Below are 72,089 nucleotides of genomic sequence, written 5' to 3'. Positions count from 1 at the left end.
TGCAGTGTGACACTGACTGCGAGGACCCCGTTCACAGAGCACTGCAGTGTGATGCTGACTGTGGGACACCGTTCACAGACCACTGCAGTGTGACACTGACTGCGAGGGCACGGTTCACAGAGCACTGCAGTGTGACACTGACTGCGAGGACCCCGTTCACAGAGCACTGCAGTGTGACGCTGACTGCGAGGACACCGTTCACAGACCAATGCAGTGTGACGCTGACTGCGAGGACACCGTTCACAGACCAGTGCAGTGTGACACTGACTGTGGGACACCGTTCACAGAGCACTGCAGTGTGACACTGACTGCGAGGACACCGTTCACAGACCAATGCAGTGTGACACTGACTGCGAGGACACCGTTCACAGAGCACTGCAGTGTGACACTGACTGCGAGGACACCGTTCACAGACCACTGCAGTGTGACGCTGACTGTGGGACACCGTTCACAGACCACTGCAGTGTGACGCTGACTGCGAGGACACCGTTCACAGACCACTGCAGTGTGACGCTGACTGCGAGGACACCGTTCACAGACCACTGCAGTGTGACGCTGACTGTGGGACACCGTTCACAGAGCACTGCAGTGTGACGCTGACTGCGAGGACACCGTTCACAGACCACTGCAGTGTGACGCTGACTGTGGGACACCGTTCACAGAGCACTGCAGTGTGACACTGACTGTGAGGACACCGTTCACAGACCAGTGCAGTGTGACGCTGACTGCGAGGACACCGTTCACAGACCACTGCAGTGTGACACTGACTGCGAGGACACCGTTCACAGACCACTGCAGTGTGACGCTGACTGTGGGACACCGTTCACAGAGCACTGCAGTGTGACGCTGACTGCGAGGACACCGTTCACAGAGCACTGCAGTGTGACGCTGACTGCGAGGACACCGTTCACAGACCACTGCAGTGTGACGCTGACTGTGGGACACCGTTCACAGAGCACTGCAGTGTGACACTGACTGCGAGGACACCGTTCACAGACCACTGCAGTGTGACACTGACTGCGAGGACACCGTTCACAAACCACTGCAGTGTGACACTGACTGCGAGGACACCGTTCACAGACCACTGCAGTGTGACACTGACTGCGAGGACACCGTTCACAGACCACTGCAGTGTGACGCTGACTGCGAGGACACGGTTCACAGAGCACTGCAGTGTGACACTGACTGCGAGGACACCGTTCACAGACCACTGCAGTGTGACGCTGACTGCGAGGACACCGTTCACAGACCACTGCAGTGTGACACTGACTGCGAGGACACCGTTCACAGACCACTGCAGTGTGACACTGACTGCGAGGACACCGTTCACAAACCACTGCAGTGTGACGCTGACTGCGAGGACACCGTTCACAGACCACCGCAGTGTGACACTGACTGCGAGGACACCGTTCACAGACCACTGCAGTGTGACGCTGACTGCGAGGACACCGTTCAGAGACCACTGCAGTGTGACACTGACTGCGAGGACACCTTTCACAGACCACTGCAGTGTGACGCTGACTGCGAAGACACCGTTCAGACCACCGCAGTGTGACGCTGACTGTGGGACACCGTTCACAGACCACTGCAGTGTGACGCTGACTGCGAGGACACCGTTCACAGACCACTGCAGTGTGACACTGACTGCGAGGACACCGTTCACAGACCACTGTAGTGTGACACTGACTGCGAGGACACCGTTCACAGACCACTGCAGTGTGACACTGACTGCGAGGACACCGTTCACAGAGCACTGCAGTGTGACGCTGACTGCGAGGACACCGTTCACAGACCACTGCAGTGTGACACTGACTGCGAGGACACCGTTCACAGACCACTGCAGTGTGACACTGACTGCGAGGACACCGTTCACAGACCACTGCAGTGTGACACTGACTGCGAGGACACCGTTCACAGACCACTGCAGTGTGACGCTGACTGCGAGGACACCGTTCACAGACCACTGCAGTGTGACACTGACTGCGAGGACACCGTTCACAGACCACTGCAGTGTGACACTAACTGCGAGGACACCGTTCACAGACCACTGCAGTGTGACACTGACTGCGAGGACACCGTTCACAGAGCATTGCAGTGTGACACTGACTGCGAGGACACCGTTCACAGAGCATTGCAGTGTGACGCTGACTGCGTGGACACCGTTCACAGAGCACTGCAGAGTGACACTGACTGCGAGTCACCGTTCACAGACCACTGCAGTGTGACACTGACTGCGAGGACACCGCTCAGAGGCCACTGCAGTGTAACACTGACTGCGAGGACACCGTTCACAGAGCATTGCAGTGTGACACTGACTGCGAGGCCACCGTTCACAGAGCACTGCAGTGTGACGCTGACTGCGAGGACACCGTTCAGAGAACACTGCAGTGTGACACTGACTGTGAGGACACCGCTAACAGAGCACTGCAGTGTGACACTGACTGCGAGGACACCGTTCAAAGAGCATTGCAGTGTGACGCTGACTGCGTGGACACCGTTCACAGAGCACTGCAGAGTGACACTGACTGCGAGTCACCGTTCACAGACCACTGCAGTGTGACACTGACTGCGAGGACACCGCTCAGAGGCCACTGCAGTGTAACACTGACTGCGAGGACACCGTTCACAGAGCATTGCAGTGTGACACTGACTGCGAGGCCACCGTTCACAGAGCACTGCAGTGTGACGCTGACTGCGAGGACACCGTTCACAGACCACTGCAGTGTGACACTGACTGCGAGGACACCGTTCACAGACCACTGCAGTGTGACGCTGACTGCGAGGACACCGTTCAGAGAACACTGCAGTGTGACACTGACTGTGAGGACACCGCTAACAGAGCACTGCAGTGTGACACTGACTGCGAGGACACCGTTCAAAGAGCATTGCAGTGTGACGCTGACTGCGTGGACACCGTTCACAGAGCACTGCAGAGTGACACTGACTGCGAGTCACCGTTCACAGACCACAGCAGTGTGACACTGACTGCGAGGACACCGCTCAGAGGCCACTGCAGTGTAACACTGACTGCGAGTCACCGTTCACAGACCACTGCAGTGTGACGCTGACTGCGAGGCCACCGTTCACAGAGCACTGCAGTGTGACGCTGACTGCGAGGACACCGTTCACAGAGCACGGCAGTGTGACACTGACTGCGAGGACACCGTTCACAGACCACTGCAGTGTGACACTGACTGCGAGGACACCGTTCACAGACCACTGCAGTGTGACGCTGACTGCGAGGACACCGTTCAGAGAACACTGCAGTGTGACACTGACTGTGAGGACACCGCTAACAGAGCACTGCAGTGTGACACTGACTGCGAGGACACCGTTCACAGACCACTGCAGTGTGCCAGTGACTGCGAGGACACCGTTCACAGACCACTGCAGTGTGACGCTGACTGCGAGGACACCGTTCACAGACCACTGCAGTGTGACACTGACTGCGAGGACACCGTTCACAGACCACTGCAGTATGACGCTGACTGCGAGGACACCGTTCACAGAGCACTGCAGTGTGACACTGACTGCGAGGACACCGTTCACAGAACACTGCAGTGTGACACTGACTGCGAGGACACCGTTCACAGACCACTGCAGTGTGACACTGACTGCGAGGACACCGTTCACAGAACACTGCAGTGTGGCACTGACTGTGAGGACACCGTTCACAGACCACTGCAGTGTGACGCTGACTGCGAGGACACCGTTCACAGGCCACTGCAGTGTGACACTGACTGCGAGTCACCGTTCACAGAGCACTGCAGTGTGACACTGACTGCGAGGACACCGTTCACAGACCACTGCAGTGTGACACTGACTGCGAGGACACCGTTCACAGACCAATGCAGTGTGACGCTGACTGCGAGGACACCGTTCACAGACCAATGCAGTGTGACGCTGACTGCGAGGACACCGTTCACAGACCTCTGCAGTGTGACACTGACTGCGAGGACACCGTTCACAGACCAATGCAGTGTGACGCTGACTGCGAGGACACCGTTCACAGACCTCTGCAGTGTGACACTGACTGCGAGGACACCGTTCACAGACCACTGCAGTGTGACGCTGACTGCGAGGACACCGTTCACAGAGCACTGCAGTGTGACGCTGACTGCGAGGACACCGTTCAGACCACCGCCGTGTGACGCTGACTGTGGGACACCGTTCACAGACCACTGCAGTGTGACACTGACTGCGAGGACACGGTTCACAGAGCACTGCAGTGTGACACTGACTGCGAGGACCCCGTTCACAGAGCACTGCAGTGTGACACTGACTGCGAGGACACCGTTCACAGACCACTGCAGTGTGACACTGATTGCGAGGACACCGTTCACAGACCAGTGCAGTGTGACACTGACTGTGGGACACCGTTCACAGAGCATTGCAGTGTGACACTGACTGCGAGGACACCGTTCACAGAGCACTGCAGTGTGACGCTGACTGCGAGGACACCGTTCACAGACCACTGCAGTGTGACACTGACTGCGAGGACACGGTTCACAGAACACTGCAGTGTGACACTGACTGCGAGTCACCATTCACAGACCACTGCAGTGTGACGCTGACTGCGAGGACACCGCTCAGAGACCACTGCAGTGTGACACTGACTGCGAGGACACGGTTCACAGAACACTGCAGTGTGACACTGACTGCGAGGACACCGTTCACAGACCAGTGCAGTGTGACACTGACTGCGAGGACACCGTTCACAGACCAGTGCAGTGTGACACTGGCTGCGAGGACACCGTTCACAGACCACTGCAGTGTGACGCTGACTGCGAGGACACCGTTCACAGAGCACTGCAGTGTGACACTGACTGCGAGGACCCCGTTCACAGAGCACTGCAGTGTGACGCTGACTGCGAGGACACCGTTCACAGACCACTGCAGTGTGACACTGCCTGCGAGGACACCGTTCACAGAGCACTGCAGTGTGACACTGACTGCGAGGACACCGTTCACAGAACACTGCAGTGTGACGCTGACTGCGAGGACACCGTTCACAGACCACTGCAGTGTGACACTGACTGCGAGGACACCGTTCACAGACCACTGCAGTGTGACGCTGACTGCGAGGACGCCGTTCACAGACCAGTGCAGTGTGACACTGACTGTGGGACACCGTTCACAGAGCACTGCAGTGTGACGCTGACTGTGGGACACCGTTCGCAGAGCACTGCAGTGTGACGCTGACTGCGAGGTCACCGTTCACAGACCACTGCAGTGTGACACTGACTGCGAGGACACCGTTCACAGACCACTGCAGTGTGACGCTGACTGCGAGGACACCGTTCACAGACCACTGCAGTGTGACACTGACTGCGAGGACACCGTTCACAGACCACTGCAGTGTGACGCTGACTGCGAGGACACCGTTCAGACCACCGCAGTGTGACGCTGACTGTGGGACACCGTTCACAGAGCACTGCAGTGTGACACTGACTGCGAGGAGACCGTCCACAGACCACTGCAGTGTGACACTGACTGCGAGGACACCGTTCACAGACCACTGCAGTGTGACACTGACTGCGAGGACACCGTTCAGACCACCGCAGTGTGACGCTGACTGTGGGACACCGTTCACAGACCACTGCAGTGTGACGCTGACTGCGAGGACCCCGTTCACAGACCACTGCAGTGTGACGCTGACTGCGAGGACACCGTTCACAGAGCACTGCAGTGAGACACTGACTGCGAGGACACCGTTCAGACCACCGCAGTGTGACGCTGACTGTGGGACACCGTTCACAGACCACTGCAGTGTGACGCTGACTGCGAGGACACCGTTCAGACCACCGCAGTGTGACGCTGACTGTGGGACCCCGTTCACAGACCACTGCAGTGTGACGCTGACTGCGAGGACACCGTTCACAGACCACTGCAGTGTGACACTGACTGCGAGGAGACCGTCCACAGACCACTGCAGTGTGACGCTGACTGCGAGGACACCGTTCACAGAGCACTGCAGTGAGACACTGACTGCGAGGAGACCGTTCACAGACCACTGCAGTGTGACGCTGACTGCGAGGACACCGCTCACAGAGCACTGCAGTGTGACGCTGACTGCGAGGACACCGCTCACAGACCACTGCAGTGTGACACTGACTGCGAGGACATCGTTCACAGACCACTGCAGTGTGACACTGACTGCGAGGACACCGCTCACAGAGCACTGCAGTGTGACACTGACTGCGAGGACATCGTTCACAGACCACTGCAGTGTGACACTGACTGCGAGGACACCGTTCACAGAGCACTGCAGTGTGACACTGACTGCGAGGACACCGTTCACAGACCACTGCAGTTTGACGCTGACTGCGAGGACACCGTTCACAGACCACTGCAGTATGACGCTGACTGCGAGGACACCGTTCACAGAGCATTGCAGTGTGACACTGACTGCGAGGACACCGTTCACAGAGCATTGCAGTGTGACACTGACTGCGAGGACACCGTTCACAGAGCATTGCAGTGTGACACTGACTGCGAGGACACCGTTCACAGAGCATTGCAGTGTGACACTAACTTCGAGGACACCGTTCACAGACCACTGCAGTGTGACACTGACTGCGAGGACACCGTTCACAGACCACTGCAGTGTGACGCTGACTGCGAGGACACCGTTCACAGAGCACTGCAGTATGACGCTGACTGCGAGGACACCGTTCACAGAGCACTGCAGTGTGACGCTGTCTGTGAGGACACGGTTCACAGACCACTGCAGTGTGACACTGACTGCGAGGACACCGTTCACAGAGCATTGCATTGTGACACTGACTGCGAGGACACCGTTCACAGAGCACTGCAGTATGACACTGACTGCGAGGACAGCGTTCACAGACCACTGCAGTGTGACACTGACTGCGAGGACACCGTTCACAGACCAGTGCAGTGTGACACTGACTGCGAGGACACCGTTCACAGACCACTGCAGTGTGACGCTGACTGCGAGGACACCGTACACAGAGCACTGCAGTGAGACGCTGACTGCGAGGACACCGTTCACGGACCACTGCAGTGTGACACTGACTGCGAGGACACCGTTCACAGAACACTGCAGTGTGACACTGACTGCGAGGACACCGTTCACGGACCACTGCAGTGTGACACTGACTGCGAGGACACCGTACACAGAGCACTGCAGTGTGACACTGACTGCGAGGACACCGTTCACGGACCACTGCAGTGTGACACTGACTGCGAGGACACCGTTCACAGACCACTGCAGTGTGACACTGACTGCGAGGACACCGTTCACAGAGCACTGCAGTGTGACGCTGACTGCGAGGACACCGTACACAGAGCACTGCAGTGTGACACTGACTGCGAGGACACCGTTCACAGAGCATTGCAGTGTGACGCTGACTGCGAGGACACCGTTCACAGAGCACTGCAGTGTGACACTGACTGCGAGGACACCGTTCACAGAGCACTGCAGTGTGACACTGACTGCGAGGACACCGTTCACAGAGCATTGCAGTGTGACGCTGACTGCGAGGACACCGTTCACAGAACACTGCAGTGTGACACTGACTGCGAGGACACCGTTCACAGACCACTGCAGTGTGACGCTGACTGCGAGGACACCGTTCACAGAGCATTGCAGTGCGACACTGACTGCGAGGACACCGTTCACAGACCACTGCAGTGTGACGCTGACTGCGAGGACACCGTTCACAGAGCACTGCAGTGTGACACTGACTGCGAGGACACCGTTCACAGACCACTGCAATGTGACACTGACTGCGAGGACACCGTTCAGAGAACACTGCAGTGTGACACTGACTGTGAGGACACCGCTAACAGAGCACTGCAGTGTGACACTGACTGCGAGGACACCGTTCACAGACCACTGCAGTGTGACACTGACTGCGAGGACACCGTTCACAGACCACTGCAGTGTGACACTGACTGCGAGGACACCGTTCACAGACCACTGCAGTGTGACGCTGACTGCGAGGACACCGTTCACAGACCACTGCAGTGTGACACTGACTGCGAGGACACCGTTCACAGAACACTGCAGTGTGGCACTGACTGTGAGGACACCGTTCACAGACCACTGCAGTGTGACGCTGACTGCGAGGACACCGTTCACAGGTCACTGCAGTGTGACACTGACTGCGAGTCACCGTTCACAGAGCACTGCAGTGTGACACTGACTGCGAGGACACCGTTCACAGACCACTGCAGTTTGACACTGACTGCGAGGACACCGTTCACAGACCACTGCAGTGTGACGCTGACTGCGAGGACAACGTTCAGACCACCGCAGTGTGACGCTGACTGTGGGACACCGTTCACAGACCACTGCAGTGTGACACTGACTGCGAGGACACCGTTCACAGACCACTGCAGTTTGACACTGACTGCGAGGACACCGTTCACAGACCACTGCAGTGTGACGCTGACTGCGAGGACACCGTTCACAGAGCACTGCAGTGTGACGCTGACTGCGAGGACACCGTTCAGACCACCGCAGTGTGACGCTGACTGTGGGACACCGTTCACAGACCACTGCAGTGTGACACTGACTGCGAGGACACGGTTCACAGAGCACTGCAGTGTGACACTGACTGCGAGGACCCCGTTCACAGAGCACTGCAGTGTGACGCTGACTGCGAGGACACCGTTCACAGACCACTGCAGTGTGACGCTGACTGCGAGGACACCGTTCACAGACCAGTGCAGTGTGACACTGACTGTGGGACACCGTTCACAGAGCATTGCAGTGTGACACTGACTGCGAGGACACCGTTCACAGAGCACTGCAGTGTGACGCTGACTGTGGGACACCGTTCACAGAGCACTGCAGTGTGATGCTGACTGCGAGGACACCGTTCACAGACCACTGCAGTGTGACACTGACTGCGAGGACACCGTTCACAGACCACTGCAGTGTGCCAGTGACTGCGAGGACACCGTTCACAGAGCACTGCAGTGTGACGCTGACTGCGAGGACACCGTTCACAGACCACCGCAGTGTGACACTGACTGCGAGGACACCGTTCACAGACCACTGCAGTGTGACGCTGACTGCGAGGACACCGTTCACAGACCACTGCAGTGTGACACTGACTGCGAGGACACCGTTCACAGACCACTGCAGTGTGCCAGTGACTGCGAGGACACCGTTCACAGACCACTGCAGTATGACGCTGACTGCGAGGACACCGTTCACAGAGCATTGCTGTGTGACGCTGACTGCGAGGACACCGTTCAAAGAGCATTGCAGTGTGACGCTGACTGCGTGGACACCGTTCACAGAGCACTGAAGAGTGACACTGACTGCGAGTCACCATTCACAGACCACTGCAGTGTGACGCTGACTGCGAGGACACCGCTCAGAGACCACTGCAGTGTGACACTGTCTGCGAGGACACGGTTCACAGAACACTGCAGTGTGACACTGACTGCGAGGACACCGTTCACAGACCAGTGCAGTGTGACACTGACTGCGAGGACACCGTTCACAGACCAGTGCAGTGTGACACTGACTGCGAGGACACCGTTCACAGACCACTGCAGTGTGACGCTGACTGCGAGGACACCGTTCACAGACCACTGCAGTGTGACGCTGACTGCGAGGACACCGTTCACAGACCACTGCAGTGTGACACTGACTGCGAGGACACCGTTCACAGAACACTGCAGTGTGACGCTGACTGCGAGGACACCGTTCACAGACCACTGCAGTGTGACACTGACTGCGAGGACACCGTTCACAGACCACTGCAGTGTGACGCTGACTGCGAGGACGCCGTTCACAGACCAGTGCAGTGTGACACTGACTGTGGGACACCGTTCACAGAGCACTGCAGTGTGACGCTGACTGTGGGACACCGTTCGCAGAGCACTGCAGTGTGACGCTGACTGCGAGGTCACCGTTCACAGACCACTGCAGTGTGACACTGACTGCGAGGACACCGTTCACAGACCACTGCAGTGTGACACTGACTGCGTGGACACCGTTCACAGACCACTGCAGTGTGACGCTGACTGCGAGGACACCGTTCACAGACCACTGCAGTGTGACACTGACTGCGAGGACACCGTTCACAGACCACTGCAGTGTGACGCTGACTGCGAGGACACCGTTCAGACCACCGCAGTGTGACGCTGACTGTGGGACACCGTTCACAGAGCACTGCAGTGTGACACTGACTGCGAGGAGACCGTCCACAGACCATTGCAGTGTGACACTGACTGCGAGGACACCGTTCACAGACCACTGCAGTGTGACACTGACTGCGAGGACATCGTTCACAGACCACTGCAGTGTGACGCTGACTGCGAGGACACCGTTCAGACCACCGCAGTGTGACGCTGACTGTGGGACACCGTTCACAGACCACTGCAGTGTGACGCTGACTGTGGGACACCGTTCACAGAGCACTGCAGTGTGACACTGACTGCGAGGAGACCGTCCACAGACCACCGCAGTGTGACGCTGACTGTGGGACACCGTTCACAGAGCACTGCAGTGTGACACTGACTGCGAGGAGACCGTCCACAGACCACTGCAGTGTGACGCTGACTGCGAGGACACCGTTCACAGACCACTGCAGTGTGACACTGACTGCGAGGACATCGTTCACAGACCACTGCAGTGTGACGCTGACTGCGAGGACACCGTTCACAGAGCACCGCAGTGTGACACTGACTGCGAGGAGACCGTCCACAGACCACTGCAGTGTGACGCTGACTGCGAGGACACCGTTCACAGAGCACTGCAGTGTGACTGCGAGGACACCGCTCAGAGAGCACTGCAGTGTGACGCTGTCTGTGAGGACACCGTTCACAGAGCACTGCAGTGTGACACTGACTGCGAGGACACCGTTCACAGACCACTGCAGTGTGACACTGACTGCGAGGACATCGTTCACAGACCACTGCAGTGTGACACTGACTGCGAGGACACCGCTCACAGAGCACTGCAGTGTGACACTGACTGCGAGGACATCGTTCACAGACCACTGCAGTGTGACACTGACTGCGAGGACACCGTTCACAGAGCACTGCAGTGTGACACTGACTGCGAGGACACCGTTCACAGACCACTGCAGTTTGACGCTGACTGCGAGGACACCGTTCACAGACCACTGCAGTGTGACGCTGACTGCGAGGACACCGTTCACAGAGCATTGCAGTGTGACACTGACTGCGAGGACACCGTTCACAGAGCATTGCAGTGTGACACTAACTTCGAGGACACCGTTCACAGACCACAGCAGTGTGACACTGACTGCGAGGACACCGTTCACAGACCACTGCAGTGTGACGCTGACTGCGAGGACACCGTTCACAGAGCACTGCAGTATGACGCTGACTGCGAGGACACCGTTCACAGAGCACTGCAGTGTGACGCTGTCTGTGAGGACACGGTTCACAGACCACTGCAGTGTGACACTGACTGCGAGGACACCGTTCACAGAGCATTGCATTGTGACACTGACTGCGAGGACACCGTTCACAGACCACTGCAGTTTGACACTGACTGCGAGGACACCGTTCACAGACCACTGCAGTGTGACACTGACTGCGAGGACACCGTTCACAGACCAGTGCAGTGTGACAATGACTGCGAGGACACCGTTCACACACCACTGCAGTGTGACACTGACTGCGAGGACACCGTTCACAGACCACTGCAGTGTGACGCTGACTGCGAGGACACCGTTCACAGACCACTGCAGTGTGACACTGCCTGCGAGAACACCGTTCAGACCACCGCAGTGTGACGCTGATTGTGGGACACCGTTCACAGAGCACTGCAGTGTGACACTGACTGCGAGGACACCGTTCACAGAGCACTGCAGTGTGACGCTGACTGCGAGGACACCGTTCACAGACCACTGCAGTGTGACCCTGTCTGTGAGGACACGGTTCACAGACCACTGCAGTGTGACACTGACTGCGAGGACACCGTTCACAGAGCATTGCATTGTGACACTGACTGCGAGGACACCGTTCACAGAGCGTTGCAGTGTAACACTGACTGCGAGGACACCGTTCACAGAGCATTGCAGTGTGACACTGACTGCGAGGACACCGTTTAAAGAGCATTGCAGTGTGACACTGACAGCGAGGACACCGTTCACAGTGCACTGCAGTGTGACACTGACTGCGAGGACACCGTTCACAGAGCACTGCAGTGTGACACTGACTGCGAGGACACCGTTCACAGAGCACTGAAGAGTGACACTGACTGCGAGTCACCGTTCACAGACCACTGCAGTGTGACACTGACTGCGAGGACACCGCTCAGAGACCACTGCAGTGTGACACTGACTGCGAGGACACCGTTCACAGAGCACTGCAGTGTGACACTGTCTGTGAGGACACCGTTCACAGACCACTGCAGTGTGACACTGACTGCGAGGACATCGTTCACAGACCACTGCAGTGTGACACTGACTGCGAGGACACCGCTCACAGAGCACTGCAGTGTGACACTGACTGCGAGGACATCGTTCACAGACCACTGCAGTGTGACACTGACTGCGAGGACACCGTTCACAGAGCACTGCAGTGTGACACTGACTGCGAGGACACCGTTCACAGACCACTGCAGTTTGACGCTGACTGCGAGGACACCGTTCACAGACCACTGCAGTGTGACGCTGACTGCGAGGACACCGTTCACAGAGCATTGCAGTGTGACACTGACTGCGAGGACACCGTTCACAGAGCATTGCAGTGTGACACTAACTTCGAGGACACCGTTCACAGACCACAGCAGTGTGACACTGACTGAGAGGACACCGTTCACAGACCACTGCAGTGTGACGCTGACTGCGAGGACACCGTTCACAGAGCACTGCAGTGTGACGCTGACTGCGAGGACACCGTTCAGACCACCGCAGTGTGACGCTGACTGTGGGACACCGTTCACAGACCACTGCAGTGTGACACTGACTGCGAGGACACGGTTCACAGAGCACTGCAGTGTGACACTGACTGCGAGGACCCCGTTCACAGAGCACTGCAGTGTGACGCTGACTGCGAGGACACCGTTCACAGACCACTGCAGTGTGACGCTGACTGCGAGGACACCGTTCACAGACCAGTGCAGTGTGACACTGACTGTGGGACACCGTTCACAGAGCATTGCAGTGTGACACTGACTGCGAGGACACCGTTCACAGAGCACTGCAGTGTGACGCTGACTGTGGGACACCGTTCACAGAGCACTGCAGTGTGATGCTGACTGCGAGGACACCGTTCACAGACCACTGCAGTGTGACACTGACTGCGAGGACACCGTTCACAGACCACTGCAGTGTGCCAGTGACTGCGAGGACACCGTTCACAGAGCACTGCAGTGTGACGCTGACTGCGAGGACACCGTTCACAGACCACCGCAGTGTGACACTGACTGCGAGGACACCGTTCACAGACCACTGCAGTGTGACGCTGACTGCGAGGACACCGTTCACAGACCACTGCAGTGTGACACTGACTGCGAGGACACCGTTCACAGACCACTGCAGTGTGCCAGTGACTGCGAGGACACCGTTCACAGACCACTGCAGTATGACGCTGACTGCGAGGACACCGTTCACAGAGCATTGCTGTGTGACGCTGACTGCGAGGACACCGTTCAAAGAGCATTGCAGTGTGACGCTGACTGCGTGGACACCGTTCACAGAGCACTGAAGAGTGACACTGACTGCGAGTCACCATTCACAGACCACTGCAGTGTGACGCTGACTGCGAGGACACCGCTCAGAGACCACTGCAGTGTGACACTGTCTGCGAGGACACGGTTCACAGAACACTGCAGTGTGACACTGACTGCGAGGACACCGTTCACAGACCAGTGCAGTGTGACACTGACTGCGAGGACACCGTTCACAGACCAGTGCAGTGTGACACTGACTGCGAGGACACCGTTCACAGACCACTGCAGTGTGACGCTGACTGCGAGGACACCGTTCACAGACCACTGCAGTGTGACGCTGACTGCGAGGACACCGTTCACAGACCACTGCAGTGTGACACTGACTGCGAGGACACCGTTCACAGAACACTGCAGTGTGACGCTGACTGCGAGGACACCGTTCACAGACCACTGCAGTGTGACACTGACTGCGAGGACACCGTTCACAGACCACTGCAGTGTGACGCTGACTGCGAGGACGCCGTTCACAGACCAGTGCAGTGTGACACTGACTGTGGGACACCGTTCACAGAGCACTGCAGTGTGACGCTGACTGTGGGACACCGTTCGCAGAGCACTGCAGTGTGACGCTGACTGCGAGGTCACCGTTCACAGACCACTGCAGTGTGACACTGACTGCGAGGACACCGTTCACAGACCACTGCAGTGTGACACTGACTGCGTGGACACCGTTCACAGACCACTGCAGTGTGACGCTGACTGCGAGGACACCGTTCACAGACCACTGCAGTGTGACACTGACTGCGAGGACACCGTTCACAGACCACTGCAGTGTGACGCTGACTGCGAGGACACCGTTCAGACCACCGCAGTGTGACGCTGACTGTGGGACACCGTTCACAGAGCACTGCAGTGTGACACTGACTGCGAGGAGACCGTCCACAGACCATTGCAGTGTGACACTGACTGCGAGGACACCGTTCACAGACCACTGCAGTGTGACACTGACTGCGAGGACATCGTTCACAGACCACTGCAGTGTGACGCTGACTGCGAGGACACCGTTCAGACCACCGCAGTGTGACGCTGACTGTGGGACACCGTTCACAGACCACTGCAGTGTGACGCTGACTGTGGGACACCGTTCACAGAGCACTGCAGTGTGACACTGACTGCGAGGAGACCGTCCACAGACCACCGCAGTGTGACGCTGACTGTGGGACACCGTTCACAGAGCACTGCAGTGTGACACTGACTGCGAGGAGACCGTCCACAGACCACTGCAGTGTGACGCTGACTGCGAGGACACCGTTCACAGACCACTGCAGTGTGACACTGACTGCGAGGACATCGTTCACAGACCACTGCAGTGTGACGCTGACTGCGAGGACACCGTTCACAGAGCACCGCAGTGTGACACTGACTGCGAGGAGACCGTCCACAGACCACTGCAGTGTGACGCTGACTGCGAGGACACCGTTCACAGAGCACTGCAGTGTGACTGCGAGGACACCGCTCAGAGAGCACTGCAGTGTGACGCTGTCTGTGAGGACACCGTTCACAGAGCACTGCAGTGTGACACTGACTGCGAGGACACCGTTCACAGACCACTGCAGTGTGACACTGACTGCGAGGACATCGTTCACAGACCACTGCAGTGTGACACTGACTGCGAGGACACCGCTCACAGAGCACTGCAGTGTGACACTGACTGCGAGGACATCGTTCACAGACCACTGCAGTGTGACACTGACTGCGAGGACACCGTTCACAGAGCACTGCAGTGTGACACTGACTGCGAGGACACCGTTCACAGACCACTGCAGTTTGACGCTGACTGCGAGGACACCGTTCACAGACCACTGCAGTGTGACGCTGACTGCGAGGACACCGTTCACAGAGCATTGCAGTGTGACACTGACTGCGAGGACACCGTTCACAGAGCATTGCAGTGTGACACTAACTTCGAGGACACCGTTCACAGACCACAGCAGTGTGACACTGACTGCGAGGACACCGTTCACAGACCACTGCAGTGTGACGCTGACTGCGAGGACACCGTTCACAGAGCACTGCAGTATGACGCTGACTGCGAGGACACCGTTCACAGAGCACTGCAGTGTGACGCTGTCTGTGAGGACACGGTTCACAGACCACTGCAGTGTGACACTGACTGCGAGGACACCGTTCACAGAGCATTGCATTGTGACACTGACTGCGAGGACACCGTTCACAGACCACTGCAGTTTGACACTGACTGCGAGGACACCGTTCACAGACCACTGCAGTGTGACACTGACTGCGAGGACACCGTTCACAGACCAGTGCAGTGTGACAATGACTGCGAGGACACCGTTCACACACCACTGCAGTGTGACACTGACTGCGAGGACACCGTTCACAGACCACTGCAGTGTGACGCTGACTGCGAGGACACCGTTCACAGACCACTGCAGTGTGACACTGCCTGCGAGGACACCGTTCAGACCACCGCAGTGTGACGCTGATTGTGGGACACCGTTCACAGAGCACTGCAGTGTGACACTGACTGCGAGGACACCGTTCACAGAGCACTGCAGTGTGACGCTGACTGCGAGGACACCGTTCACAGACCACTGCAGTGTGACCCTGTCTGTGAGGACACGGTTCACAGACCACTGCAGTGTGACACTGACTGCGAGGACACCGTTCACAGAGCATTGCATTGTGACACTGACTGCGAGGACACCGTTCACAGAGCGTTGCAGTGTAACACTGACTGCGAGGACACCGTTCACAGAGCATTGCAGTGTGACACTGACTGCGAGGACACCGTTTAAAGAGCATTGCAGTGTGACACTGACAGCGAGGACACCGTTCACAGTGCACTGCAGTGTGACACTGACTGCGAGGACACCGTTCACAGAGCACTGCAGTGTGACACTGACTGCGAGGACACCGTTCACAGAGCACTGAAGAGTGACACTGACTGCGAGTCACCGTTCACAGACCACTGCAGTGTGACACTGACTGCGAGGACACCGCTCAGAGACCACTGCAGTGTGACACTGACTGCGAGGACACCGTTCACAGAGCACTGCAGTGTGACACTGTCTGTGAGGACACCGTTCACAGACCACTGCAGTGTGACACTGACTGCGAGGACATCGTTCACAGACCACTGCAGTGTGACACTGACTGCGAGGACACCGCTCACAGAGCACTGCAGTGTGACACTGACTGCGAGGACATCGTTCACAGACCACTGCAGTGTGACACTGACTGCGAGGACACCGTTCACAGACCACTGCAGTGTGACACTGACTGCGAGGACACCGTTCACAGACCACTGCAGTTTGACGCTGACTGCGAGGACACCGTTCACAGACCACTGCAGTGTGACGCTGACTGCGAGGACACCGTTCACAGAGCATTGCAGTGTGACACTGACTGCGAGGACACCGTTCACAGAGCATTGCAGTGTGACACTAACTTCGAGGACACCGTTCACAGACCACAGCAGTGTGACACTGACTGAGAGGACACCGTTCACAGACCACTGCAGTGTGACGCTGACTGCGAGGACACCGTTCACAGAGCACTGCAGTGTGACACTGACTGCGAGGACACCGTTCACAGAGCACTGCAGTGTGACGCTGTCTGTGAGGACACGGTTCACAGACCACTGCAGTGTGACACTGACTGCGAGGACACCGTTCACAGAGCATTGCATTGTGACACTGACTGCGAGGACACCGTTCACAGACCACTGCAGTTTGACACTGACTGCGAGGACACCGTTCACAGACCACTGCAGTGTGACACTGACTGCGAGGACACCGTTCACAGACCAGTGCAGTGTGACACTGACTGCGAGGACACCGTTCACACACCACTGCAGTGTGACACTGACTGCGAGGACACCGTTCACAGACCACTGCAGTGTGACGCTGACTGCGAGGACACCGTTCACAGACCACTGCAGTGTGACACTGCCTGCGAGGACACCGTTCAGACCACCGCAGTGTGACGCTGATTGTGGGACACCGTTCACAGAGCACTGCAGTGTGACACTGACTGCGAGGACACCGTTCACAGAGCACTGCAGTGTGACGCTGACTGCGAGGACACCGTTCAGAGAGCACTGCAGTGTGACCCTGTCTGTGAGGACACGGTTCACAGACCACTGCAGTGTGACACTGACTGCGAGGACACCGTTCACAGAGCATTGCATTGTGACACTGACTGCGAGGACACCGTTCACAGAGCGTTGCAGTGTAACACTGACTGCGAGGCCACCGTTCACAGAGCATTGCAGTGTGACACTGACTGCAAGGACACCGTTTAAAGAGCATTGCAGTGTGACACTGACAGCGAGGACACCGTTCACAGTGCACTGCAGTGTGACACTGACTGCGAGGACACCGTTCACAGAGCACTGCAGTGTGACACTGACTGCGAGGACACCGTTCACAGAGCACTGAAGAGTGACACTGACTGCGAGTCACCGTTCACAGACCACTGCAGTGTGACACTGACTGCGAGGACACCGCTCAGAGACCACTGCAGTGTGACACTGACTGCGAGGACACCGTTCACAGAGCACTGCAGTGTGACACTGTCTGTGAGGACACCGTTCACAGAGCACTGCAGTGTGACACTGACTGCGAGGACATGGTTCACAGACCACTGCAGTGTGACACTGACTGCGAGGACACCGTTCACAGAGCACTGCAGTGTGCCACTGACTGCGAGGACACCGTTCACAGACCACTGCAGTGTGACGCTGACTGCGAGGTCACCGTTCACAGACCACTGCAGTGTGACGCTGACTGCGAGGATATCGTTCACAGACCACTGCAGTGTGACACTAACTTCGAGGACACCGTTCACAGACCACTGCAGTGTGACACTGACTGCGAGGACACCGTTCACAGACCACTGCAGTGTGACGCTGACTGCGAGGACATCGTTCACAGCCCACTGCAGTGTGACACTAACTTCGAGGACACCGTTCACAGACCACTGCAGTGTGACACTGACTGCGAGGACACCGTTCACAGACCACTGCAGTTTGACACTGACTGCGAGGACACCGTTCACAGACCACTGCAGTGTGACACTGACTGCGAGGACACCGTTCACAGACCAGTGCAGTTTGACACTGACTGTGAGGACACCGTTCACAGACCACTGCAGTGTGACACTGACTGCGAGGACACCGTTCAGACCACCGCAGTGTGACGCTGACTGTGGGACACCGTTCACAGACCACTGCAGTGTGACACTGACTGCGAGGACACCTTTCAGACCACCGCAGTGTGACGCTAACTGTGGGACACCGTTCACAGACCGCTGCAGTGTGACACTGACTGCGAGGACACCGTTCACAGAGCACTGCAGTGTGACACTGACTGCGAGGACCCCGTTCACAGAGCACTGCAGTGTGACGCTGACTGCGAGGACACCGTTCACAGACCACTGCAGTGTGACACTGACTGCGAGGACACCGTTCACAGAACCCTGCAGTGTGACGCTGACTGCGAGGACACCGTTCACAGACCACTGCAGTGTGACACTGACTGCGAGGACACCGTTCACAGACCACTGCAGTGTGACGCTGACTGCGAGGACGCCGTTCACAGACCAGTGCAGTGTGACGCTGACTGTGGGACACCGTTCACAGAGCACTGCAGTGTGACGCTGACTGTGGGACACCGTTCGCAGAGCACTGCAGTGTGACGCTGACTGCGAGGACACCGTTCACAGACCACTGCAGTGTGACACTGACTGCGAGGACACCGTTCATAGACCACTGTAGTGTGACGCTGACTGCGAGGACACCGTTCACAGACCACTGCAGTGTGACACTGACTGCGAGGACACCGTTCACAGACCACTGCAGTGTGACGCTGACTGCGAGGACACCGTTCAGACCACCGCAGTGTGACGCTGACTGTGGGACACCGTTCACAGACCACTGCAGTGTGACGCTGACTGCGAGGACACCGTTCACAGACCACTGCAGTGTGACACTGACTGCGAGGACACCGTTCAGACCACCGCAGTGTGACGCTGACTGTGGGACACCGTCCACAGACCATTGCAGTGTGACGCTGACTGCGAGGACACCGTTCACAGACCACTGCAGTGTGACACTGACTGCGAGGACACCGTTCACAGACCACTGCAGTGTGACGCTGACTGCGAGGAGACCGTCCACAGACCACTGCAGTGTGACGCTGACTGCGAGGACACCGTTCACAGACCACTGCAGTGTGACGCTGACTGCGAGGACATCGTTCACAGACCACTGCAGTGTGACGCTGACTGCGAGGAGACCGTCCACAGACCACTGCAGTGTGACGCTGACTGCGAGGACACCGTTCACAGACCACTGCAGTGTGACGCTGACTGCGAGGACATCGTTCACAGACCACTGCAGTGTGACACTAACTTCGAGGACACCGTTCACAGACCACTGCAGTGTGACGCTGACTGCGAGGACACCGTTCACAGACCACTGCAGTGTGACGCTGACTGCGAGGAGACCGTCCACAGACCACTGCAGTGTGACGCTGACTGCGAGGACACCGTTCACAGACCACTGCAGTGTGACGCTGACTGCGAGGACATCGTTCACAGACCACTGCAGTGTGACACTAACTTCGAGGACACCGTTCACAGACCACTGCAGTGTGACACTGACTGCGAGGACACCGTTCACAGACCACTGCAGTGTGACGCTGACTGCGAGGACACTGTTCACAGACCACTGCAGTATGACGCTGACTGCGAGGACACCGTTCACAGAGCACTGCAGTGTGACGCTGTCTGTGAGGACACGGATCACAGACCACTGCAGTGTGACACTGACTGCGAGGACACCGTTCACAGACCACTGCAGTGTGACACTGACTGCGAGGACACCGTTCACAGAGCACTGCAGTGTGACGCTGTCTGTGAGGACACGGTTCACAGACCACTGCATTGTGACACTGACTGCGAGGACACCGTTCACAGACCACTGCAGTTTGACACTGACTGCGAGGACACCGTTCACAGACCACTGCAGTGTGACACTGACTGCGAGGACACCGTTCACAGACCAGTGCAGTGTGACACTGACTGCGAGGACACCGTTCACAGACCACTGCAGTGTGACACTGACTGCGAGGACACCGTTCACAGACCACTGCAGTGTGACGCTGACTGCGAGGACACCGTTCAGAGAGCATTGCAGTGTAACACTGACTGCGAGGACACCGTTCACAGAGCATTGCAGTGTGACACTGACTGCGAGGACACCGTTTAAAGAGCATTGCAGTGTGACGCTGACTGCGTGGACACCGTTCACAGTGCACTGCAGTGTGACACTGACTGCGAGGACACCGTTCACAGAGCACTGCAGAGTGACACTGACTGCGAGTCACCGTTCACAGACCACTGCAGTGTGACACTGACTGCGAGGACACCGCTCAGAGACCACTGCAATGTGACACTGTCTGTGAGGACACCGTTCACAGAGCACTGCAGTGTGACACTGTCTGTGAGGACACCGTTCACAGAGCACTGCAGTGTGACACTGACTGCGAGGACACGGTTCACAGACCACTGCAGTGTGACACTGACTGCGAGGACACCGTTCACAGAGCACTGCAGTGTGACACTGACTGCGAGGACACCGTTCACAGACCACTGCAGTGTGACGCTGACTGCGTGGACATCGTTCACAGACCACTGCAGTGTGACACTAACTTCGAGGACACCGTTCACAGACCACTGCAGTGTGACACTGACTGCGAGGACACCGTTCACAGACCACTGCAGTGTGACGCTGACTGCGAGGACATCGTTCACAGACCACTGCAGTGTGACACTAACTTCGAGGACACCGTTCACAGACCACTGCAGTGTGACACTGACTGCGAGGACACCGTTCACAGACCACTGCAGTGTGACGCTGACTGCGAGGACACCGTTCACAGAGCACTGCAGTATGACGCTGACTGCGAGGACACCGTTCACAGAGCACTGCAGTGTGACGCTGTCTGTGAGGACACGGTTCACAGACCACTGCATTGTGACACTGACTGCGAGGACACCGTTCACAGACCACTGCAGTTTGACACTGACTGCGAGGACACCGTTCACAGACCACTGCAGTGTGACACTGACTGCGAGGACACCGTTCACAGACCAGTGCAGTGTGACACTGACTGCGAGGACACCGTTCACAGACCACTGCAGTGTGACACTGACTGCGAGGACACCGTTCACAGACCACTGCAGTGTGACGCTGACTGCGAGGACACCGTTCACAGACCACAGCAGTGTGACACTGACTGCGAGGACACCGTTCACAGACCACTGCAGTGTGACGCTGACTGCGAGGACACCGTTCAGACCACCGCAGTGTGACGCTGACTGTGGGACACCGTTCACAGAGCACTGCAGTGTGACGCTGACTGCGAGGACACCGTTCACAGACCACTGCAGTGTGACGCTGACTGCGAGGACACCGTTCACAGACCACTGCAGTGTGACACTAACTGCGAAGACACCGTTCACAGAGCACTGCAGTGTGACACTGACTGCGAGGACACCGTTCACAGACCACTGCAGTGTGACGCTGACTGCGAGGACACCGTTCACAGACCACTGCAGTGTGACACTGACTGCGAGGACACCGTTCACAGACCACTGCAGTGTGACACTGACTGCGAGGACACCGTTCACAGACCACTGCAGTGTGACGCTGACTGCGAGGACACCGTTCACAGACCACTGCAGTGTGACGCTGACTGCGAGGACATCGTTCACAGACCACTGCAGTGTGACACTAACTGCGAGGACACCGTTCACAGACCACTGCAGTGTGACACTGACTGCGAGGACACCGTTCACAGACCACTGCAGTGTGACGCTGACTGCGAGGACACCGTTCACAGAGCACTGCAGTGTGACACTGACTGCGAGGACACCGTTCACAGAGCATTGCAGTGTAACACTGACTGCGAGGACACCGTTCACAGAGCATTGCAGTGTGACACTGACTGCGAGGACACCGTTTAAAGAGCATTGCAGTGTGACGCTGACTGCGTGGACACCGTTCACAGTGCACTGCAGTGTGACACTGACTGCGAGGACACCGTTCACAGAGCACTGCAGAGTGACACTGACTGCGAGTCACCGTTCACAGACCACTGCAGTGTGACACTGACTGCGAGGACACCGCTCAGAGACCACTGCAGTGTGACACTGACGGCGAGGACACCGTTCACAGAGCACTGCAGTGTGACACTGTCTGTGAGGACACCGTTCACAGAGCACTGCAGTGTGACACTGACTGCGAGGACACGGTTCACAGACCACTGCAGTGTGACACTGACTGCGAGGACACCGTTCACAGAGCACTGCAGTGTGACACTGACTGCGAGGACACCGTTCACAGACCACTGCAGTGTGACGCTGACTGCGAGGACACCGTTCACAGACCACTGCAGTGTGACGCTGACTGCGAGGACATCGTTCACAGACCACTGCAGTGTGACACTAACTTCGAGGACACCGTTCACAGACCACTGCAGTGTGACACTGACTGCGAGGACACCGTTCACAGACCACTGCATTGTGACGCTGACTGCGAGGACATTGTTCACAGACCACTGCAGTGTGACACTAACTTCGAGGACACCGTTCACAGACCACTGCAGTGTGACACTGACTGCGAGGACACCGTTCACAGAGCACTGCAGTGTGACGCTGACTGCGAGGACACCGTTCACAGACCACTGCAGTGTGACACTGACTGCGAGGACACCGTTCACAGACCACTGCAGTGTGACGCTGACTGCGAGGACACGGTTCACAGACCACTGCAGTGTGACACTGACTGCGAGGACACCGTTCACAGACCACTGCAGTGTGACACTGACTGCGAGGACACCGTTCACAGACCACTGCAGTGTGACGCTGACTGCGAGGACAGCGTTCACAGACCACTGCAGTGTGACGCTGACTGCGAGGACACCGTTCACAGACCACTGCAGTGTGACGCTGACTGCGAGGACACCGTTCACAGAGCACTGCAGTGTGACACTGACTGCGAGGACACCATTCACAGACCACTGCAGTGTGACACTGACTGCGAGGACACCGTTCACAGAGCACTGCAGTGTGACACTGAATGCGAGGACACCGTTCACAGACCACTGCAGTGTGACACTGACTGCGAGGACACCGTTCACAGAGCACTGCAGTGTGACATTGACTGCGAGGACACCGTTCACAGACCACTGCAATGTGACACTGACTGCGAGGACACCGTTCAGAGAGCACTGCAGTGTGACACTGACTGCGAGCACACCGTTCACAGAGCACTGCAGTGTGACACTGACTGCGAGGACACCGTTCACAGACCACTGCAGTGTGACGCTGACTGCGAGCACACCGTTCACAGAGCACTGCAGTGTGACACTGACTGCGAGGACACCGTTCAGAGAGCACTGCAGTGTGACACTGACTGCGAGGACACCGTTCACAGAGCACTGCAGTGTGACACTGACTGCGAGGACACCGTTCACAGACCACTGCAGTGTGACACTGACTGCGAGGACACCGTTCACAGAGCACTGCAGTGTGACACTGACTGCGAGGACACCGTTCACAGACCACTGCAGTGTGACACTGACTGCGAGGACACCGTTCACAGACCACTGCAGTGTGACGCTGACTGCGAGGACACCGTTCACAGACCACTGCAGTGTGACGCTGACTGCGAGGACACCGTTCACAGACCACTGCAGTGTGACACTGACTGCGAGGACACCGTTCACAGACCACTGCAGTGTGACGCTGACTGCGAGGACACCGTTCACAGACCACTGCAGTGTGACACTGACTGCGAGGACACCGTTCACAGAACACTGCAGTGTGACACTGACTGTGAGGACACCGTTCACAGACCACTGCACTGTGACGCTGACTGCGAGGACACCGTTCACAGACCAGTGCAGTGTGACACTGACTGCGAGGACACCGTTCACAGACCACTGCAGTGTGACACTGACTGCGAGGACACCGTTCACAGAACACTGCAGTGTGACACTGACTGTGAGGACACCGTTCACAGACCACTGCACTGTGACGCTGACTGCGAGGACACCGTTCACAGACCAGTGCAGTGTGACACTGACTGCGAGGACACCGTTCACAGACCACTGCAGTGTGACACTGACTGCGAGGACACCGTTCACAGACCACTGCAGTGTGACGCTGACTGCGAGGACACCGATCACAGACCACTGCAGTGTGACACTGACTGCGAGGACACCGTTCACAGACCACTGCAGTGTGACGCTGACTGCGAGGACACCGTTCAGACCACCGCAGTGTGACGCTGACTGTGGGACACCGTTCACAGACCACTGCAGTGTGACACTGACTGCGAGGACCCCGTTCACAGAGCACTGCAGTGTGACGCTGACTGCGAGGACACCGTTCACAGACCACTGCAGTGTGACACTGACTGCGAGGACACCGTTCACAGACCACTGCAGTGTGACGCTGACTGCGAGGACACCGTTCACAGACCAGTGCAGTGTGACACTGACTGTGGGACACCGTTCACAGAGCACTGCAGTGTGACGCTGACTGTGGGACACCGTTCACAGAGCACTGCAGTGTGACGCTGACTGCGAGGACACCGTTCACAGACCACTGCAGTGTGACACTGACTGCGAGGACACCGTTCACAGACCACTGCAGTGTGACGCTGACTGCGAGGACACCGTTCAGACCATCGCAGTGTGACGCTGACTGTGGGACACCGTTAACAGAGCACTGCAGTGTGACGCTGACTGCGAGGACACCGTTCAGACCACCGCAGTGTGACGCTGACTGTGGGACACCGTTCACAGAGCACTGCAGTGTGACACTGACTGCGAGGACACCGTTCACAGACCACTGCAGTGTGACGCTGACTGCGAGGACACCGTTCACAGACCACTGCAGTGTGAAACTGACTGCGAGGACACCGTTCACAGAGCACTGCAGTGTGACACTGACTGCGAGGACACCGTTCACAGACCACTGCAGTGTGACGCTGACTGCGAGGACATCGTTCACAGAGCACTGCAGTGTGACACTGACTGCGAGGACACCGTTCACAGACCACTGCAGTGTGACGCTGACTGCGAGGACACCGTTCACAGACCACTGCAGTGTGACACTTACTGCGAGGACACCGTTCACAGACCACTGCAGTGTGACACTGACTGCGAGGACAACGTTCACAGACCACTGCAGTGTGACGCTGACTGCGAGGACACCGTTCACAGAGCACTGCAGTGTGACGCTGACTGCGAGGACACCGTTCACAGACCACTGCAGTGTGACGCTGACTGCGAGGACATCGTTCACAGACCACTGCAGTGTGACGCTGACTGTGGGACACCGTTCACAGAGCACTGCAGTGTGACACTGACTGCGAGGACACCGTTCACAGAGCACTGCAGTGTGACGCTGACTGCGAGGACACCGTTCACAGACCACTGCAGTGTGACACTAACTGCGAGGACACCGTTCACAGACCACTGCAGTGTGACACTGACTGCGAGGACACCGTTCACAGACCACTGCAGTGTGACGCTGACTGCGAGGACACGTTCACAGACCACTGCAGTGTGACGCTGACTGCGAGGACACCGTTCACAGACCACTGCAGTGTGACGCTGACTGCGAGGACACCGTTCAGACCACCGCAGTGTGACGCTGACTGTGGGACACCGTTCACAGAGCACTGCAGTGTGACGCTGACTGCGAGGACACCGTTCACAGACCACTGCAGTGTGACACTGACTGCGAGGACACCGTTCACAGACCACTGCAGTGAGACGCTGACTGCGAGGACACGGTTCACAGACCACTGCAGTGTGACACTGACTGCGAGGACACCGTTCACAGACCACTGCAGTGTGACACTGACTGCGAGGACACCGTTCACAGACCACTGCAGTGTGACGCTGACTGCGAGGACAGCTTTCACAGACCACTGCAGTGTGACGCTGACTGCGAGGACACCGTTCACAGACCACTGCAGTGTGACACTGACTGCGAGGACACCATTCACAGACCACTGCAGTGTGACACTGACTGCGAGGACACCGTTCACAGAGCACTGCAGTGTGACACTGACTGCGAGGACACCGTTCACAGACCACTGCAGTGTGACACTAACTTCGAGGACACCGTTCACAGACCACTGCAGTGTGACACTGACTGCGAGGACACCGTTCACAGACCACTGCAGTGTGACGCTGACTGCGAGGACACCGTTCACAGAGCACTGCAGTATGACGCTGACTGCGAGGACACCGTTCACAGACCACTGCAGTGTGACACTGACTGCGAGGACACCGTTCACAGACCACTGCAGTGTGACGCTGACTGCGAGGACACCGTTCACAGAGCACTGCAGTGTGACGCTGTCTGTGAGGACACGGTTCACAGACCACTGCATTGTGACACTGACTGCGAGGACACCGTTCACAGACCACTGCAGTTTGACACTGACTGCGAGGACACCGTTCACAGACCACTGCAGTGTGACACTGACTGCGAGGACACCGTTCACAGACCAGTGCAGTGTGACACTGACTGCGAGGACACCGTTCACAGACCACTGCAGTGTGACACTGACTGCGAGGACACCGTTCACAGACCACTGCAGTGTGACGCTGACTGCGAGGACACCGTTCACAGACCACTACAGTGTGACACTGACTGCGAGGACACCGTTCACAGACCACTGCAGTGTGACGCTGACTGCGAGGACACCGTTCAGACCACCGCAGTGTGACGCTGACTGTGGGACACCGTTCACAGAGCACTGCAGTGTGACGCTGACTGCGAGGACACCGTTCACAGACCACTGCAGTGTGACGCTGACTGCGAGGACACCGTTCACAGACCACTGCAGTGTGACACTGACTGCGAGGACACCGTTCACAGACCACTGCAGTGTGACGCTGACTGCGAGGACACCGTTCAGACCACCGCAGTGTGACGCTGACTGTGGGACACCGTTCACAGAGCACTGCAGTGTGACGCTGACTGCGAGGACACCGTTCACAGACCACTGCAGTGTGACACTGACTGCGAGGACACCGTTCACAGACCACTGCAGTGAGACGCTGACTGCGAGGACACGGTTCACAGACCACTGCAGTGTGACACTGACTGCGAGGACACCGTTCACAGACCACTGCAGTGTGACACTGACTGCGAGGACACCGTTCACAGACCACTGCAGTGTGACGCTGACTGCGAGGACAGCGTTCACAGACCACTGCAGTGTGACGCTGACTGCGAGGACACCGTTCACAGACCACTGCAGTGTGACGCTGACTGCGAGGACACCGTTCACAGAGCACTGCAGTGTGACACTGACTGCGAGGACACCGTTCACAGACCACTGCAGTGTGACGCTGACTGCGAGGACACCGTTCACAGACCACTGCAGTTTGACACTGACTGCGAGGACACCGTTCACAGACCAGTGCAGTGTGACACTGACTGCGAGGACACCGTTCACAGACCACTGCAGTGTGACACTGACTGCGAGGACACCGTTCACAGACCACTGCAGTGTGACGCTGACTGCGAGGACACCGTTCACAGACCACTACAGTGTGACACTGACTGCGAGGACACCGTTCACAGACCACTGCAGTGTGACGCTGACTGCGAGGACACCGTTCAGACCACCGCAGTGTGACGCTGACTGTGGGACACCGTTCACAGAGCACTGCAGTGTGACGCTGACTGCGAGGACACCGTTCACAGACCACTGCAGTGTGACGCTGACTGCGACGACACCGTTCACAGACCACTGCAGTGTGACACTAACTGCGAAGACACCGTTCACAGAGCACTGCAGTGTGACGCTGACTGCGAGGACACCGTTCACAGACCACTGCAGTGTGACGCTGACTGCGAGGACACCGTTCACAGACCACTGCAGTGTGACACTGACTGCGAGGACACCGTTCACAGACCACTGCAGTGTGACACTGACTGCGAGGACACCGTTCACAGACCACTGCAGTGTGACGCTGACTGCGAGGACACCGTTCACAGACCACTGCAGTGTGACGCTGACTGCGAGGACATCGTTCACAGACCACTGCAGTGTGACACTAACTGCGAGGACACCGTTCACAGACCACTGCAGTGTGACAATGACTGCGAGGACACCGTTCACAGACCACTGCAGTGTGACGCTGACTGCGAGGACACCGTTCACAGAGCACTGCAGTGTGACACTGACTGCGAGGACACCGTTCACAGAGCATTGCAGTGTAACACTGACTGCGAGGACACCGTTCACAGAGCATTGCAGTGTGACACTGACTGCGAGGACACCGTTTAAAGAGCATTGCAGTGTGACGCTGACTGCGTGGACACCGTTCACAGTGCACTGCAGTGTGACACTGACTGCGAGGACACCGTTCAGAGAGCACTGCAGAGTGACACTGACTGCGAGTCACCGTTCACAGACCACTGCAGTGTGACACTGACTGCGAGGACACCGTTCACAGAACACTGCAGTGTGACACTGACTGCGAGGACACCGTTCACAGACCACTGCAGTGTGACACTGACTGCGAGGACACCGTTCACAGAGCACTGCAGTGTGACACTGTCTGTGAGGACACCGTTCACAGAGCACTGCAGTGTGACACTGACTGCGAGGACACGGTTCACAGACCACTGCAGTGTGACACTGACTGCGAGGACACCGTTCACAGAGCACTGCAGTGTGACACTGACTGCGAGGACACCGTTCACAGACCACTGCAGTGTGACGCTGACTGCGAGGACACCGTTCACAGACCACTGCAGTGTGACGCTGACTGCGAGGACATCGTTCACAGACCACTGCAGTGTGACACTAACTTCGAGGACACCGTTCACAGACCACTGCAGTGTGACACTGACTGCGAGGACACCGTTCACAGACCACTGCAGTGTGACGCTGACTGCGAGGACATCGTTCACAGACCACTGCAGTGTGACACTAACTTCGAGGACACCGTTCACAGACCACTGCAGTGTGACACTGACTGCAAGGACACCGTTCACAGACCACTGCAGTGTGACACTGACTGCGAGGACACGGTTCACAGAGCACTGCAGTGTGACACTGACTGCGAGGACACCGTTCACAGACCACTGCAGTGTGACACTGACTGCGAGGACACCGTTCACAGACCACTGCAGTGTGACACTGACTGCGAGGACACCGTTCACAGACCACTGCAGTGTGACACTGACTGCGAGGACACCGTTCACAGACCACTGCAGTGTGACGCTGACTGCGAGGACAGCGTTCACAGACCACTGCAGTGTGACGCTGACTGCGAGGACACCGTTCACAGACCACTGCAGTGTGACGCTGACTGCGAGGACACCGTTCACAGAGCACTGCAGTGTGACACTGACTGCGAGGACACCATTCACAGACCACTGCAGTGTGACACTGACTGCGAGGACACCGTTCACAGAGCACTGCAGTGTGACACTGACTGCGAGGACACCGTTCACAGACCACTGCAGTGTGACACTGACTGCGAGGACACCGTTCACAGAGCACTGCAGTGTGACATTGACTGCGAGGACACCGTTCACAGACCACTGCAATGTGACACTGACTGCGAGGACACCGTTCAGAGAGCACTGCAGTGTGACACTGACTGCGAGGACACCGTTCACAGAGCACTGCAGTGTGACACTGACTGCGAGGACACCGTTCACAGACCACTGCAGTGTGACGCTGACTGCGAGGACACCGTTCACAGACCACTGCAGTGTGACGCTGACTGCGAGGACACCGTTCACAGACCACTGCAGTGTGACACTGACTGCGAGGACACCGTTCACAGAACACTGCAGTGTGACACTGACTGTGAGGACACCGTTCACAGACCACTGCACTGTGACGCTGACTGCGAGGACACCGTTCACAGACCAGTGCAGTGTGACACTGACTGCGAGGACACCGTTCACAGACCACTGCAGTGTGACACTGACTGCGAGGACACCGTTCACAGACCACTGCAGTGTGACGCTGACTGCGAGGACACCGTTCACAGACCACTGCAGTGTGACACTGACTGCGAGGACACCGTTCACAGACCATTGCAGTGTGACGCTGACTGCGAGGACACCGTTCAGACCACCGCAGTGTGACGCTGACTGTGGGACACCGTTCACAGACCACTGCAGTGTGACACTGACTGCGAGGACCCCGTTCACAGAGCACTGCAGTGTGACGCTGACTGCGAGGACACCGTTCACAGACCACTGCAGTGTGACACTGACTGCGAGGACACCGTTCACAGACCACTGCAGTGTGACGCTGACTGCGAGGACACCGTTCACAGACCAGTGCAGTGTGACACTGACTGTGGGACACCGTTCACAGAGCACTGCAGTGTGACGCTGACTGTGGGACACCGTTCACAGAGCACTGCAGTGTGACGCTGACTGCGAGGACACCGTTCACAGACCACTGCAGTGTGACACTGACTGCGAGGACACCGTTCACAGACCACTGCAGTGTGACGCTGACTGCGAGGACACCGTTCAGACCATCGCAGTGTGACGCTGACTGTGGGACACCGTTCACAGAGCACTGCAGTGTGACGCTGACTGCGAGGACACCGTTCAGACCACCGCAGTGTGACGCTGACTGTGGGACACCGTTCACAGAGCACTGCAGTGTGACACTGACTGCGAGGACACCGTTCACAGACCACTGCAGTGTGACGCTGACTGCGAGGACACGGTTCACAGACCACTGCAGTGTGACACTGACTGCGAGGACACCGTTCACAGAGCACTGCAGTGTGACACTGACTGCGAGGACACCGTTCACAGACCACTGCAGTGTGACACTGACTGCGAGGACACCGTTCACAGACCACTGCAGTGTGACGCTGACTGCGAGGACACCGTTCACAGACCACTGCAGTGTGACACTGACTGCGAGGACACCGTTCACAGACCACTGCAGTGTGACACTGACTGCGAGGACACCGTTCAGACCACCGCAGTGTGATGCTGACTGTGGGACACCGTTCACAGAGCACTGCAGTGTGACGCTGACTGCGAGGACACCGTTCACAGACCACTGCAGTGTGACACTGACTGCGAGGACACCGTTCACAGACCACTGCAGTGTGACGCTGACTGCGAGGACACGGTTCACAGACCACTGCAGTGTGACACTGACTGCGAGGACACCGTTCACAGACCACTGCAGTGTGACACTGACTGCGAGGACACCGTTCACAGACCACTGCAGTGTGATGCTGACTGCGAGGACAGCGTTCACAGACCACTGCAGTGTGACGCTGACTGCGAGGACACCGTTCACAGACCACTGCAGTGTGACACTGACTGCGAGGACACCGTTCACAGAGCACTGCAGTGTGACATTGACTGCGAGGACACCGTTCACAGACCACTGCAGTGTGACACTGACTGCGAGGACACCGTTCACAGACCACTGCAATGTGACACTGACTGCGAGGACACCGTTCAGAGAGCACTGCAGTGTGACACTGACTGCGAGGACACCGTTCACAGAGCACTGCAGTGTGACACTGACTGCGAGGACACCGTTCACAGACCACTGCAGTGTGACGCTGACTGCGAGGACACCGTTCACAGACCACTGCAGTGTGACGCTGACTGCGAGGACACCGTTCACAGACCACTGCAGTGTGACACTGACTGCGAGGACACCGTTCACAGAACACTGCAGTGTGACACTGACTGCGAGGACACCGTTCACAGACCACTGCAGTGTGACGCTGACTGCGAGGACACCGTTCACAGACCAGTGCAGTGTGACACTGACTGTGGGACACCGTTCACAGAGCACTGCAGTGTGACGCTGACTGTGGGACACCGTTCACAGAGCACTGCAGTGTGACGCTGACTGCGGGGACACAGTTCACAGACCACTGCAGTGTGACGCTGACTGTGGGACACCGTTCACAGACCACCGCAGTGTGACGCTGACTGTGAGGACACCGTTCACAGAGCACTGCAGTGTGACACTGACTGCGAGGACACCGTTCACAGAGCACTGCAGTGCGACGCTGACTGCGAGGACACCGTTCAGACCACCGCAGTGTGACGCTGACAGTGAGGACACCGTTCACAGAGCACTGCAGTGTGACGCTGACTGCGAGGACACCGTTCACAGACCAATGCAGTGTGACGCTGACTGCGAGGACACCGTTCACAGAGCACTGCAGTGTGATGCTGACTGTGAGGACACCGTTCACAGAGCACTGCAGTGTGACACTGACTGCGAGGACACCGTTCACAGACCACTGCAGTGTGACGCTGACTGCGAGGACACCGTTCATAGACCACTGCAGTGTGACGCTGACTGTGAGGACACCTTTCATAGAGCACTGCAGTGTGACACTGACTGCGAGGACACCGTTCACAGACCACTGCAGTGTGACACTGACTGCGAGGACACCGTTCACAGACCACTGCAGTGTGACGCTGACTGCGAGGACACCGTTCAGACCACCGCAGTGTGACGCTGACTGTGGGACACCGTTCACAGAGCATTGCAGTGTGATGCTGACTGCGAGGACACCGCTCACAGAGCATTGCAGTGTGATGCTGACTGCGAGGACACCGCTCACAGAGCACTGCAGTGTGACACTGACTGCGAGGACACCGTTCACAGACCACTGCATTGTGACGCTGACTGCGAGGACACCGTTCACAGAGCATTGCAGTGTGATGCTGACTGCGAGGACACCGCTCACAGAGCACTGCAGTGTGACACTGACTGCGAGGACACCGTTCACAGACCACTGCAGTGTGACACTGACCGCGAGGACACCGTTCACAGACCACTGCAGTGTGACACTGACTGCGAGGACACCATTCACAGACCACTGCAGTGTGACACTGACTGCGAGGACACCATTCACAGAACACTGCAGTGTGACACTGACTTTGAGGACACCGTTCACAGACCACTGCACTGTGACGCTGACTGCGAGGACACCGTTCACAGACCAGTGCAGTGTGACACTGACTGCGAGGACACCGTTCACAGACCACTGCAGTGTGACACTGACTGCGAGGACACCGTTCACAGACCACTGCAGTGTGACGCTGACTGCGAGGACACCGTTCACAGACCACTGCAGTGTGACACTGACTGCGAGGACACCGTTCACAGACCATTGCAGTGTGACGCTGACTGCGAGGACACCGTTCAGACCACCGCAGTGTGACGCTGACTGTGGGACACCGTTCACAGACCACTGCAGTGTGACACTGACTGCGAGGACCCCGTTCACAGAGCACTGCAGTGTGACGCTGACTGCGAGGACACCGTTCACAGACCACTGCAGTGTGACACTGACTGCGAGGACACCGTTCACAGACCACTGCAGTGTGACGCTGACTGCGAGGACACCGTTCACAGACCAGTGCAGTGTGACACTGACTGTGGGACACCGTTCACAGAGCACTGCAGTGTGACGCTGACTGTGGGACACCGTTCACAGAGCACTGCAGTGTGACACTGACTGCGAGGACACCGTTCACAGACCACTGCAGTGTGACGCTGACTGCGAGGACACCGTTCAGACCACCGCAGTGTGACGCTGACTGTGGGACACCGTTCACAGAGCACGGCAGTGTGACGCTGACTGCGAGGACACGGTTCACAGACCACTGCAGTGTGACACTGACTGCGAGGACACCGTTCACAGAGCACTGCAGTGTGACACTGACTGCGAGGACACCGTTCACAGACCACTGCAGTGTGACGCTGACTGCGAGGACATCGTTCACAGAGCACTGCAGTGCGACGCTGACTGCGAGGACACCGTTCACAGACCACTGCAGTGTGACACTGACTGCGAGGACACCGTTCACAGACCACTGCAGTGTGACGCTGACTGCGAGGACACCGTTCACAGAGCACTGCAGTGTGACGCTGACTGCGAGGACACCGTTCACAGACCACTGCAGTGTGACGCTGTCTGCGAGGACACCGTTCACAGACCACTGCAGTGTGACACTGATTGCGACGACACCGTTCACAGACCACTGCAGTGTGGCACTGACTGTGAGGACACCGTTCACAGACCACTGCAGTGTGACGCTGACTGCGAGGACATCGTTCACAGAGCACTGCAGTGTGACGCTGACTGCGAGGACACCGTTCACAGACCACTGCAGTGTGACACTAACTGCGAGGACACCGTTCACAGACCACTGCAGTGTGACACTGACTGCGAGGACACCGTTCACAGACCACTGCAGTGTGACGCTGACTGCGAGGACACCGTTCACAGACCACTGCAGTGTGACACTGACTGCGAGGACACCGTTCACAGACCACTGCAGTGTGACGCTGACTGCGAGGACACCGTTCACAGACCACTGCAGTGTGATGCTGACTGTGGGACACCGTTCACAGAGCACTGCAGTGTGACGCTGACTGCGAGGACACCGTTCACAGACCACTGCAGTGTGACACTGACTGCGAGGACACCGTTCACAGACCACTGCAGTGTGACGCTGACTGCGAGGACACGGTTCACAGACCACTGCAGTGTGACACTGACTGCGAGGACACCGTTCACAGACCACTGCAGTGTGACACTGACTGCGAGGACACCGTTCACAGACCACTGCAGTGTGATGCTGACTGCGAGGACAGCGTTCACAGACCACTGCAGTGTGACGCTGACTGCGAGGACACCGTTCACAGACCACTGCAGTGTGACGCTGACTGCGAGGACACCGTTCACAGAGCACTGCAGTGTGACACTGACTGCGAGGACACCATTCACAGACCACTGCAGTGTGACACTGACTGCGAGGACACCGTTCACAGAGCACTGCAGTGTGACACTGACTGCGAGGACACCGTTCACAGACCACTGCAGTGTGACACTGACTGCGAGGACACCGTTCACAGAGCACTGCAGTGTGACATTGACTGCGAGGACACCGTTCACAGACCACTGCAGTGTGACACTGACTGCGAGGACACCGTTCACAGACCACTGCAATGTGACACTGACTGCGAGGACACCGTTCAGAGAGCACTGCAGTGTGACACTGACTGCGAGGACACCGTTCACAGAGCACTGCAGTGTGACACTGACTGCGAGGACACCGTTCACAGACCACTGCAGTGTGACGCTGACTGCGAGGACACCGTTCACAGACCACTGCAGTGTGACGCTGACTGCGAGGACACCGTTCACAGACCACTGCAGTGTGACACTGACTGCGAGGACACCGTTCACAGAACACTGCAGTGTGACACTGACTGCGAGGACACCGTTCACAGACCAGTGCAGTGTGACACTGACTGCGAGGACACCGTTCACAGACCAGTGCAGTGTGACACTGACTGCGAGGACACCGTTCACAGACCACTGCAGTGTGACACTGACTGCGAGGACACCGTTCACAGACCACTGCAGTGTGACACTGACTGCGAGGACACCGTTCACAGACCACTGCAGTGTGACGCTGACTGCGAGGACACCGTTCAGACCACCGCAGTGTGACGCTGACTGTGGGACACCGTTCACAGACCACTGCAGTGTGACACTGACTGCGAGGACCCCGTTCACAGAGCACTGCAGTGTGACGCTGACTGCGAGGACACCGTTCACAGACCACTGCAGTGTGACACTGACTGCGAGGACACCGTTCACAGACCACTGCAGTGTGACGCTGACTGCGAGGACACCGTTCACAGACCAGTGCAGTGTGACACTGACTGTGGGACACCGTTCACAGAGCACTGCAGTGTGACGCTGACTGTGGGACACCGTTCACAGAGCACTGCAGTGTGACGCTGACTGCGGGGACACAGTTCACAGACCACTGCAGTGTGACGCTGACTGTGGGACACCGTTCACAGACCACCGCAGTGTGACGCTGACTGTGAGGACACCGTTCACAGAGCACTGCAGTGTGACACTGACTGCGAGGACACCGTTCACAGAGCACTGCAGTGCGACGCTGACTGCGAGGACACCGTTCAGACCACCGCAGTGTGACGCTGACAGTGAGGACACCGTTCACAGAGCACTGCAGTGTGACGCTGACTGCGAGGACACCGTTCACAGACCAATGCAGTGTGACGCTGACTGCGAGGACACCGTTCACAGAGCACTGCAGTGTGATGCTGACTGTGAGGACACCGTTCACAGAGCACTGCAGTGTGACACTGACTGCGAGGACACCGTTCACAGACCACTGCAGTGTGACGCTGACTGCGAGGACACCGTTCATAGACCACTGCAGTGTGACGCTGACTGTGAGGACACCTTTCATAGAGCACTGCAGTGTGACACTGACCGCGAGGACACCGTTCACAGACCACTGCAGTGTGACACTGACTGCGAGGACACCGTTCACAGACCACTGCAGTGTGACGCTGACTGCGAGGACACCGTTCACAGAGCATTGCAGTGTGATGCTGACTGCGAGGACACCGCTCACAGAGCACTGCAGTGTGACACTGACTGCGAGGACACCGTTCACAGACCACTGCAGTGTGACACTGACCGCGAGGACACCGTTCACAGACCACTGCAGTGTGACACTGACTGCGAGGACACCGTTCACTGAGCATTGCAGTGTGATGCTGACTGCGAGGACACCGTTCACAGAGCACTGCAGAGTGACACTGACTGCGAGTCACCGTTCACAGACCACTGCAGTGTGACACTGACTGCGAGGACACCATTCACAGACCACTGCAGTGTGACACTGACTGCGAGGACACCATTCACAGAACACTGCAGTGTGACACTGACTGCGAGGACACCGTTCACAGACCACTGCAGTGTGACACTGACTGCGAGGACACGGTTCACAGACCACTGCAGTGTGACACTGACTGCGAGGACACCGTTCACAGAGCACTGCAGTGTGACACTGACTGCGAGGACACCGTTCACAGACCACTGCAGTGTGACACTGACTGCGAGGACACCGTTCACAGAACACTGCAGTGTGACACTGACTGCGAGGACACCGTTCACAGACCAGTGCAGTGTGACACTGACTGCGAGGACACCGTTCACAGACCAGTGCAGTGTGACACTGACTGCGAGGACACCGTTCACAGACCACTGCAGTGTGACACTGACTGCGAGGACACCGTTCACAGACCACTGCAGTGTGACACTGACTGCGAGGACACCGTTCACAGACCACTGCAGTGTGACGCTGACTGCGAGGACACCGTTCAGACCACCGCAGTGTGACGCTGACTGTGGGACACCGTTCACAGACCACTGCAGTGTGACACTGACTGCGAGGACCCCGTTCACAGAGCACTGCAGTGTGACGCTGACTGCGAGGACACCGTTCACAGACCACTGCAGTGTGACACTGACTGCGAGGACACCGTTCACAGACCACTGCAGTGTGACGCTGACTGTGGGACAACGTTCACAGACCACCGCAGTGTGACGCTGACTGTGGGACAACGTTCACAGACCACTGCAGTGTGACACTGACTGCGAGGACCCCGTTCACAGAGCACTGCAGTGTGACGCTGACTGCGAGGACACCGTTCACAGACCACTGCAGTGTGACGCTGACTGCGAGGACACCGTTCAGACCACCGCAGTGTGACGCTGACTGTGGGACACCGTTCACAGACCACTGCAGTGTGACACTGACTGCGAGGACCCCGTTCACAGAGCACTGCAGTGTGACGCTGACTGCGAGGACCCCGTTCACAGAGCACTGCAGTGTGACGCTGACTGCGAGGACACCGTTCACAGAGCACTGCAGTGTGACACTGACTGCGAGGACACCGTTCACAGACCACTGCAGTGTGACGCTGACTGTGGGACACCGTTCACAGAGCACTGCAGTGTGACGCTGACTGCGAGGACACCGTTCACAGAGCACTGCAGTGTGACACTGACTGCGAGGACACCGTTCACAGACCACTGCAGTGTGACACTGACTGCGAGGACACCGTTCACAGACCACTGCAGTGTGACGCTGACTGCGAGGACACCGTTCACAGACCAGTGCAGTGTGACACTGACTGTGGGACACCGTTCACAGAGCACTGCAGTGTGACGCTGACTGTGGGACACCGTTCACAGAGCACTGCAGTGTGACGCTGACTGCGGGGACACAGTTCACAGACCACTGCAGTGTGACGCTGACTGTGGGACACCGTTCACAGACCACCGCAGTGTGACGCTGACTGTGAGGACACCGTTCACAGACCACCGCAGTGTGACACTGACTGCGAGGACACCGTTCACAGAGCACTGCAGTGCGACGCTGACTGCGAGGACACCGTTCAGACCACCGCAGTGTGACACTGACTGCGAGGACACCGTTCACAGAGCACTGCAGTGTGACACTGACTGCGAGGACACCGTTCACAGACCAATGCAGTGTGACGCTGACTGTGAGGACACCGTTCACAGAGCACTGCAGTGCGACGCTGACTGCGAGGACACCGTTCAGACCACCGCAGTGTGACGCTGACTGTGAGGACACCGTTCAGACCACCGCAGTGTGACGCTGACTGTGAGGACACCGTTCACAGAGCACTGCAGTGTGACGCTGACTGCGAGGACACCGTTCACAGAGCACTGCAGTGTGATGCTGACTGCGAGGACACCGTTCATAGACCACTGCAGTGTGACACTGACTGTGAGGACACCGTTCACAGAGCACTGCAGTGAGACACTGACTGCGAGGACACCGTTCACAGACCACTGCAGTGTGACGCTGACTGCGAGGACACCGTTCACAGACCACTGCAATGTGACACTGACTGCGAGGACACCGTTCAGAGAGCACTGCAGTGTGACACTGACTGCGAGGACACCATTCACAGACCACTGCAGTGTGACACTGACTGCGAGGACACCGTTCACAGACCACTGCAGTGTGACGCTGACTGCGAGGACACCGTTCACAGACCACTGCAGTGTGACGCTGACTGCGAGGACACCGTTCACAGACCACTGCAGTTTGACACTGACTGCGAGGACACCGTTCACAGAACACTGCAGTGTGACACTGACTGCGAGGACACCGTTCACAGACCAGTGCAGTGTGACACTGACTGCGAGGACACCGTTCACAGACCACTGCAGTGTGACACTGACTGCGAGGACACCGTTCACAGACCACTGCAGTGTGACACTGACTGCGAGGACACCGTTCACAGACCACTGCAGTGTGACGCTGACTGCGAGGACACCGTTCAGACCACCGCAGTGTGACGCTGACTGTGGGACACCGTTCACAGACCACTGCAGTGTGACACTGACTGCGAGGACCCCGTTCACAGAGCACTGCAGTGTGACGCTGACTGTGAGGACACCGTTCACAGAGCACTGCAGTGTGACGCTGACTGCGAGGACACCGTTCACAGAGCACTGCAGTGTGACACTGACTGCGAGGACACCGTTCACAGACCACTGCAGTGTGACGCTGACTGCGAGGACACCGTTCATAGACCACTGCAGTGTGACGCTGACTGTGAGGACACCTTTCATAGAGCACTGCAGTGTGACACTGACCGCGAGGACACCGTTCACAGACCACTGCAGTGTGACACTGACTGCGAGGACACCGTTCACAGACCACTGCAGTGTGATGCTGACTGCGAGGACACCGCTCACAGAGCACTGCAGTGTGACACTGACTGCGAGGACACCGTTCACAGACCACTGCAGTGTGACACTGACCGCGAGGACACCGTTCACAGACCACTGCAGTGTGACACTGACTGCGAGGACACCGTTCACTGAGCATTGCAGTGTGATGCTGACTGCGAGGACACCGTTCACAGAGCACTGCAGAGTGACACTGACTGCGAGTCACCGTTCACAGACCACTGCAGTGTGACACTGACTGCGAGGACACCATTCACAGACCACTGCAGTGTGACACTGACTGCGAGGACACCATTCACAGACCACTGCAGTGTGACACTGACTGCGAGGACACCGTTCACAGACCAGTGCAGTGTGACGCTGACTGCGAGGACACCGTTCACAGACCACTGCAGTGTGACACTGACTGCGAGGACACCGTTCACAGACCACTGCAGTGTGACACTGACTGCGAGGACACGGTTCACAGACCACTGCAGTGTGACACTGACTGCGAGGACACCGTTCACAGAGCACTGCAGTGTGACACTGACTGCGAGGACACCGTTCACAGACCACTGCAGTGTGACACTGACTGCGAGGACACCGTTCACAGAACACTGCAGTGTGACACTGACTGCGAGGACACCGTTCACAGACCAGTGCAGTGTGACACTGACTGCGAGGACACCGTTCACAGACCAGTGCAGTGTGACACTGACTGCGAGGACACCGTTCACAGACCACTGCAGTGTGACACTGACTGCGAGGACACCGTTCACAGACCACTGCAGTGTGACACTGACTGCGAGGACCCCGTTCACAGAGCACTGCAGTGTGACGCTGACTGCGAGGACACCGTTCACAGACCACTGCAGTGTGACGCTGACTGCGAGGACACCGTTCACAGAGCACTGCAGTGTGACGCTGACTGCGAGGACACCGTTCACAGACCACTGCAGTGTGACACTGACTGCGAGGACACCGTTCACAGACCACTGCAGTGTGACGCTGACTGCGAGGACACCGTTCACAGACCAGTGCAGTGTGACACTGACTGTGGGACACCGTTCACAGAGCACTGCAGTGTGACGCTGACTGTGGGACACCGTTCACAGAGCACTGCAGTGTGACGCTGACTGTGGGACACCGTTCACAGACCACCGCAGTGTGACGCTGACTGTGAGGACACCGTTCACAGAGCACTGCAGTGTGACACTGACTGCGAGGACACCGTTCACAGAGCACTGCAGTGCGACGCTGACTGCGAGGACACCGTTCAGACCACCGCAGTGTGACGCTGACAGTGAGGACACCGTTCACAGACCACTGCAGTGTGACGCTGACTGCGAGGACACCGTTCACAGACCAATGCAGTGTGACGCTGACTGCGAGGACACCGTTCACAGAGCACTGCAGTGTGATGCTGACTGTGAGGACACCGTTCACAGAGCACTGCAGTGTGACACTGACTGCGAGGACACCGTTCACAGACCACTGCAGTGTGACGCTGACTGCGAGGACACCGTTCACAGAGCATTGCAGTGTGATGCTGACTGCGAGGACACCGCTCACAGAGCACTGCAGTGTGACACTGACTGCGAGGACACCGTTCACAGACCACTGCAGTGTGACACTGACCGCGAGGACACCGTTCACAGACCACTGCAGTGTGACACTGACTGCGAGGACACCGTTCACTGAGCATTGCAGTGTGATGCTGACTGCGAGGACACCGTTCACAGAGCACTGCAGAGTGACACTGACTGCGAGTCACCGTTCACAGACCACTGCAGTGTGACACTGACTGCGAGGACACCATTCACAGACCACTGCAGTGTGACACTGACCGCGAGGACACCGTTCACAGACCACTGCAGTGTGACACTGACTGCGAGGACACCGTTCACAGACCAGTGCAGTGTGACACTGACTGCGAGGACACGGTTCACAGAGCACTGCAGTGTGACACTGACGGCGAGGACACCGTTCACAGAGCACTGCAGTGTGACACTGACTGCGAGGACACCGTTCACAGACCACTGCAGTGTGACACTGACTGCGAGGACACCGTTCACAGACCACTGCAGTGTGACACTGACTGCGAGGACACGGTTCACAGAGCACTGCAGTGTGACACTGACTGCGAGGACACCGTTCACAGACCACTGCAGTGTGACACTGACTGCAAGGACACGGTTCACAGAGCACTGCAGTGTGACACTGACTGCGAGGACACCGTTCACAGACCACTGCAGTGTGACACTGACTGCGAGGACACCATTCACAGACCACTGCAGTGTGACACTGACTGCGAGGACACCGTTCACAGACCAGTGCAGTGTGACGCTGACTGCGAGGACACCGTTCACAGACCACTGCAGTGTGACACTGACTGCGAGGACACCGTTCACAGACCACTGCAGTGTGACACTGACTGCGAGGACACGGTTCACAGACCACTGCAGTGTGACACTGACTGCGAGGACACCGTTCACAGAGCACTGCAGTGTGACACTGACTGCGAGGACACCGTTCACAGACCACTGCAGTGTGACACTGACTGCGAGGACACGGTTCACAGACCACTGCAGTGTGACGCGAGGACACCGTTCACAGAGCACTGCAGTGTGACACTGACTGCGAGGACACTGTTCACAGACCACTGCAATGTGACACTGACTGCGAGGACACTGTTCACAGACCACTGCAGTGTGACACTGACTGCGAGGACACTGTTCACAGACCACTGCAATGTGACACTGACTGCGAGGACACTGTTCACAGACCACTGCAGTGTGACACTGACTGCGAGGACAACGTTCACAGAGCACTGCAGTGTGACACTGACTGCGAGGACACCGTTCACAGACCACTGCAATGTGACGCTGACTGCGAGGACACCGTTCACAGACCACTGCAATGTGACACTGACTGCGAGGACACCGTTCACAGAGCATTGCAGTGTGACACTGACTCTGAGGACACCGTTCACAGACCACTGCTGTTTGACACTGACTGCGAGGACACTGTTCACAGACCACTGCAGTGTGACACTGACTGTGAGGACACCGTTCACAGACCACTGCAGTGTGACGCTGACTGCGAGGACACCGTTCACAGACCACTGCAGTGTGACACTGACTGCGAGGACACCGTTCACAGAGCATTGCAGTGTGACGCTGACTGCGAGGACACCGTTCACAGACCACTGCAGTGTGACACTGACTGTGAGGACACCGTTCACAGAGCACTGCAGTGTGACGCTGACTGCGAGGACACCGTTCACAGACCACTGCAGTGTGATACTGACTGCGAGGACACCCTTCACAGACCACTGCAGTGTGACACTGACTGCGACGACACCGTTCACAGAGCACTGCAATGTGACACTGACTGCGAGGACACCGTTCACAGACCACTGCAGTGTGACACTGACTGCGAGGACACGGTTCACAGACCACTGCAGTGTGACGCGAGGACACCATTCACAGAGCATTGCAGTTTGACGCTGACTGCGAGGACACTGTTCACAGAGCACTGCAGTGTGAGGCTAACTGCCAGGACATCATTCCCTGACCACTACAATATGACGCTGACTACGAGGACAGTGTTCCCAGATCTCTTCCCAGCGGTGCTAACTGCGATGACACTGTTCCCACACAGCATCACTGTAACATTGACTGAAAGGACTCCATTCCCAGACAGCGTCACTGCAACACAAACTGCATTGACACCGTTCCCAGACCACCTCACTGCGATCCTGACTGCAAAAACATTGTTCCCAGAATACTCCACCCCCTCACTCTCCAATGCCCTAAACAATGAATCTAAGCCAGACAGCACAAAGTTATGGGGCGGGATTCACCGATAATGGGGCTAAATGTTGATGCCGTTGTAAACGCTGGAGCATTTTACGACGGCGTCATCTGGCCGCTAGGAGCAGTGATCCTGTGCCGCACAGGGGGCCAGCAGGACACTGGAGTGTTTCTCGCAGCTCCAGCTGCTGATACGGGCGTCTGCACCGCTGGCGCGGATCCGCGCATGCTCGTGGGTTGCCGCTTCCGCACCGGCCCCCGGTCAACATGGCAGAGCCCTACAGGGGCCCGGCGTGGAGGAACATAGGCAACCCCCAGAATTAGCCTGCCCGCCAATCAGTAGCCCCCGATTGCGGGCGAGGCCCCCCCACCCCACCCCCCGGAGTCGGATTCCCCCCCCACCAGGACAGCCCCCGCTGCCAGAACGGCGAGAGCGACGCCGGTGGGACTCGGCCGAACTCGGCGAGCATTCGGCCCGTCGAGCGCGGAGAATTGGCGGGGGGCCACATTGAGCGGCCCTCGGCCGGCTCCGCGGCGACTGCAGCGCCATCATTGGCGCCGAATCTCTGGCGACGGAGCAGCATTGCGGGATTCGCGCTCACCTGGCGATTCTCTGACCCGGCACGGGATCAGAGAATTCCGCTCCCCCCGTTCCTGCAAATCGGACCAAGCAGTGACGTGGTGCCCAGTTTAAAATGCTGCCTAAACTGATTCCAAACCCTCAAATTAGCCATCACCACCGGGCTCAAAGAGAATTGAGCAGAGGAAAACGTGTGTGGTGCAGTTACCAGGGCTCTCAGGCTCAACCCTATGCACGACACCTCCTCTATCTGCTCCTATATAGAGTCCAGATCCTTGAACCACCCCCACACCTGATCGATATTTGCCACCCAGTAGTAGAACACAGGTTGGGAGGTGCCAACCCCCCGGACTACCTATTGATTTGCAAAAATGTCCTACAGTCCTGAGGAGTCTTACCAGCCCAAACAAAAGTAGATGTCAATTTATTAACCCTGAAAAAAAAAGACTTGGGGAGAAAAGACTGGGAGACGCCGTCTCACCAGCTCTGCCCAATATCTTGGTATATTCTGATGGCCCTCCAATCTGCAGTCTCGAGGGTCCTTTGCCCATCTCAGTACCCATTCCATTTCCAAGGGTCAATGAAACCTGACTATGATTACCCATGATGGCTCCCCACAGCCTCTGCCACTGTGACCTATGGGACTGGTACAACTCAGGAGGAGTCAGAAAGACCTCCATCCCCACCAACTTTCCAAACACCTTGAAAATATATGGCTGGATTCTCCGGTCGCCGACGCCGAAATCGCGTTCGGCTGTTTTCACGATGCTCCGCCCTCTCCAAAGCAGCGTATCGACGGCCTCAGGACAGTGCCTGAGGCCCGCCTTACGATGCTCCGCCCCCAACCGGCTGTGTTCCCGATGGCGTAGGACACGTGTGGTCTCAACCCATCGGGAACGCGGCGTGGCGGCTGCGGACTCAGTCCAGTGCCGCCACAGTTGGGGTAGGGCCGATCCGTGGGCAGGGGGGGACATTATTCAGGGCTGGGGACATTGTGGGTGGGGGGTCCTGGCACACAAGCTGGCCGAAGTGGGGGACTATTTTGCAGGTTGCGTCTGCGAGCGGCCGCCGCCATGTAGCACGGCACGACCGCTGCAGGCTGCCGCCATGCGCATGCGCGGCAGCGGACCCAGCAATTCTCTGGGGCATATCAGCAGCTAGAGCCGGGTGCTCTCCAATGCCGTCCTGCTAGCCTCCAGCAAAACGGGGAATCGGCGGCCATTTTGCGGCAGTTTTTTTTGTGTAAAATGGCACCAGTCCCACGCCAGCATAGGGACATAGCCCCAGAATCGGAGAATCCAGCCCTTAGTCTGTGGAGTTGGAGCCTTCCAGGCCATCCGGCACCCCATTATCCGTAGGTCCCGAGCGGGATATTACACTCCTTCCCTATAAAGTCTGAAGCACCTTCCCCCCGCCCCCCCCCCCCCCCCACCCCCCACCCCACCCCCCCGCCCCGACGAGTAATGAGACAGAGAAAGAGGTGCGGGTGGGGGGGGATGTCGGAGTCTCTTTAGCTCCGGTACGTCATCTTGGAGCTGATGCACCAAATTAGTCGGCATGTACCTCGCTGGTGAATGCCGTCCAAGACAGGAGTGTCGTGGCAGATGATCGTCAGGAGGCAGTTGAACTACGGAGTCGGCGTCCGAGACCTCAGAGGTCTGCGTCTCCATTTCGGAGTCGGAAGACACCATGTTGGGCATGTCTGCGTTGAGAGAGACTGGAGGTGTCACAGCAGGCTGGTTCGGCAATGGAGCCGGAAGATCCTGGACAGGCTTCTTTTGAGGCACTTCATGAGGAAGCAATCTCCATGCACGAATGTAATCCAAGTGCCATTTCATTCATTGACCTGGACCCGAACTTGGTAAGATCCTGGTCCTGTTTGACAGACAACAATCCCAGAGGGCCAGTGAGCACTGCCGTTGAAGTTACGAATGAATACCGCGTCGTCCGTGATACTGTTGGCCCAGAAGAAATTGCGCATTCATTCCTTGTATTGGTTCCAACCTTCAACACCGACGTGAAATGCATCTAACCGCCCAAACAGAGGCATGGTGATTCCAGTAAATCCAAACTTGGCTCCAGGAAATCAGGGATGTGGCTCAGCCAAATAGATTGCAGCATCGACAAAAAAAGTTTACTCGTCACCAGTTTAATAAGGACACGGGGAGTCCACAGCGAGTACAGTAAGAACAAAGTTCCATTTACAAGAACGATATGTACATTACCTGGTAGATCCCTACCAGGTTCTTCCCTGTTTGGTGCCTTACTGACCGACCTTATATGTAGTGGTTAATTGAGATACCCCACTCCTAGCGGGGAAGCTTGTACTCCACAGGAGTAAGACAAGCATTCCCACCCTGTAGGTCCCGTGTGAGATATTACTGAAAGTTCAGCCAGGTTGTATGTTTGGTGGCCTAATATGGACCAGGATGACTTCTGGTGGTGGTCATGGAGTGTGTGGTTCCACACAGGAAACTTCATCCAGGAGGAATTTTGACAGCAGAGGAAGGAGATGCACAGTGACTGGCCGACGGTGATTGTGGGAGCAGTCAAGTTACCACATCCCGTATTCACATTATTCCCAACTTTCCTGAAGTACAACTTAAAAATATACATTAAAAACCCACCAGCGACTTCCGGGTGCGGCAATGACCAGCTGAGTCGCACGTTTCGGCAGCTCCCGTTGGAACGGACTTTTGGGCTCTTGATAGGAGCCCCAACGGCAATTTAAATGGCAAAAACACTGTGCGGTAAACCAGAAGGGAATCCCCCCGGATACGCATGGATAAGGGAGAGGATAGCGGCCGGATTGCAGAGGATCCTCTGGAGCAGCAGCAAGGAAGGGAAGCTCAAAGCAAGATGGCGTCGGAAGGTGGCCGTTTGCTATGGGGCCCGGAGCAGCAAGAGTTCCTGCGGATCTAGCGGAGGCGCGGGGGGGGGGGGGGGGGTTAACTGGGTTGCTGCTGCTAAGGAGAAGGGGGAGCTGTTATGGGATGGGGTGGTCGAGTCGGGAGGGCACCGTCGGGGGGAAATACGGGTACGTGGGAACCGGGTGAGGAGCTGGGTTAAAAAAGGGGATGGCTAATCGACAAGGTGGGGGGGGTAAAGAGCCCCCCAACCCGGCTGATCACGTGGAACGTGAGAGGGCTGAACGGGCCGATTAAAAGGGCACGGGTACTCGCACACCTAAAGAAATTAAAGGCAGATGTGGTTATGTTGCAGGAGACGCATCTGAAACTGATAGACCAGGTCAGACTACGTAAAGGATGGGTGGGACAGGTGTTTCATTCGGGTTTAGATGCGAAGAATAGGGGGGTGGCTATCTTAGTGGGGAAACGGGTACTGTTTGAGGCAAAGACCATAGTGGCGGATAGTGGGGGTAGATATGTGATGGTGAGTGGCAGATTGCAAGGGGAGGCGGTGGTTCTGGTGAATGTATACGCCCCGAACTGGGATGATGCAAATTTTATGAGGCGTATGTTGGGACGTATCCCGGACCTGGAGGCGGGAAAGTTGGTAATGGGAGGAGACTTCAATACGGTGCTTGATCCAGGGCTGGACCGGTCGAGGTCCAGGACCGGGAGGAGGCCGGCAGCGGCCAGGGTGCTCAAGGACTTCATGGAGCAGATGGGAGGGGTAGACCCCTGGAGATTTAGTAGGCCTAGGAGTAAGGAGTTTTCATTTTTCTCCCATGTTCACAAAGTATACTCACGGATAGACTTTTTTGTCGTAGGAAGGGCACTGATTCTGAAGGTGGCAGGGACGGAATATACGGCCATAGCCATTACGGACCACGCTCCACATTGGGTAGACCTGGAGGTAGGAGAGGAAAAAGAACAGCACCCACTCTGGAGAATGGATATGGGCTTATTGGCGGATGAGGGGGTATGTTTAAGGGTGAGGGGGTGTATTGAAGGTACTTGGAGCTTAATGACAATGGGGAGGTTCAGGTGGGAGTGGTCTGGGAGGCGTTGAAGGCGGTGGTCAGAGGGGAACTGATATCCATAAGGGCACATAAAGGGAAGCAAGAGGGTAAAGAAAGGGAGCGATTGTTGAAAGAACTTTTGAGGGTGGACAGGCAATATGCAGAGGCACCGGAGGAGGGACTGTACAGGGAAAGACAAAGGTTACATGTGGAGTTTGACCTGCTGACCACGGGTAAGGCAGAGGCACAGTGGAGGAGGGCACAGGGTGTACAGTATGAGTATGGAGAGAAGGCGAGTCGGCTACTGGCCCACCAATTGAGGAAGAGGGGAGAAGCGAGGGAGATAGGTGGGGTGAGAGATGAGGAGGGAGAGATGGAACGGGTAGCGGAGAGAGTGAACGGGGTGTTCAAGGCATTCTATGAGAGGTTATATAAGGCTCAGCCCCCAGAAGGGAAGGAGGGAATGAGGTGTTTCCTGGATCAGCTGGGATTCCCAAAGGTGGAGGAGCAGGAGAGGGCGGGACTGGGAGCACAGATTGAGATGGAGGAGATGGTAAAAGGGATTGGGAGCATGCAAGCGGGGAAGGCCCCGGGACCGGACGGATTCCCGGTGGAATTTTATAGGAAATATATGGACCTACTGGCCCCGCTTTTGACGAGAACCTTTAATGAGGCCAGGGAAAGGGGGCAGTTGCCCCCGACTATGTCGGAGGCGACGATATCGCTCCTTTTGAAGAAGGATAAAGACCCGCTGCAGTGTGGGTCCTACAGGCCCATTTCCCTTTTAAATGTAGATGCTAAGCTCCTGGCCAAGGTGATGGCGACGAGGATAGAGGACTGTGTCCCGGGGGTGGTCCACGAGGATCAAACTGGGTTCGTTAAGGGGAGACAGCTGAACACGAACATACGGAGGTTGCTAGGGGTAATGATGATGCCCCCACCAGAGGGGGAGGCGGAGATAGTGGTGGCGATGGACGCCGAGAAAGCATTTGACAGAGTGGAGTGGGATTATCTGTGGGAGATGCTGAGGAGATTTGGTTTTGGAGAAGGGTTTATTGGATGGGTACAGCTGCTGTACAGGGCCCCGGTGGCGAGTGTGATCACGAACAGGCAGAGGTCTGACTACTTCCGTCTTCATAGAGGGACGAGGCAGGGGTGTCCCCTGTCTCCGTTACTGTTTGCATTGGCGATTGAGCCCCTGGCCATAGCACTGAGGGGCTCCAGGAAGTGGAGGGGAGTACTCAGGGGAGGAGAAGAACACCGGGTATCTTTGTATGCAGATGATTTATTGCTGTATGTTGCGGACCCAGTGGAGGGGATGCCTGAGATAATGCAGACACTCAGGGAGTTTGGGGAATTTTCGGAGTACAAATTGAATATGGGGAAGAGTGAGTTGTTTGTGGTGCATCCGGGGGAGCAGAGCAGGGGAATAGATGATTTACCGCTGAGGAAGGTAATAAGAGATTTCAGGTACTTAGGGATTCAGATAGCCAGGAGATTGGGAACCTTACATAGGCTTAATTTAACAAGATTGGTGGAACAGATGGAGGAGGATTTTAAGAGATGGGACATGGTGCCCCTGTCACTGGTGGGTAGGGTGCAGGCGGTCAAAATGGTAGTCCTCCCGAGATTCCTTTTTGTGTTTCAGTGCCTTCCGGTGATGGTCACGAAGGCTTTTTTCAAGAAAATTGAGAAAAGTGTCATGAGTTTTGTGTGGGCCGGGAAGACCCCGAGAGTGAGGAGGGGGTTCTTGCAGCGTAGCAGGGATAGGGGGGGGCTGGCACTACCGAGCCTAAGTGAATACTACTGGGCCGCCAATATCTCAATGGTGTGTAAGGGGATGGGAGAAGGGGAGGGAGCGGCGTGGAAGAGATTGGAGATGGCGTCCTGCAAAGGAACCAGCCTACAAGCACTGGTGACGGTGCCGTTGCCGTTCTCCCCGAAGAAATACACAAGTCCAGTGGTGGTGGCAACGCTAAAGATTTGGGGGCAGTGGAGACGACATAGGGGAAGGACGGGAGCCTCGGTGTGGTCCCCGATAAGAAATAATCATAGGTTTGTCCAGGGCAGAATAGATGGGGGATTTGGAGCATGGCAGAGAGCTGGGGTTGTGCAACTGAGAGATCTGTTCGTAGACGGGACGTTTGCGAGTCTGGGAGCGCTGACGGAAAAATATGGGTTGCCCCAAGGGAATGCATTTCGGTACATGCAACTGAGGGCATTTGCGAGGCAACAGGTGAGGGAATTCCCGCAGCTCCCGACGCAGGAGATTCAAGATAGAGTGATCTCAGGGACATGGGTGGGGGATGGTAGGGTGTCGGATATATACAGGGAAATGAGGGACGAGGGGGAGATCATGGTGGATGAGCTGAAGGGGAAATGGGAAGAAGAGCTGGGGGAAGAGATTGAGGAGGGGCTGTGGGCTGATGCCCTACGTGGGGTAAACTCGTCGTCCTCGTGCGCCAGGCTAAGCCTGATACAATTCAAGGTTTTGCACAGGGCGCATATGACTGGAGCAAGGCTCAGTAAATTTTTCGGGGTAGAGGATACGTGTGGGAGATGCTCAAGAAGCCCAGCGACCCACACCCACATGTTTTGGTCATGCCCGGCATTGCAGGGGTTCTGGGTGGGGGTGGCAAAGGTGCTTTCGAAGGTGGTGGGGGTCCGGGTCGAGCCAGGCTGGGGGTTGGCTATATTTGGGGTTGCAGAAGAGCCAGGAGTGCAGGAGGCGAAAGAGGCTGATGCCTTGGCCTTTGCGTCCCTAGTAGCCCGGCGAAGGATATTGCTTATGTGGAAGGAAGCCAAACCCCTGGGCGTGGAGACCTGGATAAATGACATGGCAGGGTTTATAAAACTAGAACGGATAAAGTTTGCATTAAGGGGTTCGGCTCAAGGGTTCACCAGGCGGTGGCAACCGTTCATTGACTACCTCGCAGATTTATAGATATTTGTACTTGGTTATGTATATTGGATTGTTTGATTTTATCTCTGGAGAGTTATTATTTTTGTTATGGCAGTTGCCACTTAGTTTATATATTATTTATTTATTTGTTAAAACGGTCACTGTTATATATATATATTGTTTTATTGTTGTAAAAAGGTAAACCTTTGTATTTTTTTGTTTGACCGGAAAAAATTTGAATATATATATTTTTTTAAAAACCCACCAGCTATTTCCCTTTAATACAATACCGACACTTCAAGAAATGTAATTGATTCGTAGTGAAGCATTTGGACATCCTATGATTAGGCATCATGTAAATTAAAGTTCTTTCACCTAATTAATTAATTCACCTTTAGAATTAGGAATTGAACTGGATTGCTCCACTAACATTTCCTCTCCACCTCCACTGGAGTTACAAAAGTAACTTCAATACCAAAACCTTCTAGAATCTCTACATGGTGTTTTAATAACTTTAAATAGCGTGAAGATTGTTGATATGTTGTGAAATACAGCAATATATAATAAAAACATACATGGAGCACAACAGAATTGTGAATACAGCTGAATTGAATTTAAAAATAGATGAATTTAATTGAAAAGTACAATTTTGCACAGTAATAAACCAAACTAATGAGCACATTTCTAATTTTGACTGTTACAATTGCTATTCCTGCTCATAGCTATTTCTCAAATTATAAAATCTTTGACTTTACATGTAACAAAAGTAAATAGAAAAATAAATATGCAATTGTACACACAATACTATGGCAGACACTATATGCATTTCTATATACAAAATAGTTTTAAGAAAAGTCAATATTTGCATTGATTGTTCAAATAAAATAAAATTTCACACAGCTTTATTCACGTTCCTATTTTGTACATGTAACAACAATGTACCATCTTTCAAATAATCATATGGCATAGAAGGCCATTCAACCCACTAAGTCTGTGTCAGCCCATTGGCAGAGCTGCATGGTTTGTCCCATTCTTGTGCTCTTTCTCTAGTGTCTTTTAAATGTTTCCTATTCATATATTTATCTAATATTCTTTTGAATGTTATTATGGAATCTGGTTCCACCATTCTTTTAGGCAGTTTGTTCCAGATCACATGATTTTCTGTATAAAAAATAAATTCCTATGGTTCTTTTACCATAAACCTTAAATTTGCGTCCGATTGTTACCAACCCTTCTGCCGTTGGATAAAGGTCTCCTCATCTACCTGCCAAAGGCTTTCATGATTCTGAACGCCTTTGCTAAATCTCCTTTTTGCCTCCTTTGCCTAAAGTGGAACAACCTTAGCTTCCCCAGTCTCCCTAATTAGCTGAAGTTCCCCATCCTTGGTACCCTTCTAGTAAATCTTTTCTACTCTTCTCTGAGACAGTCACATCTTTCCAAAAGGGTGGTGTTCAGAATTGAACAGAACACTCTAGCGGAGAATGTTAAATACAAGTCATTGGTTGGCAGCTAGTATAGGGAACTTGATATGAATTAAGATATGCACAGCAGATTTTTAGATGAGCTGAAGTTTGTGATGGATGGAAGATGGGAGGTTTGATAATACATCACAGGGAGGGGGCAGTGTAGCAGGAGTGGGAAGCCATGCTAGTATTTCCCATCCACAGTGCAGAGGTGTCAAGGTCAATTAATTGTAGCATGCAAATGCTGCCCTAGTTTACATCTGTTAACTCAGCACAAATATGGAATAAAACCCAAAACATTCTTGTCTGTATCATTTAGCTACGCTCTGCACTTATTCAATGCAAATTAATAAATTGGAGAGTTGAGCTGCCACTTAACATAAAACGCTCTTGCACTTTTTTTACAACATTCTTCAACTTTGCTGTTCTCAATATATACAGGATCTTCTCCAGTAGGTGGTCTTCCTTGATACCTTCCTTCCATTTCAGTAGAAGGGGATGTAACGTTTCATGCATCATATGCTTGTTATGTGTTCTCAATTGTTTGCTAACTTTCTTTGCCTCTTCAATCTGAAGTAAATTAAAAAATCTCATCAGCTTCTTCAGTGGAATCTTCTGATATGCCACAAACTGAATAATGGCTTCATTGTAGGTCGAGACAACTGTTGAGAGAAAGGAAAACATTTTATAATGCAACATTTTATTAGGTGGGCTAAATTGGTGCTTGGGTTTCTGTTGGAGGTTTGGGATATTGCTATTTGCCTCATATTTTTAGTCACAGTAAAACTTCTTGTTATTTTCCTTCTCGGCACAAAATGCATTGAAAACTCAAAATAAGGACCTGACTGAATCTTACACTCAGCTTCATAAACAGCTTATACGTGAGAATAGTTACTAATATAATATATTGTTTATGGGTGGCAAAACAATTCTCACGTGAAATGGTTAAAGTAAATTTTGGAGCTATAGTTTTATATATTAATTTGATTCTCCGGCTTCTCGTCCGCGTGTTTCCCGGTGGCAGGAGGCGGCACGCCGTTTGCTGGTGCCAGAATTCTCCATTCCCGCCGCTGTCAATGGGAATTTCCATTGAAGCCATCGGGAAACCTGTGTGCAGGGGTGCGCTGCTGATGGGACCAGGGAATCTCCCTACCAGCGAACGGCCGCAGAATTCCAACCATAATCCTTCGGGGACGAAGAGAAAAAGTTATATCACTCTCTGTCGTGAAAATCATAATAAAGACAAATTCCTCGAGGTTCGATTTAAGGAAATTTATTTACACAAATATACTTGTGGAGAGAGAGTGTTTGAGCTGCAAAGCCAAGGCACTGCACTCTGAGTTATGCAGTCAAAAACTATTATATTTATAGGTTGAAATAAACAACTTTGAAGAGATAAAGCTTGGGAACATACGCAAGAGGAAATATGAATGTTTTGCCCTTGGTTTAAAAACAATTCGAGTATGCATTTTGTTGTCCTTCGGAAGAACAACTTATTATCATAATAAGGCCAGTACCACATACTAAGCAGTATTTGGTTTACATTACTTGACCTCATTAACTTCCCTTCCACACTCTCTTTTATTTTTTCTGCCCCCTCACTGGCCCCCATGAACCCAGTTACCAGTCTGGATGATATGATCTGCTGTATTTAAAGAACTAGAGTTCATTTGGTAAAACGTGCTTCTGAGTCAAAAGGTTGTGGGTTCAAGCCGCATCCAAGTGACTTGAGGACAATATTCAGGCTCCAATGCAATACCGAGCGAATGCGGCCAGTGGTGTCATTGTTCAGACAAGATCATAAATAAAGATTCCCATCTGCCCCCTCAGATAACCATCAAAACCCATGGCATTGCTTCAAAAAAGAGCAGGGAAGTTGTCCCCAGTATCCTGACTTGTAATCCCTCTAACCAGCATCACTATAACAGATTACCTACTCATTATCATGTCGTTGTTGCTTTTGGGAGCTTCATGTGTGCAAGTTGACTGGCTTTGTTTTAAATTATAGCAGTGACTACATTTCAAGAGAATTTTGTTGTAAAATATTTGGAATGTCTTGAGGTCATAAAAGGCACTGAATAAATCATAGAATTTATCATAGAATTTACAGTGCAGAAGGAGGCCATTCGGCCCATCGAGTCTGCACCGGCTCCTGGAAAGAGCACCCCACCCAAGGTCAACACCTCCACCCTATCCCCACAACCCAGCAACCCCACCCAACACTAAGGGCAATTTTGGACACTAAGGGCAATTTATCATGGCCAATCCACCTAACCTGCACATCTTTGGACTGTGGGAGGAAACCGGAGCACCCGGAGGAAACCCACGCACACACGGGGAGGATGTGCAGACTCCACACAGACAGTGACCCAAGCCGGAATCGAACCTGGGACCCTGGAGCTGTGAAGCAATTGTGCTATCCACGATGCTACCGTGCTGCCCTAATGCAAGTCTTTGTTTTATTAGTGCCAGCAGTTTTCAATCCCATTTAAAATAAATCACCAGCATTAAAGTAATCTGGAGCCCTCCAGCTGTCCAGAACATACGAGGGTTGGAAATCACCCAATCAATAACACTATTGGCTGACGGAGTAGAGAATCCCCAAATCTGTTTTCCATTCCAGACAGAGAGGCATACAGAATCTATTTGGACCTTGCATAGTAGCTGCTGAAGAGCAGAATGCAGTAAAGAACCCCAATGAGTTAGGAAACTAAATCCCCAAACATTTCATGTAATATATTGGTTATTTAGACAATATCCCATTAGAGTTGATTACTTTACACACCTGAATCATCCAGAGATCCACCACCATTGTATTTCTGCCAGGAAGTACACAGGGTGTTGTGATATCGATTACCTGGGACATTAATCTCTAAGCCGTCTTTCGTGCAGTTTGTGTGTACAGAACAAGGCTCTGAACTGGAGATTCTGAGAGAAAAATGGCCACGGGTACATGGCTCACAGTTTGTATCACTGTATGGGGTTCCTGGAAAATACCAAATTCACAGATGTTAAGCACAGGGTAAATATCCACTTATATTGTTACAAATAAAGCAGTATGTCGTACATTTTTCACGAAGTGGAATTTAGGCATTTTTTTGTTTCAGGTTGATAAGAAACAGGATTGTGGTTTTTGATGAATTTGGGAAGACCATTAGTAGTTACATTGGGTATAACAAAACAGAAAGATATTGTGGAACTTTTGTTTGAATACAATACCCTATTTTCTAATCCATTAAAATAAATAAACCCATTCACAGAAAAATTTGGATTTTTAGATAAATTCAAATTTTAAGTAAAGTCCAATGATTATCTCAACAGATCCTTGCTAACTAATTAATTTATCACTGACTCTATTTTATCATCCAAGAAGGGTTCCACAGCATCCACAACAAAGTATTTAGTAAGGCTTCAGTAAGGGACAAGACTTTCTCACCACATTAGTTACATGCTTGGCCAGCAGGTTCATATTGAGTTCCAAACCTATATCATCAAATAACGTGTTAGTCTCAACTGTTTTTTGTGCTGGCCGTGTTAAACTTTTCAATCAAACAATCTTTTGCTTGTCCATTGCATGCTGTAGAGAATCCTTGGGAGCCCATTCTTAATGCTTTCTTGCTAGTTAGCAAACACTAAATTAAAAGCTTTGGCTGACTGTGAAGTTGTTTTTAATTTGTTCACTTATCCTGCTTTTATTCCTATTGTGATCTGCTCTCGGTAGGGATGGTTGACAAGATGGGAAATTGTGGTTTGGAACTTGGTTGACCAAATGTTTTGTTGGCCTGAAAGGCGTAAAAGAGGTCAATTTGTCAAAAACAGAACCTCAGCAAACTTCACACTAACACATAGGGAGGAGGTGATGTTGAGTTAATTCAGAGGCCCTGCCTATTGCTCTGGGGACACGGGCGCTCAAATCCATTGTGGCAGCTGATGGAATTTAAATTTAATAAATAAATCTGGAATTGGAAGCTGCTCTCAGTAATGGTGACTACAAAACTATAATTGATTGCCACAAAACCCATCTTGTTCAATAATGTCCTTTAGTGAAGGGAATCTGCCATCCTCAACTGGTTCGACTACATATGGCCCCAGACTCACAGAAAATGCTGTTGGCTCTAACTTTCTTCTGTAGTGGCCTAGCAAGCACTTCAACTAGAAGGCAACGCACTACTGCCTTATCAAAGGCAATTATGAATTGGCAACAAATGTTGGCCTTGCCAGTCACACCCACATCCATAAGAGAATAACAAAATTGTATCAAAGACTAAATTAAGAAGTCTTACAACACCAGGTTAAAGTCCAACAGGTTTGTTTCGAATCACTAGCTTTCGGAGCGCTGCTCCTACCTCAGGTGAATGAAGAGGTATGTTCCAGAAACATATATATAGACAAATTCAAAGATGCCAGACAATGCTTAGAATGCGAGCATTAGCAGGTGATTAAATCTTTACAGATCCAGAGATGGGGTAACCCCAGGTTAAAGAGGTGTGAATTGTGTCAAGCCAGGACAGTTGGTAGGATTTCGCAGACCAGATGGTGGGGGATGAATGTAATGCGACATGAATCCCAGGTCCCGGTTGAGGCCGCACTCATGTGTACGGAACTTGGCTATAGGTTTCTGCTCGGCGATTCTGCGTTGTTGCGTGTCGTGAAGGCCGCCTTGGAGAACGCTTACCCGAAGAGATTGCCATGGCAATCTCTGCAAGACGTGCCAGATCATCGACATGGATACCACCATTACACGTGAGAACACCACACACCAGGTACGCGGTACATACTTGTGCGACTTGGCCAACGTTGTCTACCTGATTCGCTGCAGGAAAGGATGTCCCGAAGCGTGGTACATTGGCGAGACCATGCAGACGCTGCGACAACGAATGAAGACATCGCGCGACAATCACCAGGCAGGAATGTCCCCTTCCAGTCGGGGAACACTTCAGCAGTCAAGGGCATTCAGCCTCTGATCTTCGGGTAAGCGTTCTCCAAGGCGGCCTTCACGACGTGCGACAACGCAGAATCACCGAACAAAAACTTATAGCCAAGTTCCGCACACATGAGTGCGGCCTCAACCGGGACCTGGGATTCATGTCACACTACATTCATCCCCCACCATCTGGCCTGCGAAATCCTACCAACTGTCCTGGCTTGACACAATTCACACCTCTTTAACCTGGGGTTACCCCATCTCTGGATCTGTAAAGATTTAATCACCTGCTAATGCTCGCATTCCAAGCATTTTCTGGCATCTTTGAATTTGTCTATATATGTGTTTCTGGAACATACCTCTTCATTCACCTGCGGAAGGAGCAGCGCTCCGAAAGCTAGTGATTCGAAACAAGCCTGTTGGACTTTAACCTGGTGTTGTAAGACTTCTTACTGTGCTCACCCCAGTCCAACGCCGGCATCTCCACATCAAAAGACTAAAGGATAGCTTTTCTCATTTTTTAAAAACTCACATTTTAATGAAAACAATTATACTTCTGCCAATTTATGTAATTATCTTTAAGATATATAGTTTTGATATTATAACAGAAAAATAATAGAATCATAATTCCTGAAAACAAACTACATAGTCAAGGCAACAGATGATAATGCAAATTCTGCACAGCAAAAATATTAAACTTACCCATTTTAATTACACCAGCACCATACGGGCAGCTGGAGTGTTTTAGGCAGAATTCAAACTCCAAATAATAGCCAGCCTTGCATTCACACACTCTATTGTGTGTAGAATTACACTGGTGCTTTTCATACTGGTGGTCTCCACAGAAGACATTACAGTAGCGACATTTCTGAAGGTAGTTCCAGTATTGCGTATAATGCAAATCTGGGCAGTGTTCACATATTGTTGGTTGGACACCAGTACAGTGTTCCTTCACAAATGTTCCAGGTGGACACTTCTCACATGTCACCACCTGACCAGTGATTGCATCCCTTCTTTCGTAAGTCGGCTTGACGTTGACTGGTTCAATCCAACTTGAAACATTTTCTATTAGTATAATAATGATCAGGTACTGTTGGGGAAACAGCAAGAAAAAAATAAGGATGAAATGTGATGTAAACAGTCTCTCATTACTATTCTGTACATCAGCTCTGAAATAATCTTGCACAAACACTCATTCTAGATGCCGATAACTGGAAATGATATGGTATTAAAATGCATGAGGCGCTTGTGCACTCACAGGGCAAACACAGACGATGGCAAGTATTAGAAAAACATGCCTTAAAATTGCACTTTATAAAATAATTAAACCATGTGTTCAAATTCTGTAGTGTTAGCTTATATCTGTACAAGTTCAAACATTTTCTTTTAGATTCCAAGTGAACCCTTGCAACCTAGGTTTGTATACAGGCTTCCAACTGCATGAAACTATATTATACTAGTCATAACAAGTATAAATTAGTAAGACCTCTCTCACCATACGGTCTTACATCTTCTCACTATTGTGGTGTAGCAGGAGGTCATCGTGATGCTCGCACCGTTCATGGGCAGGGCACTAAAGCTATTGACCGGATGCTGCGGAGGAATGATGATGACTTGCAGTGAGGACAGTGCAATACTCTTCCTTTCCTCTGCGAACATCTGACTCCTGCCTGACAAGAGAGCTGAGCGTGACCAGTCACTGAACGAGGTGATCAAGGGGCATCGAGAGGCTGAACGAAACATCTCAGCTGCTACTGCCTCCTCCGAGGTCAGGGGTCCCGGTATGTTTCTCCACTGCCTGATGGGGTGGACATCTCTCACACGTTTGCAGCCGATGGCATCCTCATTACTAAAGAATGCTGGCAGACAAGAGGGGCCTGAGCATGCTCTGGGAGGGGTATGGGGGGGGGGGGGGGGTTGCGAGGTGCAAGCCTGCCCTGGGGTGCTGTTATGGGGCGGGGGGGGGGGGGGGGGGGGACGTCATTAATGTAGGTGATGGGAGAGACATTGTGCTGCAATTCGCTCACTGCAGAGGGAGGAAGCGCCGTGTTTGTGCAAGGGTTGGCGGAGCACTGTGCCATGACATGACAGAGTGGTAGCTCTTTATGGGTAATCAACATGAATTTTAATACAAACTAGTCATCACAATGGTGACTTTACTCCACAAGTGCCTAGGGTCACCCGTGTCCACTAGGCAGCTATCTGTTCTTAGCCTTCCTCACCCTCCCGCTATATCTAATTGTATCCCCAGCACCACAGCTGAGGAAGTGGCGGCCTGCTGACTTTCACATCCTGTTGCCGGAGATGAACTTGGTGGGCACACTCTGGAGGGCCAGGACCTTGAGGGTCCACGCCTGCTTTCGGCCAGCATGGGTGTGGCAATGTTACCTTCGTCAGTGTGCAGGGCTGGAGGTGTGCCGCCCATGTGGAGGGGAGGAGGGGCGGGGGTGTCAGAATAGCTGCACATTCCCAGGGTCTCCTCGGTGGAAGGTCCCGGGCCACACTCCTGCCGATCCTCGTCCCTTCGGGTACCCCTGGGCTCCTCCGCGGGATAGAGGGGCAATTGCCTGGTGCAGTCTTTCTGGGAGCAGCCCCTGCTACTGGACTTGGATCAAGTGCTGGGGAGATCGTTAAATGGTGGGCCCCACTGATTGGAGCCATTATGTCGTGGCGGGGTGAATGAATCAGAGGCAGGCATGAAACCCATCGAGCAAACTTTTTGGATGAAAGAGGGGCAGGATTCTCCAACCCCCCGCTGGGGGCTGGCATGAATCCCGCCCCCGCCGGTTGACGAATTCTCCGGCACCGGATATTTGGCGGGGGCGGGAATCGCGCCGGTCGGCGGGCCACCCCCCGATGATTCTCCGGCCCATGATGGGCCGACATCCCGCTGCTGGAATGCCTGTCCTGCCTGTGAGAATCAAACCACCTCTCACCCCGGCGGGACTAGGTGGCGCAGGCGGGCTCCGGGGTCCTGGGTAGGGGGGGGGGGGCGTGGAGCAATCTGGACCCGGGGGGTGCCCCCACGGTGACCTGGCCCGCGACCGGGGCCCACCGATCCGCGGGCGGCCTGTGCCGTGGGGACACTCTTTTCTCTCCCCCTTGGCCACAGTCTTCACCACGGCCAACGCGGAAGAGACAGCCCCCTTGCGCATGCGCGGGGATGACGTCAGCAGCCGCTGATGCTCCCACGCATGCAAGGACTTCCACCGCCCGGCGGAGTCTTTTCGGCCCCAGCTGGCGTGGCGCCAAAGGCCTTTCCTGCAGGTGGGCGGCGCGCCAACCACTCCGGCGCGGGCCTAGCCCCTCAAGGTGAGGGCTTGGCCCCTAAAGGTGCGGAGAAATCCACACCTTTGGGGCAGCCCGACGCCGGAGTGGTTCCCGCCACACCATCCCGCCGGGAGCCCCCACCCTGCCGGGTAGGGGAGAATCCCGGCTGAGGCTGAATATACGGCAACTCTCCTCGTTGACGATGCCAGCGAGGGTCCCTCCGGTTTTTTCGCCAGGACACTTTGAACAAGTATCAGGGAATTTCACCCATTCATAGAATCACAGAATTTACAGTTCAGAAGGAGGTCATTCGGCCCATCGAGTCTGCACCGGCCCTTGCGAAGAGCACCCTACCTAAGCACACACCTCCACTCTATCCCCGTAATCCTACCGAACCTTTTTTGGACACGAAGGCAATTACGCATGGTCAATTCACCTAACCTGCACATCTTTGGACTGTGGGAGGAAACGGGAGCACCCGGAGGAAACCCAGGCAGACACAAGGAGAATGTGCAGACTCCACACAGACAGTGACCCAATCCGAGAATTGAACCTGGGACCCTGGCGCTGTGAAGCAACAGTTCTTTTTAAAAAAAATGTAGATTACCCAATTATTATTTTTTTTCCATTTAAGGGGCAATTTAGCGTGGCCAATCCACCTAACCTGCACATAATAATAATTGCTTATTGTGACAAGTAGGCTTCGATGAAGTTACTGTGAAAAGCCCCTAGTCGCCACATTCCGGTGCCTGTTCGGGGAGGCCGGTACGGTAATTGAACCCGCGCTGCTGGCCTTGTTCTGCATTACATGCCAGCTGTTTAGCCCACTGTGCTAAACGAGCCTTTCTTTGGGTTGTGGGGGTAAAACCCATGCAGATATGGGGAGAATGTGCAAACTCCACACGGACAGTGACACAGAGCCGAGATTCGAACCGGGGTCCTCAGCGCCGTAGTCCCAGTGCTAACCAGTTGTGGTGATACACCACTGTACTTCCCTACCATTGTACATAGTATATAATAGTTGTGTGTAACGTGGCCCTGTAATACTGTGTATTGTACTGTAGCTCTGTAGAGGTTCGGTCACCGGTAGGTAACCCAACCTGGCCACGGAGAGCTCCGCCTTAGCCACTCCCCCGGGAGTTAAGTATAAGAACCCACTTCTGGGACCGGCCCCATTCTGTCTGGGGTTGTCTGTGTCAGGTAAGCCTCCCATGTAATATATTAAAGCCTGAGTTAAAGTCTCACATGTCTTTGTGGTTCTTGACGCTTAGTGCATCACCAGTGAATCCACGTGCCACCCGCGAAGCAGCAGTTCTAACCACTGTGCTACCATGACGCCCCCGTGATTCAATCACAATTGGTATCTCTGCACACTGAGCCCTGGGATAAAATCCTGAATAATTTAGTACTTACAGCACAGTTCAGCATTATGCAGTTGCCCTTTTAAAAAGATGATTAAAGGATCACCCAGTTCAGTTGTGAACAGGGCAGCCCGTTTTCTTTCTGCAATATGTGCACAAATTTCTAAACATCTGATAAGAATCCCACGGTGTTGATACTGTGACATGTTATAAATGTACGAGATGAGGAAATAGGTCGTTACAGCATAAAGCAAATATTGCTGCTGATTCAGAGCTGATCCCAATTGCTCAGTTGAGGAGCCCTTCTTTTAACCCACCTATGCCACTGCAGGCAGCGAGCAGTACAATGGGGAGGCACATGGGAGAGTTCAATACCTGATACACCACGCCAAGTGCATCAGAGACTGTGCATGCCGGGTTTCGAGCAATGGTCTTCGAATTGGCCGGAGTGCAACTACACAGATTTATTTTTTACAGTGCAAGCGACCATTGGCGCAAAGAGTCTGACTTCTAAAAGAAATACCGTGTCCCGATGTTAAAAAGCCCGAAACATTTAACCAGCAAGAAGACTGACAATTAGCGGCTGGGACTGCTAACCGATCTGTCTGTGCCTGTGCACAGTGTTCACTCTGCTGCACCTTGAAGGAGGTTTAATCCTGCCTGCACCGGACTGGAACTATAGCAACTGTTTCTAACCCCATCGATGCTACCAGGCCTCGCAGCTTATTCTTAAACACGGATTTCCAGAACCGGCGGTAATTGTTTTTGTGCCGACAACATAGATTCTCTTAATAATTGAGAGCCCATTCATCTGCTTACCTTGAAGATCATGGTGAATTTCCTCTGGTCTAGTCCAGACATCTGGGCTTCCTTCAGACACGGTATCTTTATTTATGAGCACAGATGCCGGACGCATGACTCACTCAGGAGTTCCCTGAAAGCCTCACGTTTGAAAAAAATGTCGATGGACAGGTTTGATCATTTGTGTAATAGGAAGAGGGAAGTTCGGCTGTGTCATAGGACGAGTGGAATTTCCCCCCTTCCTTAAGGTCGGGGGGGGGGGGGGGGGGAATCATCTTTATGGGAAATGTCTTCCTTAATTGTTTCCTAGATGATCAGAAAAACAACGCTCTGGTTATATTGCTTGCCAAACGAATGGGTGGCGGTTTCTGGTGGGGGAGTCCAGTTCTTGGAATGTCATTTTGTCGTCTATGTAAATGCGAAGGATTGGTAAAAATTTCACTCTCATGGGCTGTTCAGTCATTCAACAAGTGGCAAAATGTTTCCTAAAGGCATTCGACTTTCCTCACTTTGTTGTCAGCTTGTCTGGGTTGGAATAATGTTGTATCTATCAATTAAGAGTCCTGGGGCGCGATATAATGGCCACGCCACGCTTGAGCGAGAGCGGGACGCGGCCGTTAGATCGCAGGACGGGCCAAAATCGGGAACAGCACTGGGCGGCGATCGGTTTGCGATCTCACCGGCCTGATCCCGTTGGCAAAATGAGGAGCCCGCTCCTGCCGTGGCGAGATACCAATAATCACCACTTAAGGCCAATCTACATACGATTAACGGGAACGGCCCCTATCTAACGGCCTCCCATGACCTAACTTCTTTCCAGCAAGTGGTTACGTGGGAGTCGATTGGTACACCTTTTTAAAAACGTGAAGCTGGCAAAATGTCTGCAGTGAGGATCCGAGGAGGAATGTTGCCATCTTTGCTCCCGGGCAATGAGCCCGGGGGCACTGGGTTTGCTGCCCCAGGTGCGTGCTCGGGGTGAGTGATAGGGTACCAGCAATGGCCCAGGGTGTACAAGCGTCGCTCAACTTTCAAGCAGATGACGGACAGCGTGTGCCGCAGGAGGCTCCTTCTCAACAAGGGCATCATGCGGCACCTGTGCCATGTCCTTGTGGACTTGGTACCACGTGGAGGAGGAGATCAGCTTCCGGTGGCCGTCAAGGTCACTGCAGCCCTGAACTTCTGCGCCTCAGGGTCATTCCAGGGCACGAGTGGGGACTTGTGTGGCATTTCACAAGCTTCAGTCCACAAGTGCATTTGTGAGGTCCCGGATGCTCTGTTTGCCCAAGCAACTAACTATATAAACTTTGACATGGATAAGGCCCAACAAGATGTCCGGGCAGCAGGATTCTCTGCCATCGCTGGGATGCCCAGGTCCAGGGGTGATAGATGGTACACATGTCGCCTTGCGCGCACCAGGCCATCAAGGACCACCCTGCATCAACAGGAAGGGGTTCTACTCCCTGAATATCCAACAAGCGTGCGACCACCAGATGAAGATCATACACATGTGTACATGCTTACCAGTGAGAGTGCACAAAAGCTACATCCTGGGGCAGTCAGACATCCCTGGCCTCTTCAGGGACCACCCCAGGATGGCCAGTTGGCTCTTGAGGGAAAAGGGATATCCACTGAGGACCTGGCTAATGATGCCAGTACGGAGGGCAACGACCGATTTGGAAGCACGATACGAGGACTCTGTGGTCACCCAGGCTGTCATTGAGTGGTGCATTGGACTCCTCAAAATGCTGTTCTGATATCTCGAATGCTCCCGTAGTGCACTGCAATACACCTCACAGAGGGTCGCCCGCTTCATGGTCTGTTGTGCCCTCCACAACCAGGCACAGCAGCGGGGCGATGTGCTGGAGGTGGAGGAATATGCGGCCACCTCTGAGGAGGAGTGTGCAGTTTGCACATTCTCCCCATGTCTGCATGGGTTTCACACCCACAACCCAAAGATGTGATTAGGTTAGGTGGATTGGCCATGCTAAATTGCCCCTTAATTGGAAAAACAAAAAATTATTGGGTACTCTAAATTTATTTTATAAAGATAATGGTGACAATAGATTCTGCAATGCACCTGACTTGTAAAATAGATCTGCTCTCATTCAGAAGTGATTAGTACTACCCTATGGTCTACATTAAAGGACTTGGTCCTCTGAGAAGTTCTTTCAAAAAGAAAAAATATTTGTATATTTTTTACAACAAAAACAGAAAATGCTGGACAATCTCAGCAGGTCTGACAGCATCTGTGGAGAGAGAAGGGAGCCAACGTTTAGAGTGGACAACTCTTTGTCAAAGCTTTGTATACGTTTCAGTATATATACAAAGTATATTTTTAATTTTGTTTCAGACTAAAGTGCTTTTACCTTTTTTTCACACTGTTCATTCTGCTAGCAATTTATTGTTCTTTTTTTTCCCATCGACACTGCTGACATCACATTTTCTGCCAATGCTTTTGGGGTCCACTGCGAATGAATGGCTTGTGTTTATTGTGTGCATTCTTAACTTGAGGTACTTGCGTCAGTAGAGGGAGTCAGACAATAAAATAGTTACATTCCAACAGTGTGTGCAGACCTGGGTGTTTTTTTTCACGCAAGGACTTTACAATGGCCACAAGGATGTGTCTGATGTGTTACTCTGTCTGACAGAACCAGACTAGCTCTTACCACGTGCTGGAGGTGTGATACTGTACATTCACCCTGACTCACTCTGTAGATGTTCGTCAGTGGAAAGAGGCAGAGTGTGAGTGCCTCGTGCCTTTTATAGTGACTGTCCTGCCTGCTCATTGTTCATGTCCTGTTCTCTGTGTTCATCAGCTGCCTGTCTGTATATCATTATCTGCACGTCTGCATATCATGACAGTGTCCAGACTGCTTTGTGGTAAATCTTCAGCGATCAGCAGATGCTTTGTGAGTTAAATATTTTGTTAAATGATTCAGGCAAAATACTTCTTGAGGTGATTTTGATGTGGAACATACATGGTGATCAGTGGGCGAAATTCTCCGTTATCGGCGCAAAGTCCGCCGACCGGCGGCAAAAACGGCGCAAATCCCACCTGCATCACGCCACCCCAAACGTCGCAAAGTCTCCGGCCCGGAATGGGCTAGCAGCGACGTGACGCTATCCGCGCTGGCTCACGTGGTTCACGCCGTGCGGCGTCATACACGCCGCACGGCGTGACGGCTCATAAGGACGCGCTGCTCCCCCCCACCCGACCAGAACACCCGACCGGATGGCCGCCCGCCGCTCAGCCCCGAGGTTCCAGTCTCGTGACATTGAGGCGCTCCTGGACGCAGTGGAGCAGAGGAGGGAGGCCCTGTATCCCGGACACGGCCGCAGAGTTGCCCCACGCCACAGCCGGCGTCTGTGGAGGGAGGTGGCAGAGGCCGTCACCGCTGTGGCCCTGACACCACGGACAGGCACCCAGTGCCACAAGGTGAACGACCTCGTCAGAGCAGCCAGGGTGAGCCTCCCCCTCCACCTGCCTGATATCCATATCCCCCTCCCCCATATCCCCCCTCCCCCATATCCTCCCTCCCCCATATCCCCCCTCCCCCATATCCCCCCTCCCCCATATCCGCCTTCCCCCATTTCCCCAAGTGAATCCAGCCCTAACCTTAACCTCTGCAATACACGCGCAACCGATGGCGTGCTTTCATATACCTGCCTAACAGTGTTGCCTTGTACCCCTGCCACCACCCCCCCCCCCCCCACCCCACACAGGAGAAACGCGCACACAACACCAGGGAGCATGTGAGGACTGGAGGAGGCCCCGCTGATGAGAGGCCACTGACCAAACATGAGGAAAGGGCCCTGGAACTGGCTGGCGGACCTGAGGACCGGGAGGTTGCTGATGCAGAGGTCGGGGGCCCACCAGTAAGTGAGCCACCGACAGCCCGTCCCCATATCCCCCCTCCCCTATATCCCATATCCCCCTCCCCCATATCCCCCCTCCCCTATATACCCCTCCCCCATATCACCTGATCACTGCCTGCGTGTCTAACCATGCATGCTTCATTGTGTATCGCAGGAGCAAATGTCGAGGCACCCATCCCCGCAGATGCCGACCGCCCACATGATGCCTCTCGGAGACTATGGGAGACGGAGAGACCCGGACCCTCTGGCATGCGACGCCCGCAGGATGCCCCTCGGAGACCACTGGAGACGGAGAGACCCGGACCCTCTGGCATGCGACGCCCGCACGATGTCCCTCGGAGACCACTGGAGATGGAGAGACCTGGAGCAACAGGGAGTCGACGCCCCCGTCTCGTGCGGGTGCGACGACGCAGGCGTGTGCCACCCAGCGACGAGAGGGGCAGCCACAGGCCCCCATCACAGCCGAGCCACGAAACCACTACCCAGGACACCACTACCCAGGACACCCCTACCCAGGACACCACTACGCAGGAAACTGAAATACAGGACAGTGACACAGATTGGATGGGCGGAGACGAACTGCCACCCCAAAGTGCCATGGACTCACGAGTGGGACGATGCGCACGACACAATGCCACTACTGTCACCAACACCCTACAACATTGCAGAAACACTCACCTCGGTTGGGCACTTTAGTGATGAGGCATCTGGTACACTCACTGGTGCGCACAACACAGCCGTCCCGGTACAGCAGGTGGAGGTAGGAGCAGCAGAGGGGCCGGGCGGTCGGAGGGCAGCCCAGCCCAAGCGAACATCTGCCGCCCAGATGGATCCCGTGTTCCTGGAGTTACCACACCCACACATAGATCCGATGCAACCGCCGAACCTGAGACGAGCGAAGAGGGTGACGGCCGGCTTGCGGCGGCTGCAGTCGCAGGTGGAGGAGTCCACCCGCGTCCAGGAGCTGGGAGTGGTGCCGGTCATGCATGCCACCCAGGCCGACACCGCACGGGTGGCGTCCGCGGTGGAGGCAATGGGTGCGACGGTGTCAGACATGGGGAACGGTTTGCGAGGCCTGGGGCTTTCCGTGCAGGCGGCGTCTGTGGCCCAGGACATGGCTGCCCTCTCACAGGAGGCCATGAGCCAGCGGCAGATGGCAGAGGCGCTCAACGCCATGGCCCAGTCTCAGCAGGCCATGGCCCAGTCTCAACAGTCCATGGCCCAGTCTCTGCAGGCCATGTCCCAGTCTCAGCAGGCCATCGCTGAGGGCATCGGCGCCATTGCCCATGTGCGAGCCGGCGTCGCACAGTCACAGACAGGGTTTGCCCATCCCCTGAGCTCCATGGCTGCAAACCTGCAGACCCCTGTCGATACCAGCTCGGGCCTCCAGGACTGGCAGCGCCAGATGTCGGGGGGGCGTCGGATGGCCAGTCCGTTCGCATCCCCCACCCATGTAGAGGTCTGGGGGCCATCGGGCACCCCGAGGGAGGAGGAGGTGCTGTGGTCCGTCCCGGGTCCCCCTGTAGGGGAGGTCCCGGAACAACGCGACACCTCGGACCACCCCCCCCACTTCCGTCCCAGGTGCATCGGGTGGGCAACGGGCAGGACAGGCTGGCAGCTCGCCATCCCAGTCGCCCGGGCCAGGCTGCCCGGGCCGCAGCCTGGCCCATCTAGGCCAGGACGCCCCAGGAAACGGCCGCCAAAGGGATCCCGTGTCAGAGGGCAGGAATCACAGGAGTCCACCTCCAGTTCTGCTGTACCGTCTGGGGAACCACGTAGACGTAGTCATAGGGTCTGTAAGGCCAAACAATTAGACACTGAGTAAGTTGGCACGGGTGCAGGGCACAGATGAGTTTTAGGGGCTAAAGCACGTGCATGAACTCCTTTGGTTATTAAAGTCAATGTTACACCTACAGAAGATGACTTTGTGCTCTGTCCAAAGTGTGCGGGGGTGTCATGTACGTTGAGCGCAAGTGTGTGTGTGAGGGGTGGTCTTACCTCAGCCCCAGGTGAGTCTGCCCCCTTCCCCCTGGGCCGCCATCAACATCCCCCCGGGCAGAGGACGGGACCGTGCGCTGCAGTGTCACAGCCGCATGCAGGGATGGTCCGGGTGGATGGTGGTACTGTGGCCATGGGTCAGACATAGTCCAACGATGTGGAGCCAGGAGCTCATCGCAGGGCGGGTTGTCCGTGGCCTGCAATAGACACGCGTCCACCGGCAACTGTGTGAGCCCGGCCGTTGTGCCGCAGGTGGATCGGCAATGGGGGGGGGGGGTTGGTGTGCATGCGGGTGGGGTGGGTGGGGTTGGGGAGGGGGGTGAGGGTGCTGGGTGGGTGGATGGGTGGGGGGTATGGGTGGTCGGCTGTTGCCATGGTGTGCGGTCTGTGGCCATACTACCCGATTCCCACGCCCATCTAGTCAGTGAAGCGGGCGGCTATCAGCCTGTCCCGTGCCCGCTGGCCCAGCCGGTAATGGTGGACAGCCACCCGCCCACGTCTAGCCCATCTGCCCTGACCATTGCCCCCATCCCCCTCATCTGGGGAGGACTGCGCCGCTTCCTGCTGCTCCTCCACTCCGCCCTCCTCTGCCTGCGGCACATCGCCCCTCTGCTGGGCTATGTTGTGCAGGACGCAGCAGACCACAATGATGCTGCCGACCCTATCTGACCGATACTGGAGGGCGCCCCCAGAGAGGTCCAGGCACCTAAAACGCATCTTCAGCACGCCAAAGCACCTCTCTATCATCCCCTTGTCACTACATGGGCATCATTGTAGCGGTTCTCTGCCTCATTGCGTGGCCTCCGTATAGGCGTCATCAGCCACGATCGCAATGGGTAGCCACTGTTGCCCAGCAACCAGCCCCTCAGCCGGGGATGGCGTCCCTCGTACATGCCGGGGATGTATGACCGCGACAACATGTATGAGTCGTGTACACTGCCCGGGTACCGGGCGCAGACATGCAGGATCATCATGCGGTGGTCGCAGACCACCTGTATGTTCATCGAATAGGTCCCCTTCCTATTGGTGAACACGGCCCTGTTATCTGCAAGTGGCCACATGGCGACGTGCATCCCATCAATCGCGCCATGGACCATAGGGAACCCGGCCACGGCAGAGAAGCCCACGGCCCGGGCATCTTGGCTAGCCCGGTCCACAGGGAAGCGGATGTAGCGGTGCGCCATGGCATATAGGGTGTCTGTCACTGCCCGGATGCACCGGTTCACCGATGTCTGCGATATGCCGGACAGGTCCCCACTCGGTTCCTGGAATGACCCCGTTGCATAAAAGTTCAGGGCCACCGTAACCTTGACGGACACAAGGAGAGGGTGTCCCCCCGCCAGTGCCACGCGGTGACAGGTGTGCCAGCAGTTTCCCGGCTCATCCGGAGTCTCCTTCTGCATTCCCGGTCCGTGAGGTCCTGGTATGACTGCCGGGGCCGGTACACACGGGGCGCCCTCGGGTGCCTCCGTTGCCGTGGGGCTGCGACATCCTCCTCCCCCTCCTCGTCCTGTCGGTCAGGTGTCCCTCCAGCCTGATCGGCTGCCGCCTGCCCCTCTGCGGCAGCCTGCGCCGCCTCTCTGGCACGCTCCTCCTCCTCATCAAGGGCAACATGGGCATTAGCGGCTGCCGCCACGGCGGCCAACATCGCTGGCTGATCGGAAAACATGACGGCCTGGGGCGGGGGGGGGGGGGAACGACGACATGTCATCATTGCCCATACCCCCTCCTCCCCCCAGCTAGGTGGCATGGACCGCATGGGTCCGACTGTTGGAGGCTGGCACCTGGCCAGGTGGACCAACTCACTTGCCCCACCCCCATGTCCCTCCCCGGCACGGACCACCCCCCCCCCCATCCCCGGCACGGACCCCATCCTCCTCCCCGGCACGGACCCCCCCCCACATCACCCCTCCCCGGCACGGACCCCATCCTCCTCCCCGGCACGGACCCACCCCCCCATCCCCCTCCCCGGCACGGACCCCATCCTCCTCCCCAGCACGGACCCCCCCCCCATCACCCCGGCACGGACCCCATCCTCCTCCCCGGCACGGACCCCATCCTCCTCCCCAGCACGGACCCCCCCCCCCATCACCCCGGCACGGACCCCATCCTCCTCCCCGGCACGGACCCCATCCTCCTCCCCGGCAAAGACCCATCCCCGGCACGGACCCCATCCTCCTCCCCGGCACGTACCCCATCCTCCTCCCCGGCACGGACCCCCCATCCCCCCTCCCCGGCACGGACCCCATCCTCCTCCCCGGCACGGACCCATCCCCCTCCCCGGCACGGACCCCATCCTCCTCCCCGGCACGGACCCCATCCTCCTCCTCGGCACGGACCCCCCCCCCCCCCCTCCCCGGCACGGACCCCATCCTCCTCCCCGGCACGGACCCCCCCATCTTCCTCCCCGGCACGGACCCCCCCATCCTCCTCCTCGGCACGGACCCCCCCATCCCCCTCCCCGGCACGGACCCCCCCCATCCTCCTCCCCGGCACGGACCCCATCCTCCTCCCCGGCACGGACCCCCCCATCCCCCCTCCCCGGCACTCATCCTCCCGTCCCCGGCACTCACCCCCCCTCCCGGCACTCCCCCGGAGCCCAGCCCACTCTAACCACCCCCCCGCCGCACACACACACACACACAAAACCCTATACATACCTCTCCCCCACACATTCAGACTGCGGCCACGCCATCGCCTCTCCAGCGGCCAACCCCCCAGGCCGTCACCCACCTCCACGCTGGTCGGCGTAAACCTTGAGCACTGGTTGACGCCGATTGAAAGGTGGTTTGATTTACGCCGACGTGACCCGTCATCGCGTCGGCGGGACTTC

General features: G+C 55.3%; 1 protein-coding gene across 1 annotated transcript; it reads right to left on the bottom strand.

Annotated features, from left to right (window-relative positions):
• Window positions 1-52,171: 52,171 nt before the first annotated feature.
• Window positions 52,172-63,633, bottom strand: LOC140428384 (tumor necrosis factor receptor superfamily member 6B-like). Its single transcript, XM_072514785.1, is given in 5 exon segments — window positions 52,172-53,527; window positions 53,530-53,688; window positions 55,812-56,012; window positions 58,653-59,040; window positions 63,401-63,633. Coding segments are annotated over 5 exon segments (945 nt in total). The 5' UTR covers window positions 63,443-63,633; the 3' UTR covers window positions 52,172-53,372.
• Between the last annotated feature and the right edge of the window lie 8,456 nt (window positions 63,634-72,089).

The sequence above is a fragment of the Scyliorhinus torazame genome, chromosome 8 (assembly GCF_047496885.1).
Source record: "Scyliorhinus torazame isolate Kashiwa2021f chromosome 8, sScyTor2.1, whole genome shotgun sequence".
Lineage (NCBI taxonomy): Eukaryota > Metazoa > Chordata > Chondrichthyes > Carcharhiniformes > Scyliorhinidae > Scyliorhinus > Scyliorhinus torazame.
The sequence above is the reverse complement of the archived record's forward strand: the minus strand, read 5'-3'. Positions and strand labels throughout refer to the sequence as shown.